The 72089-nt window shown below is 45.4% G+C and overlaps 2 protein-coding genes and 1 non-coding gene across 3 annotated transcripts; 1 reads left to right on the forward strand and 2 right to left on the reverse strand.

The window, feature by feature from the left end:
• Window positions 1–8723: 8723 nt before the first annotated feature.
• TRNAI-AAU (transfer RNA isoleucine (anticodon AAU)) lies at window positions 8724–8797 on the reverse strand. Its single transcript has one exon. It is a non-coding gene; the product is annotated as a tRNA-Ile (tRNA).
• A 125-nt stretch (window positions 8798–8922) lies between these two features.
• Window positions 8923–11498, reverse strand: LOC125545487 (GDP-L-galactose phosphorylase 1). Its single transcript, XM_048709437.2, has 7 exons — window positions 11156–11498; window positions 10533–10642; window positions 10382–10441; window positions 10056–10298; window positions 9779–9964; window positions 9461–9709; window positions 8923–9365 (listed from the first exon to the last, which is right to left on the reverse strand). The coding sequence occupies exons 1-7, from the start codon at window positions 11259–11261 to the stop codon at window positions 9126–9128; spliced, it is 1194 nt and encodes a 397-aa protein (XP_048565394.1). The 5' UTR covers window positions 11262–11498; the 3' UTR covers window positions 8923–9125.
• Window positions 11499–11751: 253 nt separating this feature from the next.
• On the forward strand, window positions 11752–16649 carry RECA2 (recA DNA recombination family protein). The gene is made up of 8 exons (XM_048709436.2): window positions 11752–12027; window positions 12788–12845; window positions 13163–13380; window positions 13601–13694; window positions 14434–14606; window positions 14806–14952; window positions 15413–15550; window positions 15919–16649. The coding sequence occupies exons 1-8, from the start codon at window positions 11947–11949 to the stop codon at window positions 16309–16311; spliced, it is 1302 nt and encodes a 433-aa protein (XP_048565393.1). The 5' UTR covers window positions 11752–11946; the 3' UTR covers window positions 16312–16649.
• The last annotated feature ends 55440 nt before the right edge of the window (window positions 16650–72089 follow it).

Genomic DNA, 72089 nt, shown 5'->3' on the forward strand with positions numbered 1-72089 from the left:
AATGCATGAAGAAGCTCCATGTAGATGGACTTTTAGAGTCTCTTGATTACGAATCATTTGACATGTGCGAACCATGCCTCATGGGTAAAATGACCAAGACTCCGTTCTCATGAACAATGGAGCAAGCAACCAACTTATTGGAAATCATACATACTGATGTGTGCGGTCCAATGAGTGTTGAGGCTCGTGGTGGCTATCGTTATGTTCTCACCCTCACTGATGACTTGAGTATATATGGGTATGTCTACTTAATGAAACACAAGTCTGAGACCTTTGAAAAGTTCAAAGAATTTCAGAGTGAGGTTGAGAATCAACGTGACAGGAAAATCAAGTTCTTGCGATCAGATCGTGGGGGAGAATACTTGAGTCACGAATTTGGCACACACTTAAGAAAATGTGGAATAGTTTCACAACTCACGCCGCCTGGAACACCTCAGCGTAATGGTGTGTCCGAACATCGTAATCGCACTCTATTAGATATGGTGCAATCTATGATGTCTCTTACCAATTTACCGCTATCATTTTGGGGCTATGCTTTAGAGACTGCTGCATTCACTTTAAATAGGGCTTCGTCGAAATCCGTTGAGACGACACCGTATGAATTATGGTTTGGGAGGAAACCTAAGCTATCGTTTCTAAAAGTTTGGGTATGCGATGCTTATGTCAAGAAACTTCAACCTGAAAAGCTCGAACCCAAATCGGAAAAATGCGTCTTCATAGGATACCCTAAAGAAACTGTTGGGTATACCTTCTACCTCAGATCCGAAGGCAAGATCTTTGTTGCCAAGAATGGGTCCTTTCTAGAGAAAGAGTTTCTCTCGAAAGAAATAAGTGGGAGGAAGGTAGAACTTGATGAAGTTTTACCTCTTGAACCGGTAAGTGGCGCAGCTCAAGAAAATGTTCCTGAGGTGCCCGCATCGACTAGAGAGGAAGTTGATGATGATGATCATGAAACTTCAGATCAAGTTGCTACTGAACTTCGTAGGTCCACAAGGACACGTTCCGCACCAGAGTGGTACAGCAACCCTGTCTTGGAAATCATGTTGTTAGACAACGGTGAACCTTCGAACTATGAAGAAGCGATGGCGGGTCCGGATTCCGACAAATGGATGGAAGCCATGAAATCTGAGATAGGATCCATGTATGAAAACGAAGTATGGACTTTGACTGACTTGCTCGTTGATCGACGAGCCATAGAAAATAAATGGATCTTTAAGAAGAAGACAGATGCGGATGGTAATGTGACCATCTATAAAGCTCGGCTTGTCGCTAAGGGTTATCGACAAGTTCAAGGGGTTGACTACGATGAGACTTTCTCACCCGTAGCGAAGCTGAAGTCCGTCCGAATCATGTTAGCAATTGCCGCATTCTATGATTATGAGATATGGCAAATGGACGTCAAAACGGCATTCCTTAATGGTTTCCTTAAGGAAGAATTGTATATGATGCAGCCGGAAGGTTTTTTCGATCCTAAGAATGCTGACAAGGTGTGCAAGCTCCAACGCTCGATTTATGGGCTGGTGCAAGCATCTCGGAGTTGGAACATTCGTTTTGATGAGATGATCAAAGCGTTTGGGTTTATGCAGACTTATGGAGAAGCCTGCATTTACAAGAAAGTGAGTGGGAGCTCTGTAGCATTTCTCATATTGTATGTGGATGACATACTGTTGATGGGAAATGATATAGAATTCTTGGAAAGCATAAAGGCCTACTTGAACAAGTGTTTTTCAATGAAGGACCTTGGAGAAGCTGCTTATATATTAGGCATCAAGATCTATAGAGATAGATCGAGACGCCTCATTGGTCTTTCACAGAGTACGTACCTTGACAAGATATTGAAAAAGTTCAAAATGGATCAGTCAAAGAAGGGGTTCTTGCCTGTATTGCAAGGTACGAGATTGAGCACGGCTCAATGCCCGACCACGGCAGAAGATAGAGAAAAGATGAGTGTCGTCCCCTATGCCTCGGCCATAGAGTCTATCATGTATGCTATGCTGTGTACCAGACCTGATGTAAACCTTGTCGTAAGTTTGGTAGGAAGGTACCAAAGTAATCTCGGCATGGAACACTGGACAGCGGTCAAGAATATCCTGAAGTACCTGAAAAGGACCAAGGAAATGTTTCTCGTTTATGGAGGTGACGAAGAGCTCATCGTAAAGGGTTACATCGATGCTAGCTTCGACACAGATCTGTATGACTCTAAGTCACAAACCGGATATGTGTATATTTTGAATGGTGGGGCAGTAAGCTGGTGCAGTTGCAAGCAAAGCGTTGTGGCGGGATCTACATGTGAAGCGGAGTACATGGCAGCCTCGGAGGCAGCACAAGAAGCAGTCTGGGTTAAGGAGTTCATTACCGACCTAGGAGTCATACCCAATGCGTCGGGCCCGATGACTCTCTTCTGTGACAACACTGGAGCTATTGCCCTTGCCAAGGAGCCCAGGTTTCACAAGAAGACCAGGCATATCAAGCGTCGCTTCAACTCCATTCGTGAAAGTGTTCAAAATGGAGACATAGAGATTTGTAAAGTACATACGGACCTGAATGTAGCAGATCCATTGACTAAACCTCTCCCTAGAGCAAAACATGATCAACACCAGAACTGCATGGGTGTTCAATTCATCACAATGTAACTAGAATATTGACTCTAGTGCAAGTGGGAGACTGTTGGAAATATGCCCTAGAGGCAATAATAAAATGGTTATTATTATATTTCTTTCTTCATGATAATTGTCTATTGTTCATGCTATAATTGTGTTATCCGGAAATTGTAATACATGTGTGAATACATAGACCACAACACGTCCCTAGTGAGCCTCTAGTTGACTAGCTCGTTGATCAAAAGATAGTCATGGTTTCCTGACTATGGACATTGGATGTCATTGATAACGGGATCACATCATTAGGAGAATGATGTGATGGACAAGACCCAATCCTAAGCTTAGCTCAAAGATCGTGTAGTTCATTTGCTGTAGCTTTTCTGGATGTCAAGTATCATTTCCTTAGACCATGAGATTGTGCAACTCCCGGATACCGTAGGAGTGCCTTGGGTGTGCCAAATGTCACAACGTAACTGGGTGATTATAAAGGTACATTATAGGTATCTCCGAAAGTGTCTGTTGGGTTGGCACGAATCGAGACTAGGATTTGTCACTCCGTATGACGGAGAGGTATCTCTGGGCCCACTCGGTAATGCATCATCATAATGAGCTCAATATGATCAAGTGGTTGATCACGGGATCATGCATTACGGTACGAGTAAAGTGACTTGCCGGTAACGAGACTGAACAAGGTATTGGGATACCGATGATCGAGTCTCGGGCAAGTAACGTACCGATTGACAAAGGGAATTGTATACGGATTGATTGAATCCTCGACATCGTGGTTCATCCGATGAGATCATCGTGGAGCATGTGGGAGCCAACATGGGTATCCAGATCCCGCTGTTGGTTATTGACCGGAGAGTCGTCTCGGTCATGTCTGCATGTCTCCCGAACCCATAGGGTCTACACACTTAAGGTTCGGTGACGCTAGGGTTGTTAGGAAGACTTGTATGTGATTATCGAATGTTGTTCGGAGTCCTGGATGAGATCCCGGACGTCATGAGGAGTTCCGGAATGGTCCGGAGGTAAAGATTTATATATGGGAAGTTGTCATACGGTCGCCGGAAAGGTTCGGGGGCATATCGGTATTGTACCGGGGCCACCGGAGGGGTTCTAGGGGTCCACCGGGAGGGGCCACCTCTTCCGGTGGGCCTTATGGGCTGTATGGAGAAGGGAACCAGCCCAAGTGGGCTGGGGCGCCACACCCCCCTAGGGCCCATGCGCCTAGGGTTGGGGGAAACCCTAAGGGGGGGCGCCCCCTTGCTTGGGGGGCAAGCCCCCCCTCCCCTTGGCCGCCGCCCCCCTCTAGATCTCATCTAGAGGGGGCCGGCCCCCTTCCCCCTTCCCCTATAAATAGAGGGGTGAGGGGAGGGCTGCACACAACATCCAAGGCGCAGCCCCTCCCCTCCCCAACACCTCTCCTCCTCCATAAGAGCTTGGCGAAGCCCTGCCGGAGTACTGCAGCTTCATCACCACCACGCCGTCGTGCTGATGTTGGAGCCCTCTTCCTCAACCTCTCCCTCCTCCTTGCTGGATCAAGGCGCGGGAGACGTCCTTGCTTCGTACGTGTGTTGAACGCGGAGGTGCCGTCCGTTCGGCGCTAGGATCTTCGGTGATTTGGATCACGTCGAGTACGACTCCATCAACCCCGTTCTCTTGAACGCTTCCGCTCGTGATCTACAAGGGTATGTAGATGCACTCCTCTCTCCCTCGTTGCTAGATGACTCCATAGATTGATCTTGGTGATGCGTAGAAAATTTTAAAATTCTGCTACGTTCCCCAATAGGTGGATGGCAGGTGGGGTAGCGCGGGCATGCAGCGGACAGTGGAGGACGAGAGGGAGGCAGAAAACATCCGCTTTGTGTCCGCTTCGGACCCAAATCAGTCCCAAATTTGAGCCGGAAATGGGTCCGCGTGGACACAAAGCGGACGCAAAATGAAAATGGGTATGTGCGTTAGGCCATTGTTTTGTCCGCGCCGACCCAAATGAACAACGGCGAACGAAATGGGTCGCTCCATTGAAGTTACTCTAAGTAACCAATCAACCTTTAGCCAGCCGCCGGTTGCTACCTGATTGGATCGCCGTCCATCCCACCGAAGTGCACACATCTGATGATAAAAATGTGATCGCCATCGACACGTCCATCTCCCTCCAAGCGTTGGGTTGGGTCCCTTCAAGATCTATGGCGATCCAGTATGATTCAAAGAATGTCCATCGGTACTCGGCTGTGAAACGCGTCAGCCTTGAATAACGAGAGAATTGATTATAACCCCCCCCCCCAGCTCGTGTGCCTTGGATCTTAAGCCCCTTTCTTCGTCTCCCTTCCTTCTAAGCCCCCCAGTTCGGTCTTGTTGTTGCTAATTCCCCCCTTTGACATCCTTAACATATTTGTCAATATATAACCAACCAAAGGGCATCTGATTAGACAGAACTGCTCTTCAGTTTCTACCCAGCCCCAGATCGACGCAGACCTCAGTTCAGCTGGCCGCCGCCAAGCCTCAGCTCCGCCGGTCAGAGCATCTCCAACAGGCACCGAACGCGTCGCGCGGAAAACTGCTTTGCCGCGCGCCGGTCGCCTGGTTTGGCGCGGCGCGCAGCGCTGGCTCCAGCAGCCGCGCTAAAAAGTAGCGCACGCGCGCGCCGCTCCAGCAGCGCGCAAAAATGCAGCGCGTGCGACTGTCGCACAAACAACATATGCATTCCAAAACATAAGCAAAAAGATCAAACACAAACAAAAATAAATCAAAATAAATAATTCAATTTCATTATTACAACTCAAACAAATAGTTTATCATTCAATACAACAAATAATGCAATAAACACAACAAATAGTTCAACAATACAATATCAAACGCATAAATCATGATGCTCTTTGTCGTCCATTCCATGCCCACCACTCCTCAATTAGATCCTTCTGAAGATCATTATGCGCTGCGGGACGTCGAATGGCATGATAGGAGGCAACAAAACAGGCCACCCTTTCAGCCCTCCGTCGCACTCGCACGTTATGTCCAAGAGCTCATACTGAGAGTAGCCTACATCTTGGCCACGCTCATTCTCGATGATCATGTTATGCATGATCACACAAGCGTGCATGATGTACCAAAGCATTTTCTGATCCCAAAATCTAGCCCGTCCTCTCACAATAGCAAATTGGGCTTGCAAAATCCCAAAAGCTCTCTCCACATCTTTTCTAGCCGCCGCCTGAGCATTGTGGAAATCAAGTTTTTTCTTACCTTCTGGCTTTTTCAACGGCTTGACAAAGGTTTGCCACTTTGGATAGATGCCATCCGCTAGATAATAGCCATAGTTGTATGTACGACCATTTGCTACAAACTGCACTGGTGGCAACTCACCATTTGCAATCTTATTCATCAGTGGTGACCGGTTGACAACATTGATGTCGTTCAAAGATCCAGGGATCCCAAAGAATGCATGCCAAATCCAAGTCTCTTGATCGGCCACCGCTTCAAGGATTATAGTGGCACCCTTTTTTTGGCCATGGAACTGCCCATGCCATGCCTTTGGACAATTCTTCCAACTCCAATGCATGCAATCTATTGAGCCAAGCATGCCAGGAAAGCCGCGAGCTTTGTTCATCGCCAATAGCCTTGCGGCGTCTTTAGCATTGGGAGATCTCAAATACTCCTCGCCAAACACTTGCACAATTCCGACTGCGAAGCGCTTGACACACATGATGGCTTGGCTCTCATCCATAGCCAAGTGATCATCAACTAGATTAGCCGGTATACCGTATGCCAACATACGCAAAGCGGCTGTCACCTTCTGAAAGGTGCTATGCCCGAGCTCTCCGGTGGCATTCCTCCTTTGCTGAAAAAAGCGGTCATGGCTCGCTAGTTTCTCTGCAATGCGCCTGAACAACTCGGTGCTCATCCTAAACCGGCGACGAAAATACGACTCGGGGTATGTGTGATTCTCCGCAAAATAATGCTTGATCAATCTGTTGTGGGCATCGATCCTATCCCTCCAAATTTTCTTACGACCCATAACCGAACCATCGTGTTTAGGTTTTTTATTGATATGCATAGCTAGGATCATTGCAAGATCATCCTCCTCTTCCATATCAAATTCTTCTTCGAAAGAATCATACGACGAACCCATCTACAATGTTCAATACTATGATATAAAAACTACAATCAACATGCACGAAATCCATGGCTTTTGAGCAATACATACCTTCTAGGCGTTTTGTCGAACACCTTGCGGGCGCCGAGCGGCAGTGAGCGCACGGGCGCTGTTCGTCGGAGGACGGACGCACGCGAGGGGCGGTGGGACTAGAGGGGGGGTCGGGGAAGCCGCCGCGGGGCGGGGATAGGCCGGGGAAGCGCCGGAACGGTCGCCGGGTGGCGCGGTCGGCGGCTGCGGCGCGGCTGGATGGGGGATGGGAGTTGTGAGCGAGCGCGTGGGAGCGGGCGCAGCAAATAAGCGGCGCGCGATTGAGTTTCGGCCCGCACGCTGAACTACATATGCCGTGCGCGCTGTTTTTGCGCGTCCGCTGGAGCAACTATACCGGTTGCGCGCGCGCTAAAACGGGCAATTTTGCGGCGCGGCGCTAGTTTTGGCGCGGCTGTTGGAGATGCTCTCACCACCAATCTCTACTCCAACCGGCTGCCGGGCGCGCTCCTGGCCCCAATCCATGGCCCCGCCCGCCCGCCTCCGGGTCGACCCTGCGTCTCCTGGTCGTCCGCCGCTACCGAACGAACCGGAGTGAGCACGCGCGCACCCAATTCTACTATCTCCCTTCCTCCTCCGTTTTCCCTGGCACCTAGTCCAGTGTGATGCCGAACATGGCCGAGCAAGCCATCTCTGTCTCGCGACTGACGGGACGAGCAGAAACATAAACGAACGAGCGACTTCTCTGTCTTGCGACTTGAAGAAAACATACGAGGGCGGAGTGGTCATTTCAGAATATAATTAGACTAATATATTGGATTATTAGCTTAATGAAGAGATAACTATGCCAAAGGGGGAAATTAGCAACAACGAAACAGAAGTGAGGGGGTCAGAAGGAAGGGAGACGAAGAAAGGGGCTTAAGATATCCAAGGCACACGAGCTGGGGGGGTGGGGGGGTGGGGGTGGGTTATAATCAATCCTCCCTTGAATAACACGGGCGCTGCCCGTCTCTCTCTCTCTCTCCGTGGCCGTGAGCGCAAACGTGGACGGCATGGGTACAGTGACCTCTGGTTGCTTCAACGCCACTGGCAGTGCCTGGTGGTCCGCTCCGTGGCCGCTTTGGGCATATGGCGGGCCTGCGTGCGGTGCCCCGGTCCCTTGCATGGCTTCCCCCTCCAGGAATCTCTCTGCTCGACTGCTCGCTCATGGGTGGGCAGGGTACGCAAGTGGCATGGGGCCTGGTCCACTTCTGCATGAAATGAAATGGTCTCCGTCCCTGCCTCCGAGCTATGGTGACCCCCTCAAAAAAAACTATTGTGTGGAGTCTGTACGGTGGGTCCATCTTCCGATAAAATGGTTTGCCCGTGCAATAATAATGAAATGAAACGAAGCCATGTGGAAAAACTATTGGGGGCTTAAGAAGTGAGGAAATTAGCAACAACGAAACAGAAGTGAGGGGGTTAGAAGGAAGGGAGACGAAGAAAGGGGCTTAAGATATCCAAGGCACACGAGCTGGGGGGTGGGGGGGGGGTGGGGGTGGGTTATAATCAATCCTCCCTTGAATAACACGGGCGCTGCCCGTCTCTCTCTCTCTCTCTCCGTGGCCGTGAGCGCAAACGTGGACGGCATGGGTACAGTGACCTCTGGTTGCTTCAACGCCACTGGCAGTGCCTGGTGGTCCGCTCCGTGGCCGCTTTGGGCATATGGCGGGCCTGCGTGCGGTGCCCCGGTCCCTTGCATGGCTTCCCCCTCCAGGAATCTCTCTGCTCGACTGCTCGCTCATGGGTGGGCAGGGTACGCAAGTGGCATGGGGCCTGGTCCACTTCTGCATGAAATGAAATGGTCTCCGTCCCTGCCTCCGAGCTATGGTGACCCCCTCAAAAAAAAAACTATTGTGTGGAGTCTGTACGGTGGGTCCATCTTCCGATAAAATGGTTTGCCCGTGCAATAATAATGAAATGAAACGAAGCCATGGAAAAACTATTGGCCCATGTAGGTCTCGAACCTGCGACCTTCGCGTTATTAGCACGACGCTCTAACCAGCTGAGCTAATAGGCCACTTGGCATCGTTCTTCGACAAAAGATAGATATCCAATCCGACAGGACTAGTTGCAACCATTGTACGCCCGAAATAGCACGGCCTCGGTAGCGCATGCGCGATGGAAGATCATGGTGTTTGAGGCTTTGATTAAAAATGGAGTGATTCGGCTCCGAAACAGTGAAGGACAATGTACAAGTTGTCACCAACTTAGTTGGTTACATGGAACAATCATAGAGACCCTCAGGACCATGCTGAACTGACAGCTGACAGCATATCTGAAACGACTTAGCACACCCAACATTACTGATCAGCACCTCAGAATTGGTTTGGTTTCATCTCTACTTTTCACTTTTCAGGACTTCCACTGGCCAGGAACTCCAAGACGCACTTCTTCAGCTCCTGGAACTCTGCTTCAGACAGGGACGCTTCAACCAAAAACCCGCATAGTGTTGCCGCAGATGCTTCGTCGTAGTCCTTCCTCCTCTTCAGAACCAGATGGCCGCTGAGCTCCCACACCGCTGGGTTGATTCTCATGTCGAGGAATTCCTGGCTCGCCTTCCCGGAAGCCTGCTTCTCAGCGTAGCACTGGTTCGTCGATCAAACAGAGGGAGATAAATGTTAAGCCGACAATCCAGTTCTAGTTCACAAATAAAGCCGAGGTTGCATTTGCAGTACTGTACCTGTAGTAGAAGGAATACTCTCTTGCCAGATTCAGAGATAAGGACATTGAAAGGTCTGTTATTCTCTTGCAAGAAGATGCATGCATCTGAGACGACCTGTGACAGATCCTCCAGGCTCGCTCCGCCTTCAAATACAAAGCCGCTTACTGGGTACCACACCAGCTGAGAAATGGTGACACCGTTCCCTACAACTGTCAGTTTCTCTGTCGGCGCCTTTTCGACTGGATATTGCACTTTCAGATAGTATGCCTAACAAGCAATATCTGTGAGAGGGGAGCATAAGGCAGAGATAATCAGTGAAGTTTGAGTATGACTAACTTGGAAATGGAGGTGATTGATTGTTGCGAAAGCACCCAGACTGTTATAGCCAACTCTGAAGAATGGATTCTTTGCCTCCCTTGCGACGTACATGGCCAGTAAGAAGCTCTCTTGATCAACCCTTTGTGGTAAGCATTCCTGGACTCGAGGGATCAAAAGCACATGGCAGTACCCGATTGGGCTCACCTGTGACACAGATTACAGAAACAGTAAATCAGTTTTCATTCCAGGCTTCCAGCTGAGGTTAAAGTAATATCAGAGACGGAGACACACTGACGTTGATCAAAATGCTGCTAGGAGAAGCTGAAACAGTGGGAGGAGCTCCGTCAAAATACTGGGCAGAATCATTCTCAGTTTCTTGGAACCTGAAGATCACCTCCTCTGGTTTAACTTTAGTGAAATTGAACTTGTCACTATGAAATGGTTGGAGGACTTGGTTCATTCCAAATTCAGTTGGCCGCTTCTTCTGGTCACGCCCTTCTATCAATGTTGCAACAAAATTGTGTTCTCCAGGTAGCACCTGTCAACGTGACACTAGGAAATTCAACTAGGGAAAAAACCCAGATAATTCTCAGTATAGTTAATCAGAGAAGAACGTGAAACCTTGGTCTCACAGGTAGTGATGTTGTGGTGAAACAATCCCCTCGCCTTGCGGTCATCCCACTGCAACAACCATTCGCCATTTCCCAATACACTCAGTTTCCATTTCTGTTTATAGTTATCAACAACATACAGAAGTGCAAACAGTACCAACCTCTTTAAAAAGCTTGTGGAGAAATGGGGATAAATTCGGCTCAACCTCCTCCATACGAAGGCAGTTAGTTGAATCAAAACCGTTGCTGCACATGCCTGCTTTTGTTTCAACTGACAGCGGCGTCAGACCACACAAAAACATCACACTTATTCGTAGGAGACGATGCTAACAAATCCCATTGCCAAGTTCCACTTTGACCGCATTCAGTATAACTAATTCTAATTCAAGTAAATCGAATGATTTGATCTAAAACGATATTGAACTACTCCATTATGCTTCATTGGAGTACTAGTTAGCAGTGGAGCAAGAACGTATGTAGCCGTACATAATTTCATATATTAAGCAGTACAGCTCTAGCCCAAGACCACAGTCCAGATTAGCCCATTCGCATCTGCACTGCATTTGAGTTCAGCTCAAACGGGAGCTTCAGAGGCAACCCAGATATCAAATCAAATACGCAGAACATTTCTAATTTCAGCCTCAAGTGTATCCATTCCAGAGCACGGCTAATGGGGCGAACCACCGTCAGCGACAAGTCGCCAAGGCCACACCGACAGCATATACATAGTTGACCGGAAGCACAAAAGAAGACATGAACTTCAGAGAAAGCGAGCTCAGATTACCTCGCAAAAGCCGGTGGTGCGGGAAGCTGTTCCAGCGAGCTCGCGACGCCGCGGGAGCAGCCGGCGCTGGCAAAAGCGAGAAAGGAAGGGGGGAGATGACGGGCATGCACAGAGACCTCCTCCTGTTGCCGGGAACGGACGCGGGCGCCGCAGCAATGGCGGCCCAAGAACTGGATCTCACTCAAAGCGAGCCCCTCCGAAGCGGATGGTTCGGGGCACAGTCCTTGGAGAACGACGGGGAAATTCACGCGAATCCCACGTGGAGGTGGAGGGGAGCCGGATGCCCGGATCTTACTCGAAACTTTGGGGAGAAAGTGGCAGGACCGAGGGAGACGAAGGTACTGGCCGGGCCGGGCCATATGGCCTCTTATTGGGCCTCCAGTCCAGAGAAAGCGGCTGTGCTGTTTGACTGTGCGTGGGCCTGTAGTTCCAGGGGGAAGAAGAAAAGGAGGTCGTACTTCCGTGGACGCTTGCTTAAAAAAAACACTTCCGTGGACATGGTCCACACCGGTCTCGGGCAGTTCGTCGACGCAGACAAGTGGGTCCCACGTTGGTCGTCGCAGGTCCCCATGGTGTGCGGGCCAGCAGTGGGGCGCTCGCCCGCGCCTCCCGTCGCCCGAGAACGGGGAGCAGAGCAGAGACCGGAGGCGCAAAACAAGAGGAGGAGGCGGCGGCCGAAAACACTGAGCAGAAAAGAAAAAACCGAGCGCGCAAAACCCTAAACCCTAGCCCCCCATCCCTCCCCAAATCCTCCCCTCGCGGCTGCAGGGGACGGAGACCGCCGAGCCGCCATGGCGACCCTCCTGAGGCGCGCGTCGCTGCGGCGGGCCATCGCCTCCGCCGCCTCGGCCGCCACCGCCTCCAGCCCCGAGGTCGAAACTCTCCCTGCTCCTGCCCTCTCCGCTGTGTGCGCAAAGCGTGTGTTGTTTTCATTTTCGGACGGGTTGGGGGTTGGGGGCGCGCAGCCAGAGCGGACGAGCCCAATGCTTCCGCTGCAGTGATCGGATGCCAGAGCCCTGCTCTGGTCTCGGAGTTTGATCGGCTGCGTTCCTTTTTTAGGCCCCGATTTCTCCTGTTTTAATCTCGATTTCCCACCGTGAGAGCCTGTAAACCCGCTCCAATTTAGTGTATTTCACCAGATGACGCCGTTTTAAACACTATTCTTTTACTGATTTGTTTTAAGGTATATATCCTATCACCCCCTGTTCTGAACCTGCCGTTTGAAAATGCAATTCGTGATAATATGTTGTCTGCTTTATTTAGATTTATTACCTGTGATGGAGTACTGAAAATAGATCAACTGCTTTTTTTAGACTCGATTAGCGCCATGCAATTTTCATCCTTGCAAGTTGTAGCCGTCTAGCTGGCCTGAAGAGTTTGTTTGCAGCGCCTTTCTGGTATGCTTGTATCCGTTAGGGATTAAATAAAATCAATGGAAGAAATGTATCACACGCGATAGGCTTCAAAAGAATTACTGAAGGAAACGCGATAGCGCAGTAGAGTTCACCAAGTGTCTCTCCCTAATGGGCTATAAGAGGATGCTGATTTATGTGGGGCAATTTCATAAGAATCAATGGTTTACGAACAATGGAACAGTGATATGTTGTTGCTAATGCTTTGATATTTCTGCAGAGCTATAGGCAGGTGATATGTGGCTCTACCTTTCATTGCCGAGATTTCGCATCTAAAGGTTGTAGACATCATTTCTCCATATGTTCATGCAAATATTCTGCCATGTATTCTGAGCATTGCAATATGTGGATCGATTTATAATTGCTTAATTTTGTTGTTCGAACTGATATTTGAACCTACATATAATTTTAGGAAATTCAGTTGCATGATTACTTATTTGTCTTCCATTATGCTTCATTGCTACCACCTAATGAATCATTTCTTAGTACTTCTTACTGTTACCTGCACTGCGGTATTGCACTGCATGATTTGCTCCAACTATGTTCCACTCGTACTACATACTGAATCATGTACTGATTCGTCTCTTATGGTTAGCCAAAAAGAAGTCAAAGTCAAGTGGCACCGACTCCGGTGAGGAGAATATGTCAAAGAAAGACTTGGCTTTACATCAGGCCATTGATCAAATAACAACTTCGTTCGGGAAAGGAGCAATAATGTGGCTTGGCCGCTCTGAAGGTCATAGAGAAGTACCTGTTGTGTCTACCGGATCTTTCTCTTTGGATCTGGCACTGGGAATTGGTGGGCTTCCAAAGGTACACATTCCCATACAGTTACATATGTTCTTCAGAGTGGAAGCTCTTTGATGCTCATTATGTTGCAATTTGTAATCTGCTTGGTACCACAAAATTGTTCTTTTACATTTGACTTTAGTCACTAGTCCCGTTCATGGTGTTATCTTTTAGCAACCATTTATGGTTTTCTTGCAATGATGTATTTTGTTTTGTAAAATTGGCATTACATTATTCTTTGCAGGGACGTGTTATAGAGGTGTACGGCCCAGAGGCTTCAGGAAAGACAACTCTTGCTCTTCACGTTATTGCAGAAGCACAAAAGCTTAGCGGCGGTGGTAAGCCCAAAACTTTGAAACTGACTTCCTTTCGATGTTCTGTTTTCCTTTTCTTGTGATTGGCTAATTACTAGTACTAGAGAAAAGTGGCACCCTTCTGTGTTCCCCTTCAGTCTATGGAAGTAAGTGTGGACTTCGTAGCATGTCCGTATAGGACTGAGCGCGTGGTGATTCAGAAATATTATTTATTCAACTGCTGTTGATGTAGCATGCATTAATCAAGGTTCTGCTAACCTGCAACTGCTTAATAACGTGAACCTTAAGATGTATTGTTAATTCTGTTTTGTACACACGTTGCTTCTCAAACCTCCCTATTAAACCCCAAACTATTCGAACAATTGGCTAAAAGTTCTCACGCTGAGTTTCTTTTCATGTCAATTCCCAAATTATTTGTGCTGTACATTAGTAATCCAGTGTATTTAATTTTGGACCTTTCTGTTTGCATCTGATATGATACATGCTCTTTTATGCTTAAAGAATAGAATGTGGTGAAAATTTAATTTATGCATAAGAGTACGTAATATGAAGATAAGTCAACTATGAGTCCATGAATGGGAGCTCTTCCATAATCCTGATTTACTTTGTTTCAGTATGAGCCACAATTTTTTACTTGGCACAGTTAAACGTGTTGAAGGAATTAAATCTTGGTTTAAGTGTACTCAAGTTTATAGGCATAGTCCTGTGGCTATCGAAATTCAACTTAACTATTTTTTATTTTTTTGGTTTGCCTTGTCTCTAGGTTATTGTGCATTTGTAGATGCAGAGCATGCTTTGGATCCAACTCTGGCAGAGTCAATTGGTGTCGACACCGGTAACTTGCTTCTCTCTCAGCCAGACTCTGCTGAGCAAGCACTCAGTCTTGTAGACACGCTGATTCGAAGTGGCTCTGTTGATGTTGTTGTTGTTGACAGTGTAAGACCTTGACCGCTGCCCCTCCCATCTGATTTTCTATTTCATAGCAGAATTAGTTTCTACTTAATCATGACTGCAATACTGCTCAAATTAGTGCATTGTCAAGTTAATACTTTAAGCATGCTACTCAATCTTAATAACCAAAATTCTTCCTTCATTTCAGAGTTATTTACACTATTCATCTTATTCTATTGTGCAGGTAGCAGCTCTTGTCCCCAAGACCGAGCTTGATGGAGAGATGGGTGATGCACATGTGGCTCTCCAAGCCAGACTGATGAGTCAAGCTCTTCGCAAACTGAGCCATTCTCTTTCACTATCCCAGACAGTTTTGCTATTTATTAATCAGGTACTAATTATACGGCCATTTCTTTGAGTTTTTTACTTCTTAGTTGGCATAGGATTCCTTCTATGGCTCAATGGTGAGTAGACAACTCACATAATTTTGCAATTATTCATCTACTACTGGAATTTGGATTTATTTTATCGATGCAAGTCAATAAGTCTTGATAGCCATTTTAATTTTACTTGAGGGTATAATTACCTGGAAACTTCCAGAATGATATTCCGCTGAAGCTAGGAAATGTTTTTCTTTGAAGATTAAGAAACATTAAAAGTATATATACAACTGGTTCTTCTTGATCCTCTGTTGGGCATGATTAATTGGAGATGGCCATCATTATTATGCACATTTATCCTGCATTTCTCCTGAAAATTCCCATGTTTGGCATTGCAATAACCTCTCCAGTCTTTTCGTCTTCACATATTTTGATTTTTTTTAATAATTTGTATCCTTAAACACGTTGCAGATCAGGTCTAAGGTACAGACGTTTGGGGGAGGATTTGGAGGGCCACAAGAGGTCACTTCCGGTGGAAATGCCCTTAAATTTTATGCCTCAGTTCGCCTGAACATCAGGCGAATTGGCATGGTAAAGAAAGGTGAAGAGGTAATGTACTAATTCATTATATCCTTACCATTAGCTGTTTTTGGAAATTTACTGATACTTTTAACATGTTGGTTTTGGTGTTCAAAACTGACTTCTTTTGAGGGTCATACCTGCATGAGACATTTTTTTTAATTCTCTTTGTGCTGAACTTCTGTTAGACATGCGATACATGCAACTCTTAGAGGCTTGTTTTTTGCTATCAATGCAGTGAATTGAATATTAAGTTATGCCATCACTGGGTAAAATAAAATAACTGCCCTTGCAGATTAGGTTCCTCATATGGCATGTGAGATGAGTGGCTTGAACCATTATACACGCTGCTTATCTAACAATCTCGTGGAAATGATGACAATGAATTTTGTTTGCAGATTATAGGAAGTCAGGTTACTGTGAAGATTGTGAAAAACAAGCATGCCCCACCGTTCAGGACTGCACAGTTTGAGCTGGAATTTGGAAAAGGAATATGCCGCAGTTCAGAGCTTTTTGATCTTGGGTTAAAGCACAGGCTTGTTAAAAAGACCGGGGGCGCGTATTATTCTTTCAACGAACAGCAGTTCCATGGTAAAGATGCCGTTAAAGCTTTCCTTACTAAAAACGAGAGCGCCGCGAAAGAACTGGAGATGGAGCTAAGGAGATTGATCCAAACTGAACCGCCTAGAAAGCCGGAGGCTGAGGACGATCTGCTGGACGATTCGCCTGAAGAGATTGTCAGACCTGAAACGTCATCGGAAGAGGATATGGCCGCTATAATCGGGGCTTAACCAGCGATGATAAGTGAGCTAGGAACGTTACTTGCGGCGCGGAGGATTGTATTTTGGACTTGGGACCTTGTGTTCTTACTGTACTGGAAAATGAGGAAGGGTGCTCGAGAGGCAAAATTATGGTAGCTGCTTAGGGTAGGCATTGGGGTGGATTTGGGGAGGAGGGGGCGAGGGGAGGGATCAGGATTCAGTACAGTAGCATGTAATCATGTATATATGTTGCATGCCTTGACTATTTCCTCTTGTCTAAGTAAGGTCCAGCAACATTCTTGACTGAGCAGCTACAGTTGCTGCTGCTACTTGAAGAATTTGATTCTCCTGCTCCATTTCGGCCTTAACATGAGAGCAGTTGCTTTGAGCGGCAGCACTGAGATGCAAAAAATTTCGGGTGTTGCATTGAGCAGCACAGAACCCAGAAACAAGTTTGGTCTGGGCATGTCATTGCTTCTTTATGCTTGTCATCTGCCATTTTTCCTGAAGATTTTTCATTCAGAGATCTCCAGGATATAGCAATCATTTTTTCCCTTCGTTATGAAAGAACAAGAGTGGCGTGACAATGGCATGGCTTTCTTCCGGAGTTATGGCCACGTGGGCGTCAAGGCATCCAATGATTTGTGCCAGTGCAAGCACTTTTCGTTCGTTGCGGTGTTAAAATGCTCCAGCAGGTGTACTTCATGGGGGTCCTTTTTCTTCTTTTTATCCAAGTCCAAAAGAGATGGAAGCTACTACTCATCCTTCCTTCCAATCGATCGTCTGTGTCTTTCGGCCATTGGCCAGCCATTTCCTTTAGCAAGTCAAACGACCCCAATGAATGTTCCATGAGTATGGTTGGTTAAGGTTAGTAGAAGACAATAACAAGTGCTTTCCGTTGAGCCCCCATGTGCACCATTGAAGTACGCTCCACTCCCGTACCAGCGCCTCTAACTGTTGGTTAACGTCCACTAAATATCTCTCTCTCGTGGTAGGAGCGGCTCCCTCTTCCTGAATGAATGCCAAGCACTAATTGACACACCCAATGATTCGTAGATCATGTAGTAACAGTCCATCTCTTCAAGGAAAACCGACATGATTTCGCCGAAGAAGGGTCTACGCAACCGATCATAATAATTTGCTGTTTGGTGACCCCGATCTATTCACCTGCTCCTTGTATGCGGGATCGAATCAGATCGTTTCCGGGCCGTGCGTCCGTGAAGAGTCCTGAAGAACAGCCGCCCACGAGCTTTCAGGTCTGAAAATTCAGGTTAATCGCCACGGCCCGGGCTGGCGGGTCTCTCGTGCCTCGCGCTCTGCAACCAGACCACGTCGCCGATGCGGCGCCCGTACCGCCCGATCAATGGCGGCGTGGCTCTCCACCGCGCCCCGTGCCGCTGGCTCCGTCCCCCCATGTGACGGACGGATCCGAGGATATGATCGATGCGGTGCACCCGGTCACCTGGTGGCCAGAGCCACCACGACGCCCCTCTCGGCCGGCCGATGCCGTACGTGCAGAGCCCGGGGGACATGGCCATATGCGCCCTCACATGCTAATGTGCGCTGCGAGGAGCGTAAGCTGATGCTGTGCTCTTGGGGCCTTGCTTGTCTTGATTCGAAAAAAGAAGTCCTGGCCAATGCGGAGCCTGGAGGCGCCGCTGGATGCTGGCATAGTATTGTGCCTGGGTGGTCAATTTCGTTGGGTTTGGGAGCTAGTAGTGTGTTAAGGGGTTGTGTACGGCCGGGGAACAGGCGCCAAACCTGAACTGTTGGCGCGGCTGCACATTCCTGGCCTGGGTAATAGCTGCGGTGATGGTGGTGACAACCAAACTCGAGCTTGGCACATTCTTTGTCCTGCTGCTGATGTAGGCGGGGACGTGGTGGCCATGGTCGCTGCGGGGGGCCATGCCTGGCCGTTTTCTAGCACGGAAAGAACGTTATGTGGAGCGATGCCCAAGCTTCACTTCATAGTTCATACTACTCGTACGTACCCTACGTCCCTACCACCATGCATCCCGGCCACGGGAGAACACAACGCTGCCACGGGAGAGCTTGTTACTGCTGTTGGGTCGCCTGGCGATCGGGAGAGGGACGCCTGCCTGCCGAGCTTCCCCCTCGATCTTACCGACGGCGTGGGGACTGAAACATCACACAGCAACGGGCATGGCAGGCAGCGAGAGCGATCGGCGAGAGGGCGCGGCGTGCTACGGCCCGGAGCCGGTGGAAAAGGACGGAATTGTTATCGCCCCGACCGATCCGTCCAGCTGGTTAATTGCTGCCACGCCACGCGAGGCAGACACGGAGACTGAGCACCGTGCCATGTGGCCCTAGTCTCGTCCACCGCATCCTGCCATGTGGAAGCAAGGAATCTCTCTCTCTCTCTCTCTCTCTCTCTCTCTCTCTCTCTCCACGTCGACGTCGACGTCGACGTCGCCGTACTTGGTGAAACACGCTGCTGCAAACAGACAGGGGAATTCGTGTTTCACCAGTGGTACCAGACCAGCGTGCTCTGCTTGCTTGGTTTTCAAATTAGCACGGAGGACCAGTCGTTGCATGGGTTAACTTAAGCCTGCCTGCTGCCAACAGTCGATGCGGTGGAGACGAAGATGTCATCGTCGATCTCGCGTCTCTCCTGATCCATCAACGTCCACGTACGTGCCCCACTGTCCCGTCACCCTGCTAGTTTCCACGCGTGACGTGGACGGCTTAAGCCGGAAATAGGCCAGCACGAGCACGGCCCCATTTCACCACGGGCTGGGCTTCTCTAGCAGCGACTGGTTGTACAGTACATACGAGCTTGCACTCTCCTCACTGCAAACTGTGTGTACCACTCGATTAGTGGTAGAGTTAAGGTCTATTTGCTTGCCAGCGATCCTCTCGATCGGGCTAAAGGGATACAGTTTTTGCAATAATGCTACGCCCCACGCTGATATTTTTAATGGGGGTGGGCCCCTTCCTCGCCCTCTCTCCAATCCCAGCCCACCACGTTGTTGTTTATGTTAATTTACATATGTGTTTCACGTAGATGTAATATTACTCTAGTTTTTGTCTGTTTCGTCGTCTACGTAATCCGGACATGCATCGCACGAAACTCAAAGCAAGTCAAAGCCTAGCTCTGGATGAACGGAGAATAGTCATTTTCAGTGAGCCAGACCCGAGCGACCGCTAGGAGGGGGTACGTGGTTGAGACGCCACGTTATTTCTCGAAGCGACGCCATAAATCCTCTCACACCTTTCTCACCGTTCACTATCCCCTTTCTTCATCTCTCAGCGGTAGCAACAAGCATCATACGAGTCAAGATATGGACAGTGAGCACCGGCGACATAACTGTTGGGGAATACAGTAATTTCGAAAAAAAATCTACGCACACGCAGGATCCATCTATATGATGCATAACAACAAGAGGGAAAGAGTGTTGTCCACGTATCCTTGTAGACCGTAAGCGGAAGCGTTATGACAACGCGGTTGATGTAGTCGTACGTCTTCACGATCCGACCCATCCTAGCACAGAAGATACGGCACATCCGTGATCTGCACACGTTCAGCTCGGTAACGTCCCACGAACTCTAGATCCAGTTGAGATCGAGGGAGAGCTGCGTCAGCACGACAGCGTGATGACGGTGATGATGAATCTACTGGCGCAGGGCTTCGCCTAAGCACTGCAACGATATACCAAGGTGGAAATCTGTGGAGGGGGGCACCGCACACGGCTAAGACAACTATCAACTTGTGTGTCTATGGGGTGCCCCCTCCCCCGTATATAAAGGAGTGGAGGAGGGGAGGGCCGGCCCTCTCTATGGCGCGCCCCAAGGGGGATTCCTACTCCTAGTAGGAGTAGGTTTCCACCCTTCTCTAGTTGGAGTAGGAGAAGAAGGGGAAGAGGGAGAGAAGGAAAGAGGGGGGCGCCGCCCCCTCCCTAGTCCAATTCGGACCAGCCCATGGGGGGGCAGCCACCCCTTGAGGCCCTTCTCTCCTTTCCCGTATGGCTCATTAAGGCCCATTACTTCCCCGGCGAATACCCGTAACTCTCCGGTACTCTGAAAAATAGCCGAATCACTCGAAACCTTTCCGATGTCCGAATATAGCCTTCCAATATATCGATCTTTACGTCTCGACCAATTCGAGACTCCTCGTCATGTCCGTGATCCCACCCGGGACTCGGAACAAGCTTCGGTACATCAAATCACATAACTCATAATACAAATCGTCATCGAACGTTAAGCGTGCGGACCCTACGGGTTCGAGAACTATGTAGACATGACCGAGACACATCTACGGACAATAACCAATAGCGGAACCTCGATGCTCATATTGGCTCCTACATATTCTATGAAGATCTTTATCGGTCAAACCGCATAACAACATACGTCGTTCCCTTTGTCATCAGTATGTTACTTGCCCGAGATTCGATCGTCGGTATCATCATACCTAGTTCAATCTCGTTAACGGCAAGTCTCTTTACTCGTTCCGTAATGCATCATCTCGCAACTAACTCATTAGTCACATTGCTCGCAAGGCTTATAGAGATGTGCATTACCGAGCGGGCCCAGAGATACCTCTTCGACAATCGGAGTGACAAATCCTAATATTGATCTATGCCAACTCAACAAACACCATCGGAGACACCTGTAGAGCATCTTTATAATCACCCAGTTACATTGCGATGTTTGATAGCACACAAGGTGTTCCTTCGGTATTCGGGATTTGCATAATCTCATAGTTATAGGAATATGTATAAGTCATGAAGAAAGCAATAGCAATAAACTAAACGACCATAGTGCTAAGCTAATGGATGGGTCTAGTCCATCACATCATTCTCTAATGATGTGATCCCGTTCATCAAATGACAACACATGTCTGGCAAGGAAACTTAACCATCTTTGATTAACGAGCTAGTTAAGTAGAGGCATACTAGGGACACTCTGTTTGTCTATGTATTCACACATGTACTAAGTTTTCGGTTAATACAATTCTAGCATGAATAATAAACATTTATCATGATATAAGGAAATATAAATAACAACTTTATTATTCCCTCTAGGGCATATTTCCTTCAGTCTCCCACTTGCACTAGAGTCAATAATCTAGTTCACATTGCCATGTGATTTCACACCAATAGTTCACATCTTTATGTGATTAGTTCACATCTTCATGTGACTAATACCCAAAGGGTTTACTAGAGTCAATAATCTAGTTCACAACGTTATGTGATTAACACCCAAAGAGTGATCATGTTTTGCTTGTGAGAGAAGTTTAGTCTATGGGTCTGCAACATTCAGATCCGTATATATTTTGCAAATTTCTATGTCTACAATACTTTGCACGGAGCTACTCTAGCTAATCGCTCCCACTTTCAATATGTATCTAGATCGAGACTTAGAGTCATCTAGATCGGTGTCAAAGCTTGCATCGACGTAACTCTTTACGACGAACTCTTTTATCACCTCCATAACCGAGAAATATTTCCTTAGTCCTCTAAGGATAATTTTGCCCGATGTCCAGTGATCTACTCCAAGATCACTATTGTACTCCCTTGCAAAAAACTCTTGGTGAGGTACACAATAGGTGTGGTACACAGCATAGCATACTTTATAGAACCTATGACCGAGGCATAGGGAATGACTTTTCATTCTCTTTCTATTTTCTGCCATGGTCGGGTTTTTGAGTCTTTACTCAACTTCACACCTTGCAACACAGGCAAGAACTCCTTCTTTGACTGTTCCATTTTGAACTACTTCAAAATCTTGTCAAGGTACGTACTCATTGAAAAATATATCAAGCGTCTTGATCTATCTCTATAGATCTTCATGCTCAATATGCAAGTAGCTTCACCGAGGTCTTTCTTTGAAAAACTCCTTTCCAACACTCCTTTATGCTTTCAAGAAAATTCTACATCATTTCCGATCAACAATATGTCATTCACATATACTTATCAGAAAGGCTGTAGTGCTTCCACTCACTTGTAAATACAGGCTTCACCGCAAGTCTGTATAAAACCATATGCTTTGACCACTTTATCAAAGCATATATTCCAACTCCGAGATGCTTGCACCGGTCCATAGATGGATCGCTGGAGCTTGCACACTTTGTTAGCACATTTAGAATTGACAAAACCTCTTGTTGCATCATATACAACTCTTCTTTAAGAAATCCATTAAGGAATGCAGTTTTGATATCCATTTGCCTGATTTCATAAAATATGGCAATTGCTAACATGATTCGGACAGACTTAAGCATCGCTACGAGTGAGAAAATCTCATGGTAGTCAACATCTTGAACTCGTCGAAAACCTTTTGCGACAATTCGAGCTTTGTATATAGTAATACTACTATCAGCGTCTGTCTTCCTCTTGAAGATCCATTTATTCTCAATGGCTTGCCGATCATTGGGCAAGTCAACCAAAGTCCACACTTTGTTCTCATACATGGATCACATCTCAGATTTCATGGCCTCAAGCCATTTTGCGGAATCTGAGATCATCATCGCTTCCTCATAGTTCGTAGGTTTGTCATGGTCTAGTAACCTGACTTTCAGAAAGGATTACCGTACCACTCTGGTGCGGACTATACTCTGGTTGACCTACGAGGTTCGGTAGTAACTTGATCTGAAGTTTAATGATCATCATTATTAGCTTCCTCACTAATTGGTGTAAGAATCACTAGAACTGATTTATGTGATGAACTACTTTCCAATAAGGGAGAAGGTACAATTACCTCATCAAGTTCTACATTCCTCCCAGTCACTTCTTTCGAGAGAATCTTCTACTCTAGAAAGGACCCGTTCTTAGCAACAAATATCTTGGCTTTGGATCTGTGATAGAGGGTGTACCCAACAGTTTCCTTTGGGTATCCTATGAAGACGCATTTCTTCGATTTGGATTCGAGCTTATCAGGTTGAAACTTTTTCACATAAGCATCATAGCCCCAAACTTTAAGAAATGACATGTTAGGTTTCTTGCTAGACCACAATTCATATGGTGTCGTCACAACGGATTTAGATGGTGCCCTATTTAACGTGAATGCAGTTGTCTTTAATGCATAACCCCAAAACGATAGTGATAAATCGGTAAGATACATCATAAATTGCACCATATCTAATAAAGTACGGTTATGACGTTCGGACACACCATTACACTGTGGTGTTCTAGGTGGCGTGAGTTGTGAAACTATTCCACATCGTTTCAAATGAAGACCAAACTCGTACCTCTGATATTCTCCTCCATGATCAGATCGTAGAAACTTTATTTTCTTGTTACGATGATTTTCTACTTCACTCTGAAATTCCTTGAACTTTTCAAATGTTTTAGACTTATGTTTCATCAAGTAGATATACCCATATCTGCTCAAATCATCTGTGAGGGTCAGAAAATAACGATACCCGCCGCGAGCATCAACACTCATCGGAGCGCATACATCAGTATGTATTATTTCCAATAAGTCCGTTGCTCGCTCCATAGTTCCGGATAACGGAGTCTTAGTCATCTTTCCCGTGAGGCATGGTTCGCAAGAATCAAGTGATTCACAATCAAGTGATTCCAAAATCCCGTCAGCATGGAGTTTCTTCATGCGCTTTACACCAATATGACCTAAACGGCAGTGCCACATATAAGTTGCACTATCATTATTAACTTTGCATCTTTTGGCTTCAATATTATGAATATGTGTATCACTACGATTGAGATTCAGTAAAACCATTTACATTGAGTGTATGACCATGTCGGTGTACAAAAGTAGGGCGCTCCTTTTCACCCCTTGTGCACGGACAGTCGGAGCCGCGCCCACGGCCACACTAAGCAGGGCAGGGGAGGGAAGCCGGAGAGAAGCCAAAGGCGCAAGGCGATCAGAGGCAACGCCAAGACCAGAAACACAAAGAGCAAAGGGGGCAAGGCGGACTCCCTCGGTAGGACCCTTGCCAGGGCAGCCTCAGTAGCCCCGACAAGAGCCTTGCCGGGGCAACTTGCCCAACGCCAGTAGAGCGAGCCACCCCTGAGCCCAAAGGTTCCGAACACTGTCGACAATTACGTCGGACCATGGCTCGGGAGGCACCTCCGTGGTGGCATGCAGATCTTTGTCAAGACCATAGATATATGAGATCAGATGAGGATCAGGAGACGACGACCCTCGGCGGGGTCCTCGCCAAGGAAATCCACAAGACCCCCGGCAAGCATCTTGCCGGGGATGACTATGACACCACGACAAGACCCTTGTCGGGCCCCCGGCAAGGCCCTTGCCGAGGACGCCAGCAGGGCCACTGCCAGGCCCGCACCAGCCAAGACTCCGCCGCCGTTTGCATGCAGCTGCCATCCCAACTAGCTGGGTAGGGACCTGCGTGGCAACATGAAGCTTCCAGGCCAAATCAGCAAGCACCCGCGTGGCGACATGCAGATCTTGATGAAGGCCCTACCACCGCGCCACCTCAGCTGCTTGCTTGCCTACATGACGCTGCATGCATCGCTAGCCTGGGCGCGTGTCGAAGCAAGGCGGAGCGGCGACAGACGGGATGGGCCTCGTTCCCGTCCTCGATAAAGCTAATGGACACCTACATAGCGCATTTAATGCACTTTGTCCCGTAATGCAAGTGCGATAAGCTCGCACACTGTAGGCCTATCCACCTCCTGTGTCCCACTGTGGCAACCCCTTTTTTCTATAAAAGGAGGCCCGAGGCGACCAGGAGAGGGATTCGGCTTTTTGGAACGGGACAACCACCGTAGCTAGTTCAAAAAGCTCAAGAACACTCAATACATCCACCAAAGCAGGACTAGGGTTTTACGCATCCTCGCGGCCCGAACCTGGGTAAATGATCCGTGTGCTTGCTCCTAAACATGCTCTCCTCACGACCCCGTACACGGCGACTGTAGAAGGGATCCCAGTGATCCCATAGGTGTCGTTCCCACCGACATCTTTGTCGCGCCAGGTAGGGGCGACGCAGTTGTGAGAATCTGGTCTAGAAGTTATCCTAGCGGTTCTTCATCGCCATGGCTCCCAAGAAGAAGGCGACCACGATGGTCAGTTCGTCGGGAGTCAGACGGCCCGTACCGACGAGGGCGAGTAGCGGGCTAGTCGCGGACAGGACCCGAGGCGCGGCCCGCGAGCACCAACATCGCTCTGGCAGTCAGAGCCTGGCGAGCGGCGTCGTTCGTGCGCAAGACGGCGGGCTGCACGGCACAAAATCCAGAGACGGAGTTGGGCCCCCCGCGGGTGGCGCGGGGCCCTCCGGGGTCGCTGCCGTGCCACCCACGGGTGGCGCGACGACCTCCAGGACGCCCGCCCCAGCGCCCATAGCGCGCTCTTCCCATGGTGTGCGTGACGAGCAGCTTCACCACGCCGGCGACCCTAGACACCGCCGTGGAAAGAGCCATGTGCATCATCTGCGGGACGAAGGAGGCCAGCGTGCCCGCCGAAGTGCTGGCGACAATGGCAGGCAGCCGCTGGGCCGTGATAGAGCTCCTTCTAACGTGGTTAGAAGTCGAAGCACGCCACGTTCCATGCAGCTTTCGCCACCACCCGCGCCAGCAGAAGCTTTGGCGCGCGCGCAGCTACTCCTCGACTTTCCTCCTGCTGCGGAGAAGCTCGACGAGTGGAGAGCCACCATCTGGAGCCTCGTCACCGTCGCCAACAAATACAAGCCACGACCAGCAAGGCCCTCGGGCCGGCGCTCCGTCGAGCCACCACACACCAGCGGTGGAAGGATCGGGGGAGTTGCAGTCACAGTGCACTCTACTCCCCCGTGCCAGCCGCCGCCGGTGCTGGTCAATCGTAACGACGCTAGTGATAACATTTCCATAGCATCGTCCGACCCCCGGACCCACCGCGATCAACGCCAAGTTCTTCGGGAGCGAGCCCACGAAGACGCTCGAACCACTATCAAGCGCCGGCGCGATATACGCCACCAGTCAGATAAGCGGGCGGGACCCGCTATGGACCACCCAGCATCAGGGGGCTCCGGCGGCCTACCTTACGAGATGGGTTGCTCAGCCTTTACCCATGAGCTGCGGCAGTTCCAGTGGCCGTCCCACCGCATGTTCAAGCCCGACGTCGGCGAGAAGTACAATGGCAAGACCCACCCGTTAGAGTTCCTCAGCATCTACACCATCGCAATGCAAGTTGCCGGAGCTCGCGATGACAAGGTGCTTGCCAATTACTTCCCATTGGCACTGAAGCCCAACGTCATGTCTTGGTTGATGCACTTGCCGGCGGATTCCGTTTCTTCTTGGTCGGATCTGTGCCATGAGTTCATTGGTGCCTTCACCGGAGGCCACCAAGCTCATGGCCAGGCCAGTGATTTGCATATCATTCCCCAGAAGGAAGGGGAAACCCTGCGCAAGTACATCAAGAGATTCAGCCGGGTATAGTACAACATCCCCGATGTTCATCCCGCCACCGTGATTAGCGCATTCCATCAGAACGTGCGCAACCGCAAGATGCGCAAAGAGCTGGCGATGAACAAGGTTAAGGATGTGGCCAAACTTTATGTTCTGGCCGATAGGTGCGCCCGGGCTGAAGAGGGAAGGAAGTACCCCGGCGAGGACGCCGGTGTGGAAACCGACTCTACTGATGAAGACACCGCTGCCCCGACGAAGAAGAGCCGACGTCGCAACAGGAAACGCGAGGGCAAGGCCGTGCTTGCGGTCGAGGGATCCGACGACACCGACGCTGCCAAGAAGGCCAAGGCAGACGACCCCGGTAAGGAGATTGCCGGGCGTGCCGCCTGCCGGGCCTTGGGGGTCGCCGACAAGCCAGGAGGCTCCGACAAGCAGCATTGCAAGATCCACCACACCAAGGGCCACGACCTCCAGAACTGCCGACAGGTCGAGCTGCTTGCCGAAAAGAAAAAGGCCGAGTATGAGAGACGGGACATGGAGAAGGGCCAGGATGGTGCCGAAGGATCCGACAAGAAGCATGGTGGGCAAGGAGGCCGCCGCGGCAAGGATGAACAGCAAGAGAGGCCCGCTCGGGGCCACGACAAGAAGCAGGAAGACAATTATCATGACGAGGACGACGAGTTCGGCGAGTAAGAGTTTCAGAAGGCTATGAAGGCCATGTGCGTCGATGGTGGTGCCTCGCTGCACACTTGTCACTGCCAGCTCAAGTAGTGGGTGCGTGAGATTACAGCAGCAGAGCCATCGTTCGACGCTTAGAAGCCACTGAAGTGGTCCGGCATGACCCTCATCTTTGACGCGAGGACCACCCTGGACGCACGACTGCGGTCGGGTGTTTGCCGTTGTTGGTCTCGCCAACGATACGCAGCCTCAAGGTGAACAAGATGCTGATTGACGGTGGGGCCGACCTAAACCTGATCTCGCTCGTCGTGATCAAAAGGCTGCAAATTCCTGATGGAGACCTCAAGGAAACGGGTACGTTTCAAGGGGTCAATCCGGGAAGGAGCCAGCCGAAGGGGAAGGTCACATTGCCCGTGACGTTTGGAGGTGAGTTGAACTACAGGACGGAAAGGATTGTCTTCGATGTGGCCGAGATCCCCTTGCCCTACAACGGGGTCCTCGGCCGCCCGGCACTAGCCAAGTTCATGGCGGCATCGCACTACGCCTACAACACGCTGAAGATGCCTGGGCCGATGACCATCATCACCGTCCCCTCTGACAAGAAGGATGTGCTGCTCTGCGCTGACCAACTCTATCGAGAAGCAGTTGCAGCAGCTGTCGCCAAGGCACTTGCTTGTGCCGTTGAAGCCCCGGGAGGGAAGAAGAAGACCGGCAAGACCTCTCCCACCCACTCCGGCAAGCGCACCTCTTTGGAGTGTTGTGCTACCATCGAGGACGTGCCCGAGAGCTCTACCGGCAAGAGAAAGAAATCCGGAGCTGCACCACCAGAGACCAGGAGGGTGTCCGTCAAGGCAGATGGCACGGGAGGGGCTTTCACCATAAGCTCCACCCTCGACAACAAATAGGAAAGCGCGCTCGTCGCTTTCCTGCGGGCGAATGTCGATGTGTTTGCGTGGCGAGCATCCAACATCCCCGACATTCCCAGGGAAGTGATTGAGCACCACCTTGCTGTCTATCCCCATGCACGACCCATCAAGCAGAAGGTCGGGAAGCAAGCTTTGGAACGACAGGAGTTCATCACAGAGGAGATCAGGAAATTGGAAGCGGCTGGTTTGGTGAGAGGAGTGCTCCATCCGACGTGGTTGGCCAATCTAGTGGTGGTGCGTGATGTCTACTACACAACCTTCTTCTTGTAGACGTTGTTGGGCCTCCAAGTGCAGAGGTTTGTAGGACAGTAGCAAATTTCCCTCAAGTGGATGACCTAAGATTTATCAATCCATAGGAGGCGTAGGATGAAGATGGTCTCTCTCAAGCAACCCTGCAACCAAATAACAAAGAGTCTCTTGTGTCCCTAACACACCCAATACAATGGTCAATTGTATAGGTGCACTAGTTCGGCGAAGAGATGGTGATACAAGTGGTATATGGATAGTAGATAATGGTTTTTGTAATCTGAAAATATAAAAACAGCAAGGTAATGAATGATAAAAGTGAGCGTAAACGGTATTGCAATGCGTTGAAACAAGGCCTAGGGTGCATACTTTCGCTAGTGCAAGTTCCCTCAACAATAATAACATAATTGGATCACATAACTATCCCTCAACATGCAACAAAGAGTCACTCCAAAGTTACTAATAGCGGAGAGCAAATGAAGAGATTATGGTAGGGTACAAAACCACCTCAAAGTTATTCTTTCCAACCAATCCGTTGGGCTATTCCTATAGGTGTCACAAACAGCCCTAGAGTTCGTACTAGAATAACACCTTAAGACACAAATCAACCAAAACCCTAATGTCACCTAGATACTCCAATGTCACCTCAAGTATCCGTGGGTATGATTATACGATATGCATCACACAATCTCATATTCATCTATTCAACCAATACATAGAACCTCAAAGAGTGCCCCAAAGTTCCTATCGGAGAATCATGACAAAAACGTGTGCCAACCCCTATGCATAGGTTGATGGACCCTTCAAACAATCCCTCTCTCCTGGCCGTTTTCGGTCTGGGGGCTTGACATACTGGGCCCTTACCCTCGCGTTGTCGGGGGCTTTGAGTACTTGTACGTTGCAATCGACAAGTTCACAAAGTGGCCGGAGGTGGAGGCAGTGAGGAAGGTTACATCACAGTTGGCCGTCAAGTTCTTCAAGGGGCTAGTCTGCCGTTTTGGTGTACCAAACAGGGTCATCACCGACAACGGCACGCAGTTCACAAGCCGCACCTTCATGCAATACATCCTAGACCTCGGCAGTGATACGTCTATTTTGCATCATGCTTTTATATCAATATTTATTGCATTATGGGCTGTTATTACACATTATGTCACAATACTTATGCCTATTCTCTCTTATTGTACAAGGTTTACATAAAGAGGGAGAATGCCGACAGATGGGATTCTGGGCTGGAAAAGGAGTAAATATTAGAGACCTATTCTGCACAGCTCCAAAAGTCCTGAAACTTCACGGGAGATGTTTTCCAAATATATAAAAAATGTTGAGAGCAAGAACTTCACCAGGGGGGCCCCACCCTGCCCACGAGGGTGGGGGCGCGCCCTACCCCCCTGGGCGCGCCCCCTACCTCGTGGGCCCCCTGGTGGCCCTCCGGTGACCATTTTCTGCTATATGGAGTCTTTCGATGGGAAAAATCATAAGCCATCTTCTCGGATGAAACTCCGCCGCCATGAGGCGGAACCTTGGCGGAACCAATCTAGGGCTCTGGCGGAGCTGTTCTGCCGGGGAAACTTCCCTCCCGGAGGAGGAAATCATCGCCATCGCCATCACCAACGCTCCTCTCATCAGGAGAGGGCAATCTCCATCAACATCTTCATCAGCACCATCTCATCTCAAAACCCTAGTTCATCTCTTGTATCCAATTCTTGTCTCCAAGTCCGGGATTGGTGCTAGTAGGTTGCTAGTAGTGTTAATTACTCCGTGTAGTTGATGCTAGTTGGTTTAATTGGTGGAAGATCATATGTTCAGATCCTATATGCATATTAATACCCCTATGATTATGAACATGTTTATGCTTTGTGAGTAGTTACTTTTGTTCCTGAGGACATGGGAGAAGTCTTGCTATTAGTAGTCATGTGAATTTGGTATTCGTTTGATATTTTGATGAGATGTATGTTGTCTCTCCTCTAGTGGTGTTATGTGAACGTCGACTACATGACACTTCACCATTATTTGGGCCTAGAGGAAGGCATTGGGAAGTAATAAGTAGATGATGGGTTGCTAGAGTGACAGAAGCTTAAACCCTAGTTTATGCGTTGCTTCGTAAGGGACTGATTTGGATCCATATGTGTCATGATATGGTTAGGTTTACCTTAATACTTTTGTTGTAGTTGCGGATGCTTGCAATAGAGGTTAATCATAAGTGGGATGCTTGTCCAAGTAAGGGCAGTACCCAAGCACCGGTCCACCCACATACCAAATTATCAAAGTACCGAACACGAATCATATGAACGTGATGAAAACTAGCTTGACGATATTCCCATGTGTCCTCGGGAGCGCTTTACATCATATAAGAGTTTGTCCAAGCTTGTCCTTTGCTACAAAAAGGATTGGGCCACCTTGCTGCACCTTATTTACTTTTGTTACTTGTTGCTCGTTACAAATTATCCTATCACAAAACTATCTGTTACCACTTATTTCAGTACTTGCAGAGAATACCTTGCTGGAAACCGCTTATCATTTCCTTCTGCTCCTCGTTGGGTTTGACACTCTTACTTATCGAAAGGACTACGATAGATCCCCTATACTTGTGGGTCATCAAGACTCTTTTCTGGCGCCGTTGCCGGGGAGTGAAGCGCCTTTGGTAGGTGGAATTTGGTAAGGAAAAATTTATATAGTGTGCTGAAATTTACTATCACTTATTACCATGGAAAGTAATCCTCTGAGGGGCTTGTTCGGGGTATCTTCACCCCGATCAGTAGAGCAAAGAGTTGCTCCTCAACCTACTGAACCTACTGAAAATGAAAATGAAAATGAAAATGCTTGCTTTGAAGTTCCTGTGGGTATGATAGAAAAACTGCTAGCTAATCCTTTTTTAGGAGATGGAACAAAACATCCTGATGAACATCTGATATATGTGGATGAAGTTTGTGGATTATTAAGCTTGCAGGTGTACCCGGAGATGTTGTTAAGAAGAAGGTCTTCCCTTTATCTTTGAGGGGAGATGCATCGACATGGTATAGGCTATGTGATGATATGAGGTCTTGGAATTACAAACGATTGAAATTGGAATTTCATCAGAAGTTTTATCCTATGCATCTTGTTCATCGTGATCGCAATTACATATATAATTTTTGGCCTCGCGAAGGAGAAACCATCGCTCAAGCTTGGGGGAGGCTTAAATCAATGTTATATTCATGCCCCAATCATGAGCTCTCAAGAGAAATGATTATTCAAAAATTTTATGCTCGGCTTTCTGGTAACAATTGCACCATGCTTGATACTTCTTGTGTTGGCTCTTTTATGATGAAGACTATTGAATTCAAATGGGATTTATTGGAAAGAATTAAATGCAACTCTGAAGATTGGGACCTCGACAATGGTAAGGAGTCAGGTATGACACCTAGTTTTGAGTGTGTTAAATATTTTATGGATACTGATATTTTTCATAAATTTAGCACTAAATATGGACTTGACACTGAGATAGTAGCTTCTTTCTGTGAATCTTTTGCTACTTATGTTGATCTCCCCAAGGAGAAGTGGTTTAAATATCATCCTCCCATAGAAGTAAAAGTAGCTGCACCTATTAAAGTTGAAGAAAAGACTATCACTTATAATGATCCTATTCTTTCTACTTCTTATGTTGAGAAACCACCTTTGCCAGTTAGGATAAAGGATCATGCTAAAGCTTCAACTGTAGCCGTAAAAGCAATATGAAAACATATACACCTCCTGAGCAAGTTAAAGTTGAACCTAATATTGCTATTGTTAAAGATCTCTTGTCTGATGATATAGATGGGCATGTTATTTATTTCTGCAATGAAACTGCTAGAATTGCTAAACCCCGTGATAAAGATAAACCTAGACCTGTGGTAGGCATGCCTGTTATTTCTGTTAAAATAGGAGATCATTGTTATCATGGCTTATGTGATATGGGTGCTAGTGCTAGTGCAATACCTTATTCTTTATACCAAGAAGTTATGCATGATATTGCACCTGCTGAGATGGAAGGTATTGCTGTCACAATTAAACTTGCCAATAGGGATACTATTTCACCAATGGGAATTGTTAGAGATATTGAAGTCTTGTGTGGGAAAACTAAACATCCTGCTGATTTTCTTGTTCTTGGTTCCCCACAAGATAGCTTGTGTCCCATTATATTTGGTAGACCCTTCTTAAATACTGTTAATGCTACCATAGATTGCAAAAGAGATGTTGTTACTATCGGTTTAGATGATATGACTCATGAATTTAATTTTTCTAAATTTAGTAGACAACACCGAGAAGAGGAATTACCTAGTAAGGATGAAATTATTGGTCTTGCTTCTATTGCCGTACCTCCTAGTGATCCTTTAGAACAATACTTGCTAGACCATGGAAATGACATGTTTATGAATGAAAGAAGGGAATTAGATGAAGTATTCTTTAAACAGGAACCTATTCTGAAAAACAATTTACCTGTTGAAATCCTAGGGGATCCTCCTCCACCCAAGGGTGATCCCGTGTTTGAGCTTAAACCGTTACCTGATACTCTTAAATATGCTTATCTTGATGAGAAAAATATATATCCTGCTAACCTTTCAGAACATGAAGAAGAGAGATTATTGAAAAGTCTGAAGAAGCACCGTGCTACTATTGGGTATACTCTTGATGATCTTAAGGGCATTAGTCCCACTCTATGTCAACATAAAATTAATTTGGAAGAAGATGCTAAACCAGTTCGTGATCATCAACGTCGGCTGAATCCTAAAATGAAAGAAGTGGTAAGAAAGGAGATACTAAAGCTCCTTGAGGCAGCTATAATTTATCCTGTTGCTGATAGTCAATGGGTAAGCCCTGTCCATTGTGTCCCTAAGAAGGGAGGTATTACTGTTGTTCCTAATGATAAAGATGAATTGCTTCCTCAAATAATTATTACAGGTTATAGGATGGTAATTGATTTCCGCAAATTAAATAAGGCTACTAAAAAGGATCATTACCCCTTACCTTTTATCGATCAAATGCTAGAAAGATTATCCAAACATACACATTTTTGCTTTCTAGATGATTATTCTGGTTTCTCTCAAATACCTGTGTCAGCCAAAGATCAATTAAAGACTACTTTTACATGCCCTTTTGGTACTTTTGCTTATAGACGTATGCCTTTTGGTTTATGTAATGCACCTGCTACCTTTCAAAGATGCATGATGGCTATATTCTCTGACTTTTGTGAAAAGATTTGTGAGGTTTTCATGGATGACTTTTCTGTCTATGGATCTTCTTTTGATGATTGCTTGAGCAACCTTGATTGAATTTTGCAGAGATGCGAAGAAACTAATCTTGTCTTGAATTGGCAAAAGTGCCACTTTATGGTTAATGAAGGTATTGTCTTGGGGCATAAAGTTTCTGAAAGAGGTATTGAAGTTGATAAAGCCAAGGTTGATGCTATTGAAAAGATGCCATGTCCCAAGGACATCAAAGGTATAAGAAGTTTTCTTGGTCATGTCGGTTTTTATAGGAGGTTCATTAAGGACTTCTCAAAAATTTCTCGGCCTCTGACTAATTTATTACAAAAAGATATACCATTTGTCTTTGATGATGATTGTGTAGAAGCATTTGAAATACTTAAGAAAACATTGATCTCTGCACCTATTGTTCAGCCACCTGATTGGAATTTACCCTTTGAAATTATGTGTGATGCTAGTGATTATGTTGTAGGTGATGTTCTAGGACAAAGATTTGATAAGAAATTAAATGTTATTCAATATACTAGTAAAACCCTAGACAATGCTCAAAGAAATTATGCTACTACTGAAAAAGAATTCTTAGCAGTTGTATTTGCTTGTGATAAATTTAGACCTTATATTGTTGATTCTAAAGTAACTATTCACACTGATCATGCTGCTATTAAATATCTCATGGAAAAGAAAGATGCTAAACCTAGACTTATTAGATGGGTTCTCTTGCTACAAGAGTTTGACTTACATATTGTTGATAGAAAGGGAGCTGAGAACCCCGTTGCAGTCAACTTGTCTAGGTTAGAAAATGTGCTTGATGACCCACTACCTATTGATGATAGCTTTCCTGATGAGCAATTAAATGTCATAAATGCTTCTCATACTACTCCATGGTATGCTGATTATGCTAATTACATTATTGCTAAGTTTATACCACCTAGTTTCACATACCAGCAAAACAAAAAATTCATCTATGATTTGAGGCATTACTTTTGGGATGACCCACATCTTTATAAAGAAGGAGTAGATGGTGTTATTAGAAGTTGTGTACCTGAGCATGAACAGGAACAGATCCTACGCAAGTGTCACTCTGAAGCTTATGGAGGACACCATGCTGGAGATAGAACCGCACATAAGGTACTGCAATCTGGTTTTTATTGGCCTACTCTCTTCAAGGATGCCCGTAAGTTTGTCTTATCTTGTGATGAATGTCAAAGAATTGGTAATATTAATAGACGTCAAGAAATGCCTATGAATTATTCACTTGTTATTGAACCATTTGACGTTTGGGGCTTCGACTATATGGGACCCTTTCCTTCCTCTAATGGATATACATATATTTTAGTTGCTGTTGATTACGTTACTAAGTGGGTATAAGCTATTCCAACTAGTAGTGCTGATCATAACACTTCTATTAAAATGCTTAAAGAAGTTATTTTTCCAAGATTTGGAGTCCCTAGATATTTAATGACTGATGGTGGTTCACATTTTATTCATGGTGCTTTCCGTAAAATGCTTGCTAAATATGATGTTAATCATAGAATTGCATCTCCTTATCACCCTCAGTCTAGTGGTCAAGTAGAATTGAGTAATAGAGAACTCAAATTAATTTTGCAAAAGACTGTTAACGGTTCTAGAAAGAATTGGTCCAAGAAACTTGATGATGCATTATGGGCCTATAGAACTGCATATAAAAATCCTATGGGTATGTCTCCGTATAAAATGGTTTATGGGAAAGCATGTCACTTACCTCTCGAACTAGAACACAAGGCTTATTGGGCTATTAAAGAACTTAATTATGATTTTAAACTTGACGGTGAGAAGAGGTTATTTGATATTAGCTCACTTGATGAATGGAGAACCCAAGCCTACGAAAATGCCAAGTTGTTTAAAGAAAAAAGTTAAAAGATGGCATGACAAAAGGATACAAAAGCGTGAGTTTAATGTAGGTTATTATGTATTGCTATACAAATCTCGTTTAAGATTTTTTGCGGGAAAACTTCTCTCTAAATGGGAAGGTCCTTACATTATCGAGGAGGTCTACCATTCCGGTGCCATAAAAATCAACAACTTCGAAGGCACAAATCGGAAGGTGGTGAACGGTCAAAGAATCAAACACTATATCTCAGGTAATCCCATAAATGTTGAAACCAATGTTATTGAAACCATAACTCCGGAGGAATACATAAGGGACACTTTCCGGAACGTTTCAGACTCCGAAAAGGAATAGGTATGTGGTACGGTAAGTAAACCGACTCCAAAACAATTTTTAAGGCAATATTTCTCCGTTTTGGAATATTTAGAAAAATAGAAAAATAAGCAGCAGTCCGGGAAGGACACGAGGGCTCCACGAGGGTGGAGGGCGCACCCTACCCTACTGGGCGTGCCCCCTACCTCGTGGACACCTCGTGTGCTCCCCGGACTCCGTTTTCGTACACAACACGTATGTTGATCGGTAAAAATTCATTATATAATCTCCTGGGAGTTTTGACTCCCGTATCACGCAAATATCTCTTGTCTTTGTTTTGAGCTGTCCTGCTACAGACAGAGCAACATGTCGTCCCAGGATTCGGAAGGAGAAAGCTACGTGGCTGATTACCTTGCAGATCCTAAGGTTTATGGGGATGTGGAGCATTGCGGTTGGACTATGGAAGAAGAAGAGGACTATGAACCCAAGGGAAAGGAGGAGACAAGCTCAGATGAAGATGAAGTCCCACTACCTAAAGGTAAGGACATGCATGTGGAGTTCAAAAAGTCAAACCTCCCGGATAGGGTAAAGAAACCTAAGATCGAGTTTATCCCTTTTCGCCTCTTGTAGGAGAACAAACAGGAACTATGCAAAAAGATACTGAGCTTGGAGCAGGATATTGAGGACCTAAGGGACCAAAATTCTGTCCTCGAGCGCAAATTAAGGACGAAGCCTATGCCATCAACAAAATCACCACCATCTCCACCAACAAAGAAGAATTGAGTATCTGGTATGGGCACTCCACTTGGCAACTGCCAAGCTTGGGGGAGTGCCCTGGTATCGTATCACCATCACTTTATCTTTACCGTTTTTCTTAGTTCGATCCTTTTGGTAATATCTTGATCTAGTAGAATAAAAGTTCTTAGTGTGATCTAGTTCTGAGTTTTGCTTTATTATCCTTCTATGTAATCGAGTCCGTGAGCTATATAATAAAGATTAGTGTTGAGTCAAGGGCTTGATTACTTTGCCATGATCCTAAGTGAATAAAAGAAAAGAGAAAGAAATAAAAAGAAACAAAGAGATCATATGAGTCTTATGGAGAGTAATGAGCTCACATAGAAAGAGTATGATGAATAAAAGTTGTTAAGGGTTGACAAACATAGTTTTGGTCATTGTTGCAATTAATAGGAAGTAATAAAGAAAGAGAGGTCTTCACATACAAATATACTATCTTGGACATATTTTATGATCGTGAGCACTCATTAAAATATGACATGCTAAAGAGTTGACATTGGACAAGGAAGACAACGTAATGGGTTATGTTTTCTTACATCTGAGATAAATTATATTGTCTTGGATCTTCCAACATGATGAGCTTGCCTTTCCCCCCATGCTAGCCAAATTCATTGCACCAAGTAAAGATACTACTTGTGCTTCCAAACACCCTCAAACCAGTCTTGCCATAAGAGTCCACCATATCTACCTATGGATTGAGTAAGATCCATCAAGTAAGTTGTCATCGGTGCAAGCAATAAAAATTGCTCTCTAAATATGTATGATTGATTGGTGTGGAGGAAATAAGCTTTATACGATAGTGTGATATGGAAGTAATAAAAGCGACAGACTGCATAATAAATGTCCATATCACAAGGGGCAATATAAAGTGACGTTCTTTCTCTTTAAGATTTTGTGCATCCAACCATAAAAGCGCATGACAACCTCTGCTTCCCTCTACGAAGGGCCTATCTTTTACTTTTATCTCCTACAATGCATAAGAGTCATGGTGATTTTCACCCTTCCTTCTTACACTTTATCCTTTGGCATGCACAACATGTTGGAAAGATCCTGGTATATATGGCTAATTGGATGTGAGTTTTCATGAATTATTATTGTTGACATTACCCTTGAGGTAAAACATTGGGAGACAATACTATAAGCCCCTATCTTTCTCTGTGTCCGACTAAAACTCCATACCCATAAGTATTGCGTGAGTGTCAGCAATCGTGAAAGATTATATGATAGTTGAGTATGTGGACTTGCTGAAAAGCTCTTATACATTGACTCTTTCCTATGTTATGATAAATTGCAATTGCTTCAATGACTGAGATTGTAGTTTGTTAGTTTTCAATAAAGTTTATGATTCATACTTGATATTGTGATTGAATTATTACTCTAGCATTAGAAATTATATGACAAAGAATTATATGAGTTGTTGTTCTAAGAATGATCATGATGCCCTCATGTCCATATTTTATTTTTATCGACACCTCTATCTCTAAACATGTGGACATATTTTTCGATTTCGGCTTTTCGCTTGAGGACAAGCGAGGTCTAAGCTTGGGGGAGTTGATACGTCCATTTTGCATCATGCTTTTATATCAATATTTATTGCATTATGGGCTGTTATTACACATTATGTCACAATACTTATGCCTATTCTCTCTTATTTTACAAGGTTTACATAAAGAGGGAGAATGCCGGGAGCTGGGATTCTGGGCTGGAAAAGGAGCAAATATTAGAGACCTATTCTGCACAGCTCCAAAAGTCCTGAAACTTCACGGGAGATGTTTTCCAAATATATAAAAAATGTTGAGAGCAAGAACTTCAACAGGGGGGCCACGCCCTGCCCACGAGGGTGGGGGCGCGCCCTACCCCCTGGGGGCGCCCCCCTACCTCGTGGGCCCCCTGGTGGCCCTCCGGTGACCATCTTCTGCTATATGGAGTCTTTCGATGGGAAAAATCATAAGCCATCTTCTCGGATGAAACTCCACCGCCACGAGGCGGAACCTTGGCGGAACCAATCTAGGGTTCTGGCGGAGCTGTTCTGCCGGGGAAACTTCCCTCCCGGAGGGGGAAATCATCGCCATCGTCATCACCAATGCTCCTCTCATCGGGAGAGGGCAATCTCCATCAATATCTTCATCAGCACCATCTCATCTCAAAACCCTACTTCATCTCTTGTATCCAATTCTTGTCTCCAAGTCCGGGATTGGTGCTAGTAGGTTGCTAGTAGTGTTAATTACTCCGTGTAGTTGATGCTAGTTGGTTTAATTGGTGGAAGATCATATGTTCAGATCCTATATGCATATTAATACCCCTATGATTATGAACATGTTTATGCTTTGTGAGTAGTTACTTTTGTTCCTGAGGACATGGGAGAAGTCTTGCTATTAGTAGTCATGTGAATTTGGTATTCGTTCGATATTTTGATGAGATGTATGTTGTCTCTCGTCTAGTGGTGTTATGTGAACGTCAACTACATGACACTTCACCATTATTTGGGCCTAGAGGAAGGCATTGGGAAGTAATAAGTAGATGATGGGTTGCTAGAGTGACAGAAGCTTAAACCCTAGTTTATGCGTTGCTTCGTAAGGGACTGATTTGGATCCATATGTTTCATGCTATGGTTAGGTTTACCTTAATACTTTTGTTTTAGTTGCGGATGCTTGCAATAGAGGTTAATCATAAGCGGGATGCTTGTCCAAGTAAGGGCAGTACCCAAGCACCGGTCCACCCACATACCAAATTATCAAAGTACCGAACGCGAAACATATGTACGTGATGAAAACTAGCTTGATGATATTCCCATGTGTCCTCGGGAGCGCTTTACATGATATAAGATTTTGTCCAGGCTTGTCCTTTGCTACAAAAAGGATTGGGCCACCTTGATGCACCTTATTTACTTTTGTTACTTGTTGCTCGTTACAAATTATCCTATCACAAAACTATCTGTTACCACTTATTTCAGTACTTGCAGAGAATACCTTGCTGGAAACCGCTTATCATTTCCTTCTGCTCCTCATTGGGTTCGACACTCTTACTTATCGAAAGGACTACAATAGATCCCCTATACTTGTGGGTCATTAGGCAGCAAGGTCTATTTTGCTTCCGTGGCACACCCATGGAGCAACGGCCAGGCGGAGAGGGAAAATGTTGAAGTGTTGCGAAGCCTGAGAACGAAGACTTTTGATAGGCTGCACAAGAGCGGAAGGCGCTGGATTGATGAGTTGCCGGCGGTTCTTTGGTCGATCAGGACGACGCCAAATCGAGCCACTGGCCAGACACCCTTTGCCCTAGTATACGGGGCAGAAGCAGTTCTCCCCATAGAACTCATATATGGGTCACCTCGAGTGCTCGCTTATGACGAGCTTGAGCAAGAGCAGTTGCGGCAAGACGACGCAACGCTCCTTGAGGAAGATCGTCTTCGGGCGACTGTGAGAGCAGCACGCTACCAGCAAGCCTTGCGCCGCTACCATAGCCGCAAGGTTCATGCCCGAAGCTTTGAGGAAGGCGACCTTGTTCTTCGGCACGTTCAGTCGGCCAAGAATTCCGACAAGTTGACGCCAAAGTGGGAAGGCCCTTATCGAGTAATACGAGTCACCAGGCCCAGCGCAGTCCCCCTGGAGACTGAAGAGGATGTCCCAGTGAGCAATTCCTGGAACATCGAACATCTTCGCAAGTTTTACCCATAAGGCGCGGTTGCCGGGCCTCCTGGCAAACCACCTTTTGTACAAGCCTTGCCGACAAGGCATGTAACCCTCTGTACAAAGCCAGGCGCAGACCCTAAGCATAAGTAAATGAAGCGCTGGCGCCCTAAGTTATAGCATGCATGCTAGGTTAAGTCTCTCCCTCAGTTAGGGTTGATAGTGCTTAGTGGCAACTAACCCCTAGCCTAGAGGTCAAGTGTGTGTCTTTCTGTTCTCTTTGGTTCGCACAGCACGCAGACACTTCTGTTGAGCCGCTTGGGAAAAAGAGAACGAACCAGCGCTCTGGCCCTGGCAGGCCAAGACTGCCAGGGGCTGAAGATACAAGGATCCAACCACGGCGAGCCAAGGTTGCCGGGGGCTTCGGATTCAGATAAGTCTTTCATCCCCCTGTTATGCGTTTCCATATAGAACTGGGACATGTGAAACCTCGTTTATGTTCTTAAAACCACCGTGCTCCCCCTTTCCTGTACCCAAGAGCTACCTCCTAGGTCGGAATTTGGTAGTAGTCGCGGTGGCGAGGAGATGAACGAGGGGCCTAACTCTACTTCGCCCCTGCCTCCGCCAAGAGCGCGAGAATGGTCGACTGAAGTGGGGAGACGGCAAGGCCTGTTGCCGGGCGACAAGGTTTATCTTAGAAATAACAAAGATTCAACCTTGGCATGGGCCTCGCTCACGCACAAAGAACCTGACAAGCACCCTTTTTCATAAAAAACATCCCATATAGGTACAATACATACGGAATTAAAAACATGAGCAAGGGGATTACAAGTCTTAAAATTAACAAGTTCCCGCAGGCTTACAAACTAAAAAGAGATAAGGTGCCCGTAATCCCTTTCTTGTCCCTCTCCTCAGAAGGTGGAACAAAAGGGGAGGAGGGTGAAAAGAGCACCTAGGCGAGGTGCGAGGAGCAGAAGGCACCAAGAGAACATCTTGGTGCCGGGAAAGGAGCTGGAAGACGAGGCAGCGGGCCGGCAATACGTGGCGAAGGCGTCGGTGCCCGCGTACTCCAACTTGGCGGCCGCCACCCATCTTCTCCGGCACTTGTACGTTAGCCGCCCAAGGAGACGACGTGGAGCGCCCCGATGGAGAGCTTGGCGAGGAAGGCCCCCGGCAGGATGCGTGGCCGAGGGATGGGCGGCGCGGTCAGTCGGAGTCAACATCCTGCCGCTCGACTCCCTCGTCGTCGCTGTCGCTATCCTCCTCGTCAGTCCCGCTTGAGGAGGGATCTTCATCGTTGGAGGAGCTCTCCACACAGCACTTTAGACGAGTTCCAAGATCTCCAAAGACCTTGAAGGAGAGCAGGCCGCCCTCCATTAACTTGAAGTAGAGGACGAGCCCCACCGTCAGGCTATGGATGCGAGCAAATGTCTTCCATCCGCGACGGAGGTACATAACATGAGGAGCGGGGAAGTCGACGTCAACCCGCGTGCCGCCGGTCCCGTAGCCCCTCATGTGTAATCTGAGGGTCTGGGGCAGATCGAGCTCCATTTCCTGAGCAAAGGGGGTGGGGAGACGGAGACGACGACACGGTGGCCGGCGCAGCCTGATGAAGAACTCGCGGGGCTGGTCCCCGACGTGACCCTCCGTCGCGGAAGGCACCGCTGGCGGAGGCACGGCCATCGCGCTGCCGCGTCCCCCTCTCCCCCGACCACCGCGGTGACCTCAGCCACGCCCCCTCCCTCTTCCTCTCATGGCCGGCTCCGCTGCCGCGGGCTCGTGGGAAGGAGGGACGCGTTGACAAGCAGCAACCCTCGCCGCCACCGTCAAAGGCCCAACACCTCCTCTCGCCATGGTGGGTGGAAGAAAGGAGCGAAGGTGGAGGAGGATGGCTACTGAAGGAATGAGGGATGACGCCCCTCCCCCTCCTTATAAAGGGGCGAGGTCGAGGCTCGGCCGCCCCTCTCAGCCAATCCAGCCATGGGAGGCGCGGGGAATCAGGACCGACCCGCTGTCCCAATCAGCGACGGTCCGGTTTCCCACCTCCACCGCCTGCCACTTGCATGGAGGACGCGTGGAGAGCGAGCAGGATCGAAAGGACGGGTGAGGCGACCGTTCCCCGCCCCGTGATCGTGGGGCGTGGGCGCCTTGAAGACTGCGCCCCGAGTCCACCCAGTAAATGAGTCGCGCCTCCATGCCACCCTCTTTTTATGGGGAAGACGCGAGCCGCCTCTTTACTACGATGTGACGCACGCGTACGGAAACCGCCCCACGCATGACCCCCACGTCAGGCACAACCCTCCACGTTGCGCGTAGATCATGGGGAAGCGCGGCGGACGAAAAATTAGTGCGGCAAAATCCCGCTCCGACTGCCCGCGCACCGTTTTGGGCCTGGCCCAACAACGTGTCGCGCTTATGTGTGGCCCAGGCCCGGGGGCTCCTGTCGGTGTACAAAAGTAGGGGCGCTCCTTTTCACCCCTTTACTTGTGCACGGACAGTCGGAGCCGCGCCTAAGACCACACTAAGCATGGCAGGGGAGGGAAGCCGGAAAGAAGCCACGATAATCCCCAAGTGCAAGGAATCATCGTAGCAATTTCCAAAGGTGGAAGTGATAAATATGGAGTATCGAACCCACAAGGAGCTAAAGGTAAGATCAATATTCTCTCAAGCCCTATCTGCCACCGATACAACTCTACGTACACCGAATGTTTGCTTCCAACTAGCAACGAGAAAATAAACTATGTTGTGGGTATGAAGAGGATAACTTTATATGATATCAGAGAGCTATAATATAAAAGTAGGTGATGTTATCATGAAGTTAGAATATATTACTAAATAGTATAAGTAGCGAGTGTGGAATAAGGGTGGATCGGTGTGCGGAATTATCCTAGGCAACCGTTAACAAGACCGGTAATCACTATTGCAGTTTCATATGAGGGAGAGGCATAAGCTAACATACGTTCTCTACTTGGATCCTATGCACTTATGATTGGAACTCTAGCAAGCATCCGCAACTACTAAAGATCATTAAGGTAAAACCCAACCATAGCATTAAAGCATCAAGTCCTCTTTATCCCATACGCAACAACCCCCTTACTCGGTTTTGTGTTTCAGTCACTCATGCAACCCACTATAAGCGAATCATAAACGTATTGTAACACTCTACATCGGGAATCCCTCACGCTTGCGCGACACGGAGGGCACCATAGGACATCACCGAAATAAAACATACAACTCATACCAATCTAGATCATCAATCAACCCAAAGACAAATGATATCTACTCAAAACATCATAGGATGGCAACACATCATTGGATCATAATATGTGGCATAAAGCACCATGTTCTAGTAGGGATTACAGCGGGGTGTGGGAGAGTGGACCGCGTAAAAGAGATGAGGATGGTGATGATGATGGTGATGTTGATGAAGACGATCACCACGGCGATGATTCCCCTCTCGATGGCACTTTGGTGCCACCAAGAGAGAGGAGGAGAGGTTCTCCCCTTGTGCTTCCTCCTCCATGGCCTCCCCCTGGATGGGGAGTGGTTCCCCCTCTGGTCCTTGGCCTTCATGGTGATGATGGACCCTCCGGGATCCTCCTCCATGCCCTCCGGTGATGATGGCCCCCTCCGGCAGGGTGCCAGAGAGGGACTAGATTGGTTTTTGGTTGCTACTGAGGCTTCTGGCGGCGGACCTACCAATCTAGGTTAATTTTCCGAGGTTTTTGTATTTATAGGAATTTTTGGCGTCAGTCTCATGTCAAGGAGGTGCCCGAGGCGTCCACGAGATAGGCCCACGCGTCTGGGGGGGCGCCCCCACCCTCGTGGACGCCCCGGGACTCTCGTGGCCCAACTCTTTTACTCCAGGTTCTTCTTTTGGTCCATAAAAAATCATCAAAAATTGGCACAACAATTGGACACCGTTTGATATTCCTTTTCTGTAAAATTCAAAAACAAGGAAAAAACAAAACTAGCACTAGGCTCTAGGTTAATAGGTTAGTCCCAAAAACCATATGAAATAGCATATAAATGCATATAAAACATCCAAGGTTGATAATATAATAGCATGAATACTTCATAAATTATAGATACGTTGGAGTCGTATCAGCATCCCCAAGCTTAATTCCTGCTCGTCCTCGAGTAGGTAAATGATAAAAGAAATAATTTATGAAGTGTGAATGCTAGCAAGTGCATGAGTTTCATCAATGATAGTTCCAATCACTTTTTCTAGCATCATTATATATCATAACAGTAGCTCATTTACATAAAACTTTTCATGATCAAGTAACAAGCTATTCACATGTTAAAGTATAGATCATAAACTCTCTTGAAACTAACAAACTATATTCTCAGTCATCAAACAATTGCAATTCATCTTATTTTTAGGAAGGGTCTATGTCAGAGCTTTGATTTAGCAAACTCCACATACTCAACTATCATTTAGTCTTTCACAGTTGCTAATACTCACATGATATTTATGGATCAAACTTTTAATCGGACACAGAGAAAGATAGGGACTTATAGATTCGCCTCCCAACTTTTACCTCAAGGGTAATGTCAACAATAATAGTTCATGATAACTTACATCCAATTGGATATATATATATATATATTAGGATCTTTCCAACACAATGTGCTAGCTAAAGGATAAAATGTAAAAAGGAAAGGTGAAGATCACCATGACTCTTGCATAAGTTAGAAGATAAAAGTAAAAGATAGGCCCTTCACAGAGGGAAGCAGAGGTTGTCATGCTCTTTTATGGTTGGATGCAAAAAATCTTAATGCAAAAGAACGTCACTTTATATTGCCACTTGTGATATGGACCTTTATTACGCAGTCCGTCGCTTTTATTTCTTCCACATCACAAGATCGTATAAAGCTTATTTTCTCCACATTAATAGATCATACATATTTAGAGGGCAATTTTTATTGCATGCGCCGATGACAACTTACTTGAAGGATCTTACTCAATCCATAGGTAGGTATGGTGGACTCTCATGGCAAAACTGGTTTAAGGAATGTTTGGAAGCACAAGTAGCATCTCTACTTGGTGCAAAGAATTTGGCTAGCATGAGGGGGAAAAGCAAGCTCAACATGTTGGATGATCCAAGACAATATACTTTATTTCGGATATAAGAAAACATAACCCATTACGTTGTCTTCCTTGTCCGACATCAACCTTTTAGCATGTCATATTTTAATGAGTGCTCAAAATTACAAAAGATGTCCAAGATAGTATATTTATATTTGAAATCTCTCTTCCTTCAATATTCTTTCATGAATTGTTCAAGTGACCAATTCTACGTTTGCTAACTTTCAATAAGTTTACTACCTATAGTTATTCTATGTGTAGTCATTAATCCCCATGGTATAAGAATATGAAACATATATAATTTCAGATTTATGATATTCAATTATTCAACCATTTACTCATAGGATATACGTGAAGCACGTGAGTAAATGACAAACTACTCCAAAAGATAATAGTGAAGGACACTGAGTAGTCAAATAATTAACTAGCCATGGGAGGATTCTTTTTCATTTAATAATTCAGATCCAATGATTTTATTCAAAGAGCAAGTAAAATTGAAAATACGCTCCAAGCAAAACACATATCATGTGACGAATAAGAATATAGCTCCGAGTAAGGTATACCGATAGTTTTGAAGACGGAAGAGGGGATGCCTTCCGGGGCATCCCCCAAGCTTAGGCGCTTGAGTCTTCCTTGAATATTACCTTGGGGTGCCGCGGGCATCCCCAAGCTTAGGGTCTTTCCACTCCTTATTCTCCTCATATCGATATCTCACCCAAAGCTTGAAAACTTCAATCACACAAAACTTAATGGTGTTGGGGAACGTAGCAATTTCAAAAAAAATTCCTACGCACACGCAAGATCATGGTGATGCATAGCAACAAGAGGGGAGAGTGTGATCTACGTACCCTTGTAGACCGACAGCGGAAGCCTTAGCACAACGCGGTTGATGTAGTCGTACGTCTTCACGGCCCGACCGATCAAGCACCGAAACTACGACACCTCCGAGTTCTAGCACACGTTCAGCTCGATGACTATCCCCGGACTCCGATCCAGCAAAGTGTCGGGGAAGAGTTCCGTCAGCACGACGGCGTGGTGACGATCTTGATGTACTACCGTCGCAGGGCTTCGCCTAAGCACCGCTACAATATTATCGAGGATTATGGTGGAAGGGGGCACTGCACACGGCTAAAAATATGATCACGTGGATCAACTTGTGTGTCATGGGGTGCCCCCCTGCCCCCGTATATAAAGGAGCAAGGGGGAGGGGGCGGCCGACCTAGGAGGGGGCGCGCCAAGGGGAGTCCTACTCCCACCGGGAGTAGGACTCCCTCCTTCCTTGTTGGAGTAGGAGAAGGGGAAAGAGGGGAAGAGAAAGAAGGAAAAGGGGGCTGCGCCCCTTGTCCAATTCGGACCAGAGGGGGGGTGCAGGCCTCCTTCCTTTTGGCCTCTCTCCTCTATTCCCGTATGGCCCAATAAGGCCCATATACTCCCCGGCGAATTCCCGTAACTCTCCGGTACTCCGAAAAATACCCGAATCACTCGGAACCTTTCCGATGTCCGAATATAGTCGTCCAATATATCGATCTTTACGTCTCGGCCATTTCGAGACTCCTAGTCATGTCCCCGATCCCATCCGGGACTCCGAACTCCTTCGGTACATCAAAACTCATAAACTCATAATATAACTGTCATCGAAACCTTAAGCGTGCGGACCCTACGGTTCGAGAACAATGTAGACATGACCGAGACACGTTTCCGGTCAATAACCAATAGCGGAACCTAGATGCTCATATTGGCTCCTACATATTCTACGAAGATCTTTATCGGTCAGACCACATAACAACATACGCTATTCCCTTTGTCATCGGTATGTTAATTGCCCGAGATTCGATCGTCGGTATCTCAATACCTAGTTCAATCTCGTTACCGGCAAGTCTCTTTACTCGTTCCGTAATACATCATCTCACAACTAACTCATTAGTTGCAATGCTTGCAAGGCTTATGTGATGTGCATTACCGAGAGGGCCCAGATATACCTCTCCGACAATCGGAGTGACAATCCTAATCTCGAAATACGCCAACCCAACATGTACCTTTGGAGACACCTGTAGAGCACCTTTATAATCACCCAGTTACGTTGTGACGTTTGGTCGCACACAAAGTGTTCCTCCGGCAAACGGGAGTTGCATAATCTCATAGTCATAGGAACATGTATAAGTCATGAAGAAAGCAATAGCAACATACTAAACGATCGGGTGCTAAGCTAACGGAATGGGTCATGTCAATCAGATCATTCATCTAATGATGTGATCCCGTTAATCAAATAACAACTCTTTGTTCATGGTTAGGAAACATAACCATCTTTGATTAACGAGCTAGTCAAGTAGAGGCATACTAGTGACACTCTGTTTGTCTATGTATTCACACATGTATTATGTTTCCGGTTAATACAATTCTAGCATGAATAATAAACATTTATCATGATATAAGGAAATAAATAATAACTTTATTATTGCCTCTAGGGCATATTTCCTTCAGTCTCCCACTTGCACTAGAGTCAATAATCTAGTTCACATCACCATGTGATTTAACACCAATAGTTCACATCTTTATGTGATTGGTTCACATCTCCATGTGACTAACACCCAAAGGGTTTACTAAATTTAATAATCTAGTTCACATCGCTATGTGATTAACACCCAAAGAATGATCATGTTTTGCTTGTGAGAGAAATTTAGTCAACGGGTCTGCCACATTCAGATCCGTATGTATTTTGCAAATTTCTATGTCAACAATGCTCTGCAGAGCTACTCTAGCTAATTGCTCCCACTTTCAATATGTATCCAGATTGAGACTTAGAGTCATCTGGATCAGTGTCAAAACTTGCATCGACGTAACCCTTTACAACGAACCCTTTTTGTCATGTCCATAATCGAGAAACATATCCTTATTCCACTAAGGATAATTTTGACCAATGTCCAGTGATCTACTCCTAGATCACTATTGTACTCCTTTGCCAAACTCAGGGCAGGGTATACAATAGGTCTGGTACACAGCATGGCATACTTTATAGAACCTATGGCTGAGGCATAGGGAATGACTTTCATTCTCTCTCTATCTTCTGTCGTGGTCGGGTTTTGAGTCTTACTCAACTTCACACCTTGTAACACAGGCAAGAACTCCTTCTTTGACTGTTCCATTTTGAACTACTTCAAAATCTTGTCAAGGTATGTACTCATTGAAAAACTTATCAAGCGTCTTGAGCTATCTCTATAGATCTTGATGCTCAATATGTAAGCAGCTTCACCGAGGTCTTTCTTTGAAAAACTCCTTTCAAACATTCCTTTATGCTTTGTAGAATAATTCTACATTATCTCCGATCAACAATATGTCATTCACATATACTTATCAGAAATGCAGTAGTGCTCTCACTTACTTTCTTGTAAATACAGGCTTCACCGCACGTTTGTACAAATCTATATGCTTCGATCAACTTATCAAAGCGTATATTCCAACTCCGAGATGCTTGCACCAGTCCATTGATGGATCGCTGGAGCTTGCATATTTTGTTAACACTTTTAGGATTGACAAAACCTTCTGGTTGCATCATATACAACTCTTCTTTAAGAAATCCATTAAGGATTGCAGTTTTGTTATCCATTTGCCAGATTTCATAAAATGCGGCAATTTCTAACATGATTCGGACAGACTTTAAGCATAGATACGAGTGAGAAACTCTCATCGTAGTCAACACCATGAACTTTGTCAAAAAAACTTTTTCGACAAGTCTAGCTTTGTAGATAGTAACACTACTATCAGCGTCCATCTTCCTCTTGAAGATCCATTTATTTTCTATGGCTTGCCGATCATTGGGCAAGTCAACCAAAGTCCATACTTTGTTCTCATACATGGATCTCATCTCAGATTTCATGGCCTCAAGCCACTTTGCGGAATCTGGGCTCATCACCGCTTCCTCATAGTTCGTAGGTTCGTCATGGTCAAGTAACATGACCTCCAGAACAGGATTACCGTACCACTCTGGTGCGTATCTCACTCTGGTTTACCTACGAGGTTCGGTAGTAACTTGATCTGAAGTTACATGATCATCATCATTAGCTTCCTCACTAATTGGTGTAGGAGTCACACGAACAAATTTCTGTGATGAACTACTTTCCAATAAAGGAGCAGGTACAGTTACCTGATCAAGTTCTACTTTCCTCCCACTCACTTCTTTCGAGAGAAACTCCTTCTCCAGAAAGTTTCTGAATTTAGCAACAAAAGTCTTGCCTTCGGATCTGTGATAGAAGGTGTATCCAATGGTTTCCTTTGAATATCCTATGAAGACACATTTCTCCGATTTGGGTTCGAGCTTATCAGGTTGAAGCTTTTTCACATAAGCATCGCAGCCCCAAACTTTCAGAAATGACAACTTTGGTTTCTTGCCAAACCATAGTTCATAAGGCGTCGTCTCAACGGATTTTGATGGTGCCCTATTTAACGTGAATGCGGCCGTCTCTAGAGCATATCCTCAAAACGATAGCGGTAAATCAGTAAGAGACATCATAGATCGCACCATATCTAGTAAAGTACGATTACGACGTTCGGACACACCATTACGCTGTGGTGTTCCGGGTGGCGTGAGTTGCGAAATTATTCCACATTGTTTCAAATGTACACCAAACTCGTAACTCAAATATTCTCCTCCACGATCAGATCGTAGGAATTTTATTTTCTTGTTACGATGATTTTCAACTTCACTCTGAAATTCTTTGAACTTTTCAAATGTTTCAGACTTATGTTTCATTAAGTAGATATACCCATATCTGCTTAAGTCATCTGTGAAGGTGAGAAAATAACGATATCTGCCACGAGCCTCAACATTCATCGGACCACATACATCTGTATGTATGATTTCCAATAAATCTGTTGCTCTCTCCATAGTACCGGAGAATGGTGTTTTTGTCATCTTACCCATAAGGCACGGTTCGCAAGTACCAAGTGATTCATAATCAAGTGGTTCCAAAAGCCCATCAGTATGGAGTTTCTTCATGCGCTTTATACCGATATGACCTAAACGGCAGTGCCACAAATAAGTTGCACTATCATTATCAACTCTGCATCTTTTGGCTTCAACACTATGAATATGTGTGTCACTACTATCGAGATTTAATAAGAATAGACCACTCTTTAAGGTGCATGACCATAAAAGATATTACTCATATAAATAGAACAACCATTATTCTCAGATTTAAATGAATAACCGTCTCGCATCAAACAAGATCCAGATATAATGTTCATGCTTAACGCTGGCACCAAATAACAATTATTTAGATCTAATACTAATCCCGAAGGTAGATGTAGAGGTAGCGTGCCGACTACGATCACGTCGACTTTGGAACCATTTCCCACGCGCATCGTCACCTCGTCCTTAGCCAATCTTCGCTTAATCCGTAGTCCCTATTTCGAGTTGCAAATATTAGCAACAGAACCAGTATCAAATACCCAGGTGCTACTGCGAGCATTAGTAAGGTACACATCAATAACATGTATATCACATATACCTTTGTTCACCTTGCCATCCTTCTTATCCGCCAAATACTTGGGGCAGTTCCGCTTCGAGTGACCAGTCTGCTTGCAGTAGAAGCACTCAGTTTCAGGCTTAGGTCCAGGTTTGGGTTTCTTCTCTTGAGTAGCAACTTGCTTGCTGTTCTTTTTGAAGTTCCCCTTCTTCTTCCCTTTGCCCTTTTTCTTGAAACTAGTGGTCTTGTTGACCATCAACACTTGATGCTCCTTCTTGATTTCTACCTCCGCAGCTTTCAGCATTGCGAAGAGCTCGGGAATAGTCTTATTCATCCCTTGCATATTATAGTTCATCACGAAGCTCTTGTAGCTTGGTGGCAGTGATTGGAGAATTCTGTCAATGATGCAATCATCTGGAAGATTAACTCCCAATTGAATCAAGTGATTATTATACCCAGACATTTTGAGTATATGCTCACTGACAGAACTGTTCTCCTCCATCTTGCAGCTATAGAACTTATTGGAGACTTCATATCTCTCAATCCGGGCATTTTCTTGAAATATTAAATTCAACTCCTGGAACATCTCATATGCTCCATGACGTTCAAAACGTCGTTGAAGTCCCGATTCTAAGCCGTAAAGCATGGCACACTGAACTATCGAGTAGTCATCAGCTTTGCTCTACCAGACGTTCATAACATCTGGTGTTGCTCCAGCAGCAGGCCTGGCACCCAGCGGTGCTTCCAAGACGTAATTCTTCTGTGCAGCAATGAGCATAATCCTCAAGTTACGGACCCAGTCCGTGTAATTGCTACCATCATCTTTCAACTTTGCTTTCTCAAGGAACGCATTAAAATTCAACGGAACAACAGCACGGGCCATCTATCTACAATCAAGCATAAACAAGCAAGATACTATCAGGTACTAAGTTTCATGATAAATTTAGGTTCAATTTAATCATATTACTTAAGAACTCCCACTTAGATAGACATCCCTCTAATCCTCTAAGTGATCATGTGATCCAAATCAACTAAACCATGTCCGATCATCACGTGAGATGGAGTAGTTTCAATGGTGAACATCACTATGTTGATCATATCTACTATATGATTCACGCTCGACCTTTCGGTCTCCGTGTTCCTAGGCCATATCTGCATATGCTAGGCTCGTCAAGTTTAACCTGAGTATTCCGCATGTGCAACTGTTTTGCACCCGTTGTATTTGAACGTAGAGCCTATCACACCCGATCATCACGTGGCGTCTCAGCACGAAGAACTTTCGCAACGGTGCATACTCAGGGAGAACACTTATACCTTGATAATTTAGTGAGAGATCATCTTATAAAGCTACCGCCTAACTAAGCAAAATAAGATGTATAAAAGATAAACATCACATGCAATCATAATATGTGACATGATATGGCCATCATCATCTTGTGCCTTTGATCTCCATCTCCAAAGCATCGTCATGATCTCCATCGTCACCGGCATGACACCATGATCTCCATCATCTTGATCTATATCAATGTGTCGTCACATGGTCGTCTCACCAAAAATTACTCTTGCAACTATTGCTATCGCATAGGGATAAAGTAAAGCAATTATTTGGCGCTTGCATCTTATGTAATAGACAGACAACCATAAGGCTTTTGCCAGTTGCCGATAACTTCAACAAAACATGATCATCTCATACAACAACTTATATCTCATCACGTCTTGACCATATCACATCACAACATGCCCCACAAAAACAAGTTAGACGTCCTCTACTTTGTTGTTGCATATTTTACGTGGCTGCTACGGGCTTAGCAAGAACCAATCTTACCTACGCATCAAAACCACAATGATAGTTTGTCAAGTTGGTGTTGTTTTAACCTTCGGAAGGACCGGGCGTAGCCACACTCGGTTCAACTAAAGTTGGAGAAACTGACACCCGCCAGCCACCTGTGTGCAAAGCACGGCGGTAGAACCTAGGAGGGGGCGCGCCAAGGGGAGTCCTACTCCCACCGGGAGTAGGACTCCCTCCTTCCTTGTTGGAGTAGGAGAAGGGGAAAGAGGGGGAGAGAAAGAAGGAAAAGGGGGCTGCGCCCCTTGTCCAATTCGGACCAGAGGGGGGGGGCGCAGGCCTCCTTCCTTTTGGCCTCTCTCCTCTATTCTCGTATGGCCCAATAAGGTCCATATACTCCCCAGCGAATTCCCGTAACTCTCCGGTACTCCGAAAAATACCCGAATCACTCGGAACCTTTCCGATGTCCAAATATAGTCGTCCAATATATCGATCTTTACGTCTCGACCATTTCGAGACTCCTCGTCATGTCCCCGATCCCATCCGGGACTCCGAACTCCTTCGGTACATCAAAACTCATAAACTCATAATATAACTGTCATCGAAACCTTAAGCGTGCGGACCCTATGGTTTGAGAACAATGTAGACATGACCGAGACACGTTTCCGGTCAATAACCAATAGCGGAACCTGAATGCTCATATTGGCTACTACATATTCTATGAAGATCTTTATCGGTCAGACCGCATAACAACATATGTTGTTCCCTTTGTCATCGGTATGTTACTTGCCCGAGATTCAATCGTCGGTATCTCAGTACCTAGTTCAATCTCGTTACCGGCAAGTCTCTTTACTCGTTCCGTAATACATCATCTCACAACTAACTCATTAGTTGCAATGCTTGCAAGGCTTATGTGATGTGCATTACCGAGAGGGCCCAGATATACCTCTCCGACAATCGGAGTGACAGATCCTAATCTCGAATACGCCAACCCAACATGTACCTTTGGAGACACCTATAGAGCACCTTTATAATCACCCAGTTACGTTGTGACGTTTGGTCGCACACAAAGTGTTCCTCCGGCAAACGGGAGTTGCATAATCTCATAGTCATAGGAACATGTATAAGTCATGAAGAAAGCAATAGCAACATACTAAACGATCGGGTGCTAAGCTAACGGAATGGGTCATGTCAATCAGATCATTCATCTAATGATGTGATCCCGTTAATCAAATAACAACTCTTTGTTCATGGTTAGGAAACATAACCATCTTTGATTAACGAGCTAGTCAAGTAGAGGCATACTAGTGACACTCTGTTTGTCTATGTATTCACACATGTATTATGTTTCCGGTTAATACAATTCTAGCATGAATAATAAACATTTATCATGATATAAGGAAATAAATAATAACTTTATTATTGCCTCTAGGGCATATTTCCTTCAAACGGAACTTCGTGAGATAGGTTAGTATGATAAAGAGTAAACCATTCACTTTGGTACTGTCAAATATAAGGTTCATAATTGTTATCACACAATGCCTACAGTACCATATCATTTCTACAATTTATATTGAGAAATATAAGTCATAGAAACTAGAAAACAAGCAAACTATGCAATGAAAACAGAATCTGTCAGAAACAGAACAGTCTGTAATGATCTGAACACTAACCATACTTCTGATACTCAAAAAATTATGAAATAAATTGGTGGACGTGAGGAATTTGTCTATTAATCTTCTTCAGAAATAATCAACCTAATCTCACTCTCCAATAAAAAATGGCAGCAAATCTCGCGAGCTCAAAGTTTCTGTTTTTTACAGCACGATCACATTAACTTTCACCCAAGTCTTCCAAAAGTTCTTACTTGGCACTTCATTGAAACAAAAGCTATAATACATGATTAATACAGTAGCTTAATCATGAGAACACACAAAAACATTAAGGTTAAATATTGGGTTTTCTCCCAACAAGCGTTTTTCTTTAATGCCTTTTTAGCTAGGCATGATGATTTCAATGATGCTCACATAAAAGATAAGAATTGAAACATAAAGAGAGAATCATGAAGAATATGACTAGCACATTTAAATCTAACCCGCTTCCTATGCCTAGGTATTTTGTGAGCACACAATTTATGGGAACAAGAATCAACTAGCATAGGAAGGCAAAACAAGTACAACTTCAAAACTTTAAGCACATAGAGAGGAAACTTGATATTATTGCAACTCCTACAAGCATGTATTCCTTCCTCATAATAATTTTCAGTGGCATCATGAATAAATTAAACAATATAACCATCGCATAAAGCATTCTTTTCATGATCTACGAGCATAGAAATTTTACTACTCTCCACATAAGCAAAATTCTCCTCATTCGGAATAGTGGGAGCAAACTTCTTCTAAATCCACTTTAGATGATAGTCTTATTCATACTCCAAAAGATATAAGTGAAGTTCATGGAGAATTCTACAATTAATATATACTAACCAATATCCAAGCTCAAAATATATAAGTGAAGCACACGAAGCATTCTATAAAACCATACTCAAAAGATTTAAGTGAAGCACAAAGAGCAATTCTATAAGATCATATTTAAAAGATATAAGTGAAGCACATGAAGTATTCTATAAATTGATGAAGGGGAATCTCATACTAGCATGGTTCTTAAAGGAAAAACAAAAAAACACAAAGGACACAAATCGTGTGAACGAAACAAAAACCGAGGTATACCGATAATTGTTGAAGAAGAAAGATGGGATGCCAACCGGGGCATCCCCAAGATTAGATGCTTGAGTATCCTTAGAATATTTACTTGGGGTGCATTGGGCATCCCCAAGCTTGAGATCTTGCCTCTCTTTATTCTTCTCACATCGGTAACTCTACGTTCTTCGAACACTTCATCCACAAAAAACTTTAACAAAAACTTTATGAGATCCGTTAGTATAATAAAGCAAATCACTACCTTTAGGTACTATTGCAAACTCATTCCAATTTCATATTAGAACTATATCTAATGTATTCCAACTTCACCATGGTTCATACCCCCCGATACGACCCATAGATTCATCAAAATAGGCAAACAACACACGAGAAACAGAATCTGCCGAAAACAGGACAGTCTATAGTAATCTGAAGGTTTAGTAAACTTCTGTAACTCCAAAAATTATGAAATAAATTTGAAAATTTGAAAATTTGAAAATTTTATACAGAAGTATGATCAAAAAGTTTCAGACCCATTTGATGTTCCAGTAAAAATGTAAAATCACGCGCTACAGCCAAAGTATATGTTTTTGTTTTGCACATAGTAAACAACCAATCTAATCATCCTAAAACCAAAGCTTGGCACATTATTTTTATAATACAATGGCTATATATAAGGGGATAATTATTTACAGAGAAACTTCCATGAAAAAATTCTACATTGTTTTCGTGAGCATGAACACAAGTGCTCAAGGTCGACCCTCACTTCTTCAATGCATAACTTTCCAATCACTTCTCTTTTTGAAAAACTTTTTAGGCATGAGAGGCAAGTAATTTTTTTTGGTATTGTCATTCTTTTAATTTTTTTGTATGTTTCACCCACAATTAAACAGAAATAAAAAGGGAAATACAAAAATCTACTTAGTGAAGAAAGCAAACAAGCACACATGAGAATATCAACCCCACGCTATTGCTCCCCGACAACGGCGCCGGAAAAGAGCTTGATAATCCCCAAGTGCAAGGAATCATCGTAGCAATTTACAAAGGTGCAAGTGATAAATATGGAGTGTCGAACCCACAAGGAGCTAAAGGTAAGATCAATATTCTCTCAAGCCCTATCTGCCACTGATACGACTCTACGTACACCGAACGTTTGCTTCCAACTAGCAACGAGAAATAAAACTATGTTGTGGGTATGAAGAGGATAACTTTGTATGATATCGGAGAGCTAAAATATAAAAGTAGGTGTTGTTATCATGAAGCTAGAATATATTACTAAATATTATAAGTAGCGAGTGTGGAATAATGGTAGATCGGTGTGCGGAATTGTCCTAGGCAACCGTTAACCAGACCGGTAATCACTATTGCAGTTTCATATGAGGGAGAGGCATAAGCTAACATACTTTCTCTACTTGGATCATCTGCACTTATGATTAGAACTCTAGCAAGCATCCGCAACTACTAAAGATCATTAAGGTAAAACCCAACCATAGCATTAAAGCATCAAGTCCTCTTTATCACATACGCAACAACCCCCTTGCTCGGGTTTGTGTTTCAGTCACTCACGCAACCCACTATAAGCGAATCATAAACGTATTGCAACACCCTACAGCGGGAATCCCTCACGATTGCGCGACACGGAGGGTACCATAGGACCACACCAAAATAAAACATACAACTCGTACCAATCTAGATCATCAATCAACCCAAAGACAAAGGATATCTACTCAAAACATCATAGGATGGCAACACATCATTGGATCATAATATGTGGCATAAAGCACCATGTTCAAGTACGGATTACAGCGGGGTGCGGGAGAGTGGACCGCGTAAAAGAGAAGAGAGATGGTGATGTTGATGAAGACGATCACCGCGGTGATGATTCCCCTCTCGATGGCACTCCGGTGCCACCAAGAGAGAGGAGAGGTTCTCCCCCTTGTGCTGCCTCCTCCATGGCCTCCCCATGGATGGGGAAAGGTTCCCCCTCTGGTCCTTGGCCTTCATGGTCATGATGGCCCCTCCGGGATCGTCCTCCATGCCCTCCAGTGATGATGGCCCCCTCCGACAGGGTGCCGGAGAGGGCCTAGATTGGTTTTTGGTGGCTATGGAGGCTTTTGGCGGCGGAACTCCTGATCTAGGTTAATTTTACGAGGTTTATGTATTTATAGGAATTTTTGGCGTTGGTCTCATGTCAAGGAGGTGCCCGAGGCGTCCACGAGGCAGGCCCATGCGCCTGGGGGGGCGCCCCCCACCCTCGTGGACGCCCCGGGACTCTCCAGGCCCAACTCTTTTACTCCGGGTCTTCTTTTGGTCCATAAAAAATCGTCAAAAATTGGCACATCAATTGGACTCCGTTTGATATTCCTTTTAAGTAAAACTCAAAAACAAGGAAAAAACAGAAACTGGTATTGGGCTCTAGGTTAATAGGTTAGTCCCAAAAACCATATGAAATAGCATATGAATGCATATAAAACATCCAAGGTTGATAATATAATAGCATGAATACTTCATAAATTATAGATACGTTGGAGACGTATCAAGCCAAAGGCGCAAGGCGATCAGAGGCAACGCCAAGACCAGAAACATAAAGAGTAAAGGGGGCAAGGCGGACTCCCCCGGCAGGACCCTTGCAAGGGCAGCCTCAGCAGCCCCGGCAAGAGCCTTGCCAGGGCAACTTGCCCAACGCCAGCAGAGCGAGCCACCCTTGAGCCCAAAGGTTCCGAACGCCGTCGACAACTACGTGGGACCAGGGCTCAGGAGGCACCTCCGTGGTGGCATGCAGATATTTGTCAAGACCATAGATATATGAGTTCAGATGAGGATCAGGAGATGACGACCCTTGGCGGGGTCCTCGCCAAGGAAATCCACAAGACCCCCGGCAAGTGTCTTGCCGGGGACGAGTACGACACCACGGCAAGACCCTTGCTGGCCCCCCGACAAGGCCCTTGCCGAGGATGCCATCAGGGCCACTGCCAGGCCCGCACCAGCCAAGACTCCGCCGCCGTTCGCATGCAGCTGCCAGCCCAACCAGCTGGGCAGGCACCTGCATGGCAACATTCAGCTTCCAGGCCAAATCAGCAAGCACCCGCGTGGCGGCATGCAGATCTTCATGAAGGCCCTACCACCGCGCCACCTCAGTTGCTTGCCTGCCTACATGACGCTGCATGCATCTCTAGCCTGGGTGCGTGTCGAAGCGAGGCGGAGCAGCGACGGACGGGATGGGCCTCGTTCCCGTCCCCGATAAAGCTAATGGACACCTACTTAGCGCATTTAATGCACTTTGTGTCGTAATGCCGTGTGATAATCTCGCGCACTGTAGGCCTTTCCACCTCCTGTGTGCCACTGTGGCAACCCCTTTTTCCTATAAAAGGAGGCCCGAGGCGACCAGGAGAGGGATTCGGCCTTTTGGAACGGGACAGCCACCGTAGCTAGTTCAAAAAGCTCAAGAACACTCAATACATCCACCAAAGCAGGCTAGGGTTTTACGCATCCTCGCGGCCCAAACCTGGGTAAATGATCCGTGTGCTTGCTCCTAAACCTGCTCTCCTCATGACCCCGCGCCCGCCGACCGTAGAAGGGATCCCAGTGATCCCATAGGTGTCGTTCCCACCGACAGACCATAGAAGGTTTTATTCATGTAAATAGAAGAACAATTATTCTTTGACTTAAATGAATAACCGTATTGCAATAAACATGATCCAATCATATTTATGCTGAACGCAAACACCAAATAACATTTATTTTAGGTTCAACAATAATTCTGAAGGTAAAGGGAGTGTGCAATGGTGATCTTATCAACCTTGGAATCATTTCCAACACACATAGTCACCTTGCCCTCAACTAGTTTCTGTTCATTTTGTAACTCCTGTTTCAAGTAACTAATCATAGCAACTGAACCAGTATCATATACCCAGGGGCTATTATGAACGCTAGTAAATTACACACCATTAATCTGTATATCAAATATAGCTTTGTTCACTTTGCCATCCTTCTTATCCGCCAAGTATTAGGGGTAGTTCCGCTTCCAGTGACCATTCCCTTTGAAGTAGAAGCACTCAGTTTCAGGCTTAGGTCTAGCTTTGGGTTTCTTCACCGGAGTGGCAACTTGCTTGCCATTCTTTGAAGTTCCCATTCTTTTTGTTTGCCCCTTTTCCTTGAAACTAGTGGTCTTGTTAACCATCAACACTTGATGCTCTTTCTTGAATTCTACCTTCGTCGATTTCAGCATCACGAAGAGCTTTGGAATCGTTTTTATCATCCCTTGCATATTATAGTTCATCACGAAGTTCCAGTAACTTGGTGATAGTGACTAGAGAACTCTGTTAATCACTATCTTATCTGGGAGATTAACTCCCACTTGATTCAAGCGATTGTAGTACTCAGACATTCTGAGCACATGCTCACTGGTTGAGCTATTCTCCTCCATCTTGTAGGCAAAGTACTTGTCAGAGGTCCCATAGCTCTCGACTCGGGCATGAGTCTGAAATACCAATTTCAGCTCTTGGAACATCTTATATGCTCTGTGGCGTTCAAAACATTTTTGAAGTCCCGGTTCTAAGCCGTAAAGCATGGCGCACTAAACTATCAAGTAGTCATCATACCGAGCTTGCCAAACGTTCATAACGTCTGCCTCTGCTCCTGCAATAGGTCCGTCACCTAGCGATGCATCAAGGACATAATTCTTCTGTGCAGCAATGAGGATAATCTTCAGATCACGGAGCTGGTTGTTGAGTTCTATGGTAGGGTGCGTCGACTGCAAATTAAAAATTTCCTATGAGCAGAACAACCAAGAACATGCTACGGGAGATGGATCATAGTTCGTTACCACTAGACACGCAGTGCCGTGCAGCGGAAGAAGAGTTGGGGCAGCGCGTCCGCGTGGATCGTATCCTCCTCGTCCGATCTCCCTCATACAGCTGGTAGTCGGTTCCCACGTATAGGTTCGTCGGAGCGGCGCAAGTGCACTGCCTCTAACGGTATTCGCGCGTGCAGGAGGAACATCGTGCGGTGGACTGCTAGGTCTGATCACACAACCGGCGGCGAGTGGAGGTATCTATTTGCAACACATCCAAACCCTAGTGACAGCGCCGAAGCGATCAACCGCATGAGTGTGCCGCACCCCACTTTATATAGGTGTCCGTCGTGGGCTCAACACTTGGGCCTCACACGGACCCTAAAGCCCATAAGTCTACTCGGCCACAATCCGAATACAGCTAGGATCACATCCGACCAGTGTCCTCGGATCCGACCTCGTAGGTTCCTTCCCTTAAGCGCGCGACCCCTTAGGTTCAAGCCGGCTTGGCCGCAGTTCGGATCATCTCCGAACTACATGGCTGGTAGCGGCCTCTAGCAAGGCGTGCCGACCACCAAGCAGACGTTGAAGTTGGTTAGACGAACCTGTACATCACACTTCCATTCCTTTTACCACACGATATATGTTGTCGGGCTCAAGGCAAGTCTATCATCCTTGTGCTAGCCCGACCTCTTTCTCGTTCCAGTGATCCGACCACAAACCAGATTATCTCATAATCCTTGTCACATGGCCATGCTTATCCTGGTCGGATCACACGAGGGGCACAGAGTATATCTCTCCTGATCGGAGGGGCAAATCCCATCTTGCTCGACCATGTCTCGCAGCATGGGTCTGGACAAGCCCGAAACCTATCTTTGTAACTACCCAGTCACGGAGTAGCGTTTGGTTGGCCCAAAGCAAGTCTGTTACCATCCCGAGTATATGCGCGAGCTCAGGTCTTAGGACATAGAACGTATGTTGTACTAGAGACTCACAGATGACATATCGCTGCGTCTCATAGTTGGGTCTGTCCGACTCGGACCTTATCTCAACTCGGATCTGACTACGTCGAATCCGACCAGATCCTTCTGAGTCCATATTATCTAGTTAGCATCCAATGCCCCGTGGCTAGTGAGACCAAGCCATCGACCGTGTCATATGCTAGTCTAGATGGCTGCGCGTCCACATAGCCCTTTCGACTAGGGACCATTTAGGACGTTCATCATACAATGCATAGTCCCACAAACAAGTCACATACTTGCTGATGCATATCATTGATAATGTCCAAGGACTATCTTTATTCATAAACACATAGGGAATATCATCATACATGATTGCCTCTAGGGCATATCTCCAACACTAGTCCGCATCATTGCTACTAACATCTTTCAACATAGTTTTTCTCTAGGAACATATCATAAATAAAATGGGGAAGCTATATGCGATCAATTGATCTACAACATAGATATGCAAATACTATCAGTACTAAGTTCATGATAAATTAAAGTTCAGTTAATCATATTACTTAAGAACTCCCACTTAGATAGACATCCCTCTAATCATCTAAGTGATCACGTGATCCATATCAACTAAACCATGTCCGATCATCACATGAGATGGAGTAGTTTTCAGTGGTGAACATCACTATGTTGATCATATCTACTATATGATTCACGTTCAACCTTTCGGTCTCAGTGTTCCGGGGCCATATCTGCATATGCTAGGCTCGTCAAGTTTAACCCGAGTATTCTGCATGTGCAAAACTAGCTTGCACCCGTTGTATGTGAACGTAGAACTTATCACACCCGATCATCACATGGTGTCTTAGCACGAAGAACTGTTGCAACAATGCATACTTAGGGAGAACACTTATACCTTGAAATTTTAGTAAGGGATCATCGCATAATGCTACCGTCGTACTAAGCAAAATAAGATGCATAAAAGATAAACATCACTTGCAATCAAAATATGTGACATGATATGGCCATCATCATCTTGTGCCTTTGATCTCCATCTCCAAAGTACCGTCATGATCTCCATCGTCACCAGCATGACACCATGATCTCCATCATCTTGATCTTTATCAACGTGTCATCACATGGTTGTCTCGCCAACTATTGCTTTTGCAACTATTGCTATCGCATAGCGATAAAGTAAAGCAATTATATGGCGCTTGCATCTTATGCAATAAAGAGACAACCATAAGGCTTCTGCCAGTTGCCGATAACTTTAACAAAACATGATCATCTCATACAACAATTTATATCTCATCACATCTTGACCATATCACATCACAACATGCCCTGCAAAAACAAGTTAGACGTCCTCTACTTTGTTGTTGCAAGTTTTACGTGGCTGGTACGGGCTTAGCAAGAACCATTCTTACCTATGTATCAAAACCACAACGTGGTATAGTGATTGCTTTTTTATCTTCAGAAAGAACCCTATTCATTGAATCCGATTCAACTAAAGTTGGAGAAACTGACACCCGCCAGCCACCTGTGTGCAAAGCACGTCGGTAGAACCAGTCTCATGAACGTGGTCATGTAATGTCGGTCCGGGCCGCTTCATCCAACAATACTGCTGAATCAAGAAACAACTAGTGACGGCAAGCAATATGTATATACCCACGCCCACAACTCCTTTGTGTTCTACTCGTTCATATAACATCTACGCATAGACCTGGCTCGAATGCCACTATTGGGGAACGCAGTAATTTCGAAAAATTTCCTATGCACACGCAAGATCCATCTAGGTGATGCATAGCAACGAGAGGGAAAGAGTTTTGTCGATGTACCCTTGTAGACCGTAAGCGGAAGCGTTATGACAACGCGGTTGATGTAGTCGTACGTCTTCACTATCCGACCGATCCTAGCACCGAAGATACGACACCTCCGCGATTTGCACACCTTCAGCTCGGTGACGTCCCATGAACTCTAGATCCGGCTGAGATAGAGGGAGAGTTGCATCAGCACGACGGCGTGATGACGGTGATGATAAAGCTACCGGCGCCGGGCTTTGCCTAAGCACTGCAACGATATGACGAAGGTGGAAATCTGTGGAGGGGGGCACCGCACACGGCTAAGACAACTGTCAACTTGTGTGTCTATGGGGTGCCCCTCCCTCGTATATAAAGGAGTGGAGGAGGGGAGGGCGGCTGATAGAGGCAAAGGTGTCCCGATGTTTCGATGAGATGGTGGCTATCGTTTCCTGTGGGAGTCGACCTTGACGATCCGACTACGAACGTGCGAGACGTCGCGCCTTAGCAATCGCTAAACCAACTTCCGAGGGGTTATTGACCACGCCGGAGCACGATCAACCTGACCACGAGGGCCTGTTTCCTGCGAGCAAACGAAGAACAAGCAAGAAACTGAGATTGCAATCTGGATATTGCGAATATAAGATGAAAGCTTTATTGATCAAGGTGGGGTTCTGTGACGTCTTGGTCTGGTCGTTGGACACAAACGAAGTACGAGAAGTTGCAGCTATGGCGAACTTTTAATCTAAACAAAACCCAAAGTCTAAACGATGCCCTAAGGGCTGTATATATGGAGGAAGAGAGGGGAATTTCGTGGCCCTTGAGGGTGGGGTCCGAAACCAACCCTAACTCTTGTTTCCCCACACATATAGACTCTAAAAATAGCCTATACTTAAGTATTTCGAAATTACATGGGCCTGGCCCATTAATAAGGTGACGCAGCACCTAGAATAGCCTATGGACGAATATTATGAAGTGGCATCTTGTATATTTCGTCCATGGCTTCATGCACTCCTTATGGCGGCTTCAAAGTCCTGAAATCATCACTTGTAACTCCGTTCTTGATCCCCTTGCGCATGCCATCAACTCCATGCGTGTTCTTGCTCCAATGTTCATCCTTCTCCAAGCTAGGCCCTTCATTTGAAAGCAAAACAAATGTATCTAATTTAGGCAGCATCATAATCTCATGAACATTAGAATCATTACCAAGAAACGAAAGTACCTGGTAATTTAATTGGCGTGCACGAGCTCTAGTAATTGGTCCAGTATATGTAAGAGTAGGGGCTGTGGGTGTAACAATGGTATTGATGTCCTCATCATCCTCCCCTTCTTGAAATGAAGTCGTCCTCGACGGAAGCTCATCTTCCTCACCCAAATAAGGCTTCAAATCTGCAATGTTAAAAGTGGGACTAACCCCAAAATCTGCAGGTAGCTCAAGTTTATATGCATTATCATTTATTTTCTCTAAAACCTTAAAAGGACCATCAGCACGTGGCATTAGCTTTGATTTGCGCAGATTAGGAAATCTATCTTTACGCAAATGTAACCAAACAAGATCTCCAGGTGCAAACACAACATGTTTTCTACCCTTATCTCCAGCAAGTTTATATTTAGCATTCATACACTCAATGTTTTCCTTAGTTAACTCATGCATTTTTAAAATCAATTCAGAACGTTCTTTAGCATCAAAATTAACCTTCTCCGAAGATGGAAGAGGCAACAAATCAATAGGTGCACGAGGTAGGAAACCATACACAATTTCAAAAGGGCACATCTTAGTAGTAGAATGCAATGAACGATTATAAGCAAATTCAATATGAGGCAAGCATTCTTCCCACATTTTCTTGTTATTCTTCAAAACAGCCCTAAGCATAGTAGACAATGTTCTATTGACTACTTCAGTTTGTCCATCAGTTTGGGGGTGACAAGTAGTACTAAAAAGCAGCTTAGTCCCCAACTTAGCCCATAAACATCTCCAAAAGTGGCTAAGAAATTTAGTATCACGATCTGAAACAATAGTATTTGGCACACCATGTAAGCGAATAATTTCACGAAAGAACAAATCAGCAACATTAACAGCATCATCGCTTTTATGACATGGTATAAAGTGTGCCATTTTCGAGAACCTATCCACGACAACAAATATGCTATCCCTCCCCTTCTTTGTTCTAGGTAAACCTAAAACAAAGTCCATAGATATATCCTCCCAAGGAACACTAGGTACAGGCAAAGGCATATATAAACCATGAGGATTGAGTCGTGACTTAGCTCTTTGACATGTAGTGCAGCGAGCAACAAAACGCTCAACATCCTGTCTCATCTTTGGCCAAAAGAAATGTGTAGCAAGTATATCTTCCGTCTTCTTGATGCCAAAGTGTCCCATTAATCCTCCTCCATGCGCCTCCTGCAACAACAAAAGACGAACGGAGCTAGCTGGAATGCATAGCTTGTTAGCACGAAACACAAATCCATCGTTAAGAACGAACTTGTTCCAAGTTCTCCCTTCCTTACAATTCTGCAATACATCTTTAAATTCAGCATCATTAACATATTGATCCTTGATGGTCTCCAAACCAAATATTTCAAAGTCAAGTTGTGAAAGCATAGTATAACGACGAGACAAGGCATCAGCAATAACATTTTCTTTACCCTTCTTGTGTTTAATCACATAAGGGAAAGTCTCAATGAATTCAACCCATTTAGCATGTCGACGGTTCAGTTTTGCTTGACTTTTAATGTGTTTCAAAGATTCATGATCAGAATGTATAACAAATTCCTTGGGCCATAAATAATGTTGCCATGTTTCTAAGGTCCGAACAAGAGCATATAATTCTTTATCATAAGTAGAATAGTTCAGACTAGGCCCACTCAATTTTTCAGAAAAGTATGCAACAGGTTTTCCATCTTGTAATAACACACCTCCTAATCCAATTCCACTAGCATCACATTCAAGCTCAAAAGTCTTATTGAAATTAGGAAGTTGGAGTAAAGGAGCATGTGTCAACTTATCTTTCAATACCGTGAAGGCTTCTTCCTGTGCGGTACCCCAAACAAAAGGTACATCCTTCTTTGTAAGCTCGTTGAGAGGTGCAGCAATGGTGCTGAAATCTCTCACAAAACGCCTATAGAAACTAGCGAGGCCAAGGAAACTCCTCACTTGTGTGACCATTTTGGGCTGCGGCCAACTCTCAATAGCTTCAATCTTGGCTTTATCAACTTCAATTCCCTGTGGAGTAACAACATAGCCAAGAAAAGATACTCGGTCGGTGCAAAAGGTGCACTTTCCAAGGTTACCAAACAAACGTGCATCACGTAGAGCAATAAAAACAACACGTAAATGTTACAAATGTTCCTCCAAAGATTTGCTATAAATCAATATGTCATCAAAGTAAACTACCACAAATCGTCCAATGAAAGCACGTAAAACTTCGTTCATTAACCTCATGAAAGTACTAGGTGCATTAGTTAACCCAAAAGGCATGACTAACCACTCATATAATCCAAACTTAGTTTTAAATGTTGTTTTCCATTCATCTCCCAATTTCATACGAATTTGATGGTAACCACTACGCAAATCAACTTTGGAGAATATTGTAGAGCCACTCAATTCATCAAGCATATCATCTAGCCTAGGAATAGGATGACGATAACGAATAGTAATATTATTAATGCCTCTACAATCAATGCACATACGCGACGTACCATCCTTTTTCGGCACTAAAATGATAGGAACAGCACAAGGACTAAGGGATTCGCGTATATAACCTTTGTCGAGCAGTTCTTGTACTTGACGCATAATCTCCTTCGTCTCCTCTGGATTGGTACGGTATGGTGCACGGTTGGGTAATGATGCATCGGGAATTAAGTCAATTTGATGCTCAATCCCGCGAATAGGTGGTAATCCCGGTGGCACGTCTTGTGGAAAGACGTCGGCGAACTCCTGCAAAATGTTAGTGACAGCAGGAGGCAAAGAGGAAGGCACGTCCTCGAATGAAAATAATGCCTCTTTGCACACAAAAGCATAGCAAACAGATTTGCTAAAATCTAGATCATCAATATCAGATTTGGTGGCAAGTAAACATGCACTTTTCAATTTAATTTCAAAAGCAACACTAGATTGTTTATTATTATTAGGCTGCATTTGTTGCTCAAATTCTTTTGCCACAATCTGATTTTCACTCTTAGTTTTCTCCTGTTTTGCTCTATTAGCTCTATTAATATCATCTTTCAAAATGGAATCAGGAGTCATAGGAAGCAAAGTAATATTTTTATCCTTATGAACAAGAGTATACTGATTGTTTCTACCATGGTGAATAGAATTTTTATCAAATTGCCATGGTCTACCAAGTAATAAGGAACATGCTTGCATAGGTACCACATCACAATCAACATAATCAGCATATGTAGAGATACTAAAATGCACACGAACAGTACGTGTTACCTTAACCTTGCCACTGTTGTTGAACCATTGGATGTAGTAAGGATGTGGATGTGGTCTTGTGGTGAGAGATAGCTTCTCCACCATCTCGATGCTAGCCAAGTTGTTGCAACTCCCTCCATCTATGATCACGCGAACAGAACGTTCCTTCACAACTCCCTTTGTATGGAACAAATTATGCCTCTGATTTTGCTCAGCTTGTGTAACCTGCACACTCAAAACACGTTGAGCAACTAAACATTCATACCTGTCAGCATCTTCAGGAGCCATGTATTGCGTCTCATGATCAGAATCGTCTCCACCGTGTTCGTCACGTGTAATGAGAGCCAAAGTCTCCTCATCATAGTCACTAGCGGACTCATACCCACCATCCTCAGTAACAATCATCACACGCTTAGATGGGCATTCTCTCGCATAGTGACCTCCACCCTTGCAACGTCGACAAATAATATCATGTGTTTGCCCTGTTGATGCCATGGATGAAGAAGAGCTCTTTGCAGGCCCAGAAGGTGTGCTCTTGGCAGATAGTGGTGATTGTGCCTACTTTATTGTATCACGGTTGGAGGTGGCAGCCGACGGAGGCGCCGGTGTAGCAGAACGTGTGGAAGTAGATGATGCACGTGGTGTCCATGAAGAAGGTCGACCTGCAGAAAAGTTAGTCCGCGCCAATGCCTGTCGATCCTGCACTTCACGTTCAGCTTTACAAGCAAGATGGAATAAACGAGTGATATTAGTATACTCCTTATACTCTAGAATCGTCTGAATCTCTCTATTTAATCCACCCATAAAACGTGCAAGCATAGCTTCATTCTCCTCAACAATACCACATCTAATCATGCCAGTTTGTAATTCCTGATAATATTCTTCTACAGAATTTTTCCCCTGTCTTAAGCGCTGCAATTTTTGAAGTAATTCACGTTGATAATATGGTGGAACCCAACGAGTACGCATAGCAGTTTTCAAAGCAGCCCAAGTAGCAGGAATGGGATATAATCTACAATGCTCAGACCACCAAACACATGCAAAACTAGTGAATGCACAAACAGCAGCAGGAACACGTCTCTCCTCGGGATATTGTAAACATGTAAATCGTTGTTCAGTTTCTAACTCCCAAGTAAGATATATATCAGGAACATATCTACCCTCAAATGGTGGAATATTCAATTTTAGTTTAGGGAGATAGTCATGATCTCATACCTGAGGGTGAGCCCTACCATTGCCATTATTTGCATGTGGACGACCTGATGGTTGCTGTGCTGGTGGTGGCACGTAGTTCTGATTTTGATCAACCTCATCCTCGTAATCGCCAGCAAAATCATCCTCCTCCGCATCAGCAGCAGGAGCCACAGAAGTAGCAACAGCAGCACCAACAGTTTGGCCAGGTGCAAGCGGGAGACGGCTCGCTCAGCGGAGGGCTGTTTCACGATGTGTAGGTAGTCGTCATTGTTGTTGTTGTAGAGGTGCGTTAGGTGCAGCCGGTGGTGGTGGTGGAAGACGCGCGAGCAATTCATTAAACCTGTTATCGAGCTTTGTTTCGAACGTCTTCTCCATGTCATCTATCTTCTCCATGGCCTCTTCAAATCTGTTTAGCACATCCTGCACCTGTCCATTCATCATTTGCTGAAATTTATCATGCAACTCCTGATTCGTCATGTTCTCCCAGTCAGTCTCGTCGGCTTGTGATCCTGCCATGGTTAGCAACAATAGAAAACACACAAGAATATGATCCTACAGAATACTAACAAGAGGTGGTGGTGGTGGGTGTCACAAATCCGTCAAGCAAATCTCAAATTCTTACCAGTTCTTACCCAGCAGCAGGCGGTGATCGGCAACCGTTGTAGTCAAAACTCTCAAAATCTTGGATAGAGCGATTGCCAGGGAGAGTCAAACGCACGACGTAGAGGTATGTGGAGCTGGGAAGGCTTATAGTATGGTAGCAAAAAGGGTCAGCAATAATCAATTCAGAGATGCAAAGTTGAATAAACGCTCAACGACGGTACTGTGCTGGTCCTAGGCTAGACCGTGCTAGAGACGCGAGCCTAGAACACTAACAAAATCACGGCGCTGCACGTAAATAAGGGAAAAGCACACTCTAGAACTTTTTTTTGCTTTTTTTTGCGCTCCTCTTTTTTTTCGCGCTCCTCTTTTTTTTTGTGAAAAATTACTATAATGGCGAGTGTCTCAAAACTCTTCCCTCGTCAAACTGATAGGATGAGCACGAAAAAAAAAATTTCACTTTTTTTTTCGAAAATCAGGGCAGCGACGACGAAAAAGTGCGACAAAAAATCACTATGATGGCACGTGGCTCAAAAGACTCAGAAAAACCTAAAAATAGGATAGGGAAAAAATATTTTTGCCCGTGGAAATTTTGGCCTAAAAACTGCCCGGGGGTCTCCACACTCTTTTTTTTTTCGAGACCTACGCAGGCAAGGAAACACGAATCGGAATTGAGATTGATCTCAAGAACAAACCTAATATGAGAAGAACTCGGAGTGGTGGTGGATATATGGTTACAGATTGGTGGTGGTATATGGATATAGATTGGTGGTGGTATATGGATACGGATTGGTGGTGGTATATGGATACGGATTCAGAACGGTGGCGGATAAGCAATGGTGGTAGATGGGCGATGATGATGGTGCGGCGGCGGCGTGACAACTTATGACCAAAACTCGAAACTCTAAAAGACTAGACTCTAAGACCAGCAACTTGACACGACGGTGCAACCGCAAATTCAACAAAGCAAAAACCCTAAAAAGATTATGCAAAGGCTCAGATTGGTTCGGATATGATGAACTAACCCTAATTTTTTTTTTGTGGCTTTTTCGTGGACTGTAGGTATGAAGAACAGACTCGATCTAATCTACGAAAAACTGTAAAAATCTCACCGAGCAACCTGGAAATCTGATACCACTTGATAGAGGCAAAGGTGTCCCGATGTTTCGATGAGATGGTGGCTATCGTTTCCTGTGGGAGTCGACCTTGACGATCCGACTACGAACGTGCGAGACGTCGCGCCTTAGCAATCGCTAAACCAACTTCCGAGGGGTTATTGACCACGCCGGAGCACGATCAACCTGACCACGAGGGCCTGTTTCCTGCGAGCAAATGAAGAACAAGCAAGAAACTGAGATTGCAATCTGGATATTGCGAATATAAGATGAAAGCTTTATTGATCAAGGTGGGGTTCTGTGACGTCTTGGTCTGGTCGTTGGACACAAACGAAGTACGAGAAGTTGCAGCTATGGCGAACTTTTAATCTAAACAAAACCCAAAGTCTAAACGACGCCCTAAGGGCTGTATATATGGAGGAAGAGAGGGGAATTTCGTGGCCCTTGAGGGTGGGGTCCGAAACCAACCCTAACTCTTGTTTCCCCACACATACGGACTCTAAAAATAGCCTATACTTAAGTATTTCGAAATTACATGGGCCTGGCCCATTAATAAGGTGACGCAGCACCTAGAATAGCCTATGGACGAATATTATGAAGTGGCATCTTGTATATTTCGTCCATGGCTTCATGCACTCCTTATGGCGGCTTCAAAGTCCTGAAATCATCACTTGTAACTCCGTTCTTGATCCCCTTGCGCATGCCATCAACTCCATGCGTGTTCTTGCTCCAATGTTCATCCTTCTCCAAGCTAGGCCCTTCATTTGAAAGCAAAACAAATGTATCTAATTTAGGCAGCATCATAATCTCATGAACATTAGAATCATTACCAAGAAACGAAAGTACCTGGTAATTTAATTAGCGTGCGCGAGCTCTAGTAATTGTTCCAGTATATGTAAGAGTAGGGGTTGTGGGTGTAACAATGGTATTGATGTCCTCATCAGCGGCCCTCTCTATGGCGCGCCCCAAGGGGGATTCCTACTCCTAGTAGGAGTAGGCTTCCCCCCTTCCCTAGTTGGAGTAGGAGAAGAGGGAGGGGAAGAGGGGCAAACCCTATTCGGCGCTGCAGGCGCCGGTTAAGGGCCAATTTTCCTAACCGGCGCCTGCAGTGGTGTTAGCCGGGCTGGCTCATTTTATCTGTTTCAATTTGTAGCTTCTTTCTCCTGTTTCCAAAAACTCAAAACAAGTGCGGCACTGGTGACTCGAACCGAGACCTGCTTTTTCGAGGAGCCACGCACTAACCACCCCGCCACACAATCTCCTCTGTTAACTTTCATCTTTCCCATCCTTATATAACTTCAAATTTTCCTTTTCCTTTTTTTCTTTTTCTATTTTCTTCTTCCTGGTTCGATGAACATTTTTCTAAAACTTCCTGAGTTGTTTTTCAGATTCGATGAACTTTTTTCAAATTTGATGACCTTTTTGCAAATCCGATGAACTTTTTTAAAAAAATGATGAATTTTTCCTATCAAATTTGTGAACTTTTTTCAAAATCGATGAACTATTTTTCAAACTCGATGAACTTTTTTTCAAATTGATCAACTTTTTTCAAATTTTGATGAACTTTTTTCTAATTAGATCAACTTTTTTCAAAATCTATGAACTTTATTAAAATATTTCTGAACTTTTCTTAAAATTGATAAACCTTTTTCAATTTTATGTGAACTTTTCTTAAAAATTGATGAACTTTTTTCAAAATCGATGAACTTTTTAAGTAATTTTGAAATTTCAGTTAATGTTTTATTAGAAACAATAAGTAGAATTGTTTTCTGTTAATAGATACCCAGACAAGCTTGGTCCAGTGGTTGTTGCGTTAGTGTGTATAGACCTGAGTTGGTGAGTTTGAACCCCAGCTCTCGCACTATTGTTTTTTCATGTTTTCCTTTGTGA

The sequence above is a fragment of the Triticum urartu genome, chromosome 3A (assembly GCF_056163025.1).
Source record: "Triticum urartu cultivar PI428250 chromosome 3A, HENAU_Tu73, whole genome shotgun sequence".
Lineage (NCBI taxonomy): Eukaryota > Viridiplantae > Streptophyta > Magnoliopsida > Poales > Poaceae > Triticum > Triticum urartu.

What these genes read in the sequence shown, in the direction of transcription:
- LOC125545487 (XM_048709437.2), bottom strand. Translation starts at nt 11,261, where the DNA reads ATGCCCGTCATCTCCCCCCTTCCTTTCTCGCTTTTGCCAGCGCCGGCT. An exon ending in GCACCACCGGCTTTTGCGAG is followed by an intron (nt 10,643 to 11,155) that starts GTAATCTGAGCT and finishes CGCCGCTGTCAG; the next exon opens with TTGAAACAAAAGCAGGCATG. An exon ending in TCAATCACCTCCATTTCCAA is followed by an intron (nt 9,710 to 9,778) that starts GTTAGTCATACT and finishes ATTGCTTGTTAG; the next exon opens with GCATACTATCTGAAAGTGCA.
- RECA2 (XM_048709436.2), top strand. Translation starts at nt 11,947, where the DNA reads ATGGCGACCCTCCTGAGGCGCGCGTCGCTGCGGCGGGCCATCGCCTCC. An exon ending in CCACCGCCTCCAGCCCCGAG is followed by an intron (nt 12,028 to 12,787) that starts GTCGAAACTCTC and finishes ATATTTCTGCAG; the next exon opens with AGCTATAGGCAGGTGATATG. An exon ending in CCGAGATTTCGCATCTAAAG is followed by an intron (nt 12,846 to 13,162) that starts GTTGTAGACATC and finishes TCTTATGGTTAG; the next exon opens with CCAAAAAGAAGTCAAAGTCA.